Source organism: Xiphophorus maculatus, chromosome 7 (assembly GCF_002775205.1).
Source record: "Xiphophorus maculatus strain JP 163 A chromosome 7, X_maculatus-5.0-male, whole genome shotgun sequence".
Classification (NCBI taxonomy): domain Eukaryota; kingdom Metazoa; phylum Chordata; class Actinopteri; order Cyprinodontiformes; family Poeciliidae; genus Xiphophorus; species Xiphophorus maculatus.
This window is the reverse complement of record NC_036449.1, coordinates 19,655,597-19,727,685: the sequence shown is the minus strand read 5'-3', so window position 1 is coordinate 19,727,685 and position 72,089 is coordinate 19,655,597. Positions and strand designations below refer to the sequence as shown.

Genomic DNA, 72,089 nt, shown 5'->3' with positions numbered 1-72,089 from the left:
ACACTTAACAAGTGCAGGTTCTGTGAATGATTTATGGTGACAGGCCTATAAAGATTCACTTGATTAGAGCCTTAGAAACGAAGTGTGGGAACCTGCTTGAGGTTCAACTTGCACAACACAAGCACTGTTGATGCCTTTACATGTGCACATATTTATTTCATACCTTGAAGCTGTTGCACCCACACAAAACCACCCCTTCTAACCAAGTACTAGGAGTGCAAGCAGAAACCTGGTGATGACTAATAGATTTGCTTTGATTACAAATAATTGAGGCTGAATTTTCTGACTCATACGGGTTTGGTTATCTATGTCTGTTAAATAAACTGACTCATATAAATCTCTCTTACAATGATCAAATTATAGTAGCAGTGCCAATTCATATTGTCTGTCTTTGTCTCCGAGAATGGATCATATGTTGGGATACTGTTGACAAGACATTTATGTTATGTTTGAATCTCTCAGAAACAGTTTGGTGTTCTCTGTCTTCAAAGCACTAACAAAAAGCTCAGGCTGTTAAACTTGTTCGACAGCTTGACATGGAAGTGATCAAACTGCAAGTTGCTAAGAAAGGCCAGGCTGTTTTATTAGTGGCTTTTTGTCTGGTTTATTTGGTTTGGCATCGTACATATTCCTCTTGGCAGTACTATAAGATCCTGAATATTCTGTTCTACCTCTGCTCTGTTTTTGAACACCTTTTTTCCTTCCATTCTACTTTCTTCTGATATGAATGGATTTGGTACGTTGTGAACAGTAAGCGTCTTATATGTGTAAGTTTACATATGAGTGACAGCTGATTGTGATACCCAAAACAAACAATTTTTTTATTATTTAAATTATGTTTTATTAATCTTTTATAATATTTTAATTGTCAGTTGTTTTTTTTACTTATAGGCCATAATTATTGAAATTACCTGAAATTGATTATAAAAAATATCATTCTATGTCTAAGATTTTTTTAAAGAATATGACTGTACTTTTTCTTATTGAATAATTGAAATGAATGTAACTTTTCAATAATATTCTAATTACTGAGGTGCAAATCATTTAAATTCAGGTTTACATTGATCTATAAAGACAGGAAGTTATATAATGTTTTAAGGACGATTAAAGTGATGTCAAGGAGGCATTGTACCTTAAAGAAATTTTCAACCACAGATAAATAATCAACACACCAGTGGAAATATGCCAAAAGACAGTCACTAATTATAAGAAGGGTTTGATTGCTGTATCTTAAACTATCAAGATGTATTTTTTGCAAAGGAAGTCTCATTATTTTATATCAAGAACAAACTTTTTGTCGAATGAAAATACTGCGCATCCCTATGACCACAAATGTAATATACTTTCTTGCACTACTGCCATTTTCTTTCTAATAACAATAATATTCCTCAAAACTAGTACTTAGCTAATTTTCGTAGGCTCTGATTATTATTTTGTCTATTAGCAACACAGCTGTGAAAACAACATTTAAATTAAACGTTTCTGTAATCTCTTCATTGTTTTAACCTTTTATTTGTTGTATTTTAAAACTCTGACGACATCTTGACGCAGTGCATAAGGGTGCATCGTCGTGGCGCATGAGCTACATGTTTTACGGGAGCCTGAAATGTGTTGTGCGTTGGTGATATTTATTACTGTAAACTCCTGGAGGCGGGACCTGAGCAAAGCAGGAACAGCTTTGAGCGTAGAGTAGGTTTATTGAGGTGAGTTTAAATTGCGAGGAGTTTAAATGCATTTTAACGTTGCAGTTAATCAGGAGACATTCCGTTTTATTCACCCACGTTACGGCTTGCATTTAATTGGGGCACATTTGCTCTAAGAGCCGTGCGGACTCTGCAAGAGCTTATACTTCAAATAGTGTTTTATAACTGTGTCTGAATCTGGGCACTCCTTCCTTACATAAGAAGTGTTCAGATTCACTTTATATGTAGGGATTACGCAACAACATGCAGTCTTTAAAAGATTCCAGTAATAATTTCCACTTGAGAGGCAAAACAAAATCACTTGCAGAATGGCTAGTTAATGCAATGTGTTTTGACAACATAAAAAATAAATTAAAATAACTTTTCTTGCAAAATATAAAAGTTCATGTCAATCAAACTAACACGGCGCAACTTTTGGTGAATAGTTACGCCGAAGAAATAGGAGTAATAGCTACATGACTGCCTTCTGCTCAGGTCTGCCATGCTGGCACCTCTTCTTCTTTCCCTGCTCCTGGCATCAGGAAGTGATGTCAAAGGGGAGGTGGAGGACAAGAAGCCCAACTTTGTCCTCATGATGGTGGACGACCTCGGGATTGGGGACATAGGATGCTATGGCAATGATACCATCAGGTAAACCATACACAATCCATATTTTTGATGTCCTTAGTAGAGATCTGTGAATTTGAAAAATGTTAGAAAAATCTTTTAAAGAATGAAATGTATTCATGATAAGAACCTCACAAGTAAGTGTAGCTGACTGAAGCTGTTTTTATGTGAATATAATATACATATTTAAATTGATCAGAGTAGTTTGATGTAGCTGTTTTTTTTCAAAATTGGAAAGACAAGAAAAAATATAACTTAGATAAAACAGATTTTCATCTAAACTTGCCCATATTTACAGAAAATGTTTAAAACAACTAAAACTGTGAGAAAAGCTACTCTTCAAAATGGAACAGAGAGAAAAACATGAGATTTAGGTAAGAGTTCACTAAGCTTCCTAAATCAGGAAATGACTGTACAAGTAAAAAGCCACTCACCTGCACTTCCCATATGAAAAATATGAAAAAAAACCTGGAAAACCTGGAACTGTAATAAACAAGGATATATGAAGAGGCAAGTTTATACTGTCATCTGTCACAGTGAGTATAACGATAAGAAATTGAAAAAACAAATCTTCTGCACATTTTTCAATTAAAGAGTATGCTGCTTCAGAAAGATAACAAATTACCAAGGCTGCCAGTAACAGTTGGATTAGCTGTGCGTAATTAGCTCTGGTCTTAGTACCACGTTTTCTAAAACAATTGTATAATACAAAATAATATTTGTATTATACTACTTTTTATATTACTCTTTACTTTTATTTTTTACTTTTCCTGTAGAACTCCCAACATAGACAGACTGGCTTCAGAGGGAGTAAAACTGACCCAGTACATTGCAGCAGCTCCTCTCTGCACTCCAAGCCGGGCCGCTGTGATGACAGGCCGTTATCCACTTCGCTCAGGTAAATGATCTCCTACTTAGGGCCAAACATTTACATGATAATGTGTAGTTAAATCTGCCACATCCAAGGTTCCATCAGTTTTTATTTAACTTGTTTTTGCGTTCATATGTGTTGACCAGGGATGGCTGGCACAGGCCGTGTCCAGGTAGTGTTGTTTCTCGGAGGTTCAGGGGGACTTCCACCTAATGAGACCACCTTTGCTAAGAGGCTGCAGAAACAGGGATACACCACCGGCCTAGTTGGTAAGAGGCGATCAGATTTGACTCAGAACTTTTCCAACATACTTTTATTAAAAATTTAATTGACAATTCACAAATCAGTGACATTACCTCCATCCTTTGTAGAAATTTCGCTTCTGCTATTTTCTTTATATGTGGATTAGATTCACACATGAAGACTGCACTAAATTCGTGGCGATTCAAACCCTCTCTCAAGTAAAGCAAATGAGAGCAATTTGAACTTGCTATTGCATAAGCGCAACGTTGTACTTAGCAGAGGTAAAAAATAAGAAAGAGATGGGGAGTTATTTTTATTTAATAGAATAGAATAGAATAGAATAGAATAGAATAGAATTTATTGTCCCTCCTAGATAAAATTTTAGGTGTCCCATCAGTGAAATATGGAAACATTCAAATTCAGACAAAGACAAAATATTATAAAAAATAAGGGAACATTTGCAACAAAAGAAAAAATACAGTACAAATACAGTTCCATGAAATGTGCAATTGAGTAGGATAGTTTTAAAAATATACAAACTTTGTTTGTATATCTGTGCTCAGTAACACAACGCCACACTATTTACAAGAATCTATGAGTTCTAAAATCCACACCCTCACAGATTTTTGTCACAGAGTTAATTTATTTTGTCACTTTTAATGAACCCACTGTGAAACAGGTGCTGAAGTCTCCCATAATTCTTGCATTTCCTGCATCAAACCACCAACTTTCAGTAGACAGTATTTTTCTCTCCAGTCTTCATAGAGCAAATAGCAGCGGCCTTTCAGAATGCTACCCTTGATGAATTTGCCCAGGAGGGTGTATCTGTATTTTTTCATTTTCGTTCAGTCTTATGCCCATGTGTGATGACACATAAGGAAAGACATTTTAAAGAACGTAGTAGGATCTGCTGAATTTTGCAATCAAACCAGTCCAAATTATGCATGATGAAAGGTCTGAAGATTTATGTAGTGATGTGGACTCTTTGCTCATTTTTATCTTTACATTAATAGCGTTCTGTTTTTAATCTTGTGCTCCTGCAGGTAAATGGCACCTGGGTGTGAACTGTGAATCCAGAGGTGATCACTGTCATCACCCAAACCAGCATGGTTTCAGCTATTTCTATGGCCTGCCATTCACCCTTTTTAATGACTGCGTTCCTGGGGAGGGCAGCGATGTGCTGGTAGATCTTAGGCTTGCACTCCAACATCTAACCCTACTACTTGGACTGGGACTTCTTACAATGGTGGGTGTGACTTTGTCTTGGTTTTATTTTTCTTTCCCCACATTTATAAGAAACAGATATGGGTTTTTTTTTTGCTAGACAAAAAGGAACACATTAAAAAAAAAAACAGTTGTTGTGTTATTAAGTCAAAAGCTTAGCAACTCATGTAATCATTCAGACAAGTGCCAAAGGGTTTGAGAAGCAGATTGAAAACAGAAACTCCGGTTGTGAAACTCAGTTGCATGAGTCAGAGACTCACATTAAGGAAAAAACCCACTGTTGAACTGAAATTCAGAGGAACTGGCAAGGAAAATTGCCTGTGGAACAGATAGAAACCAGCTGTTCCACAGGTAGAGCAAAGGGAACAGCACTTGAAGCAAAAATTGTAAATGAAAAGAAAGCATATTCATAGAAGCCTTTAAGAGTGACAGCCAGGTTGAGTATTTTCTATTGATAGTTCAAAAAAGGAAACAGGTTTAGTAAGAACATTTAAACTATTAATATCTAATGCCATGAATCTCAAAGTCACAACTGTGTAACATGAGATGTGTCTATATGTCTCAATATACTAAACTCAAACTGTAACATAAAAACTGTTTGTAAAAGAGTCAATACATTTGTGTGTGTTCGATCCATATGTCTTTTCAGGTGTGTGTCCGTCTCTCTGGGCTCCTTGAAGTTAGCCTTTGGCTACTGGTGCTACTTTTCTTTGTCAGTATAGTAGCAGCAGCTGTGTGGTATGTCCCCTTTGGGCTTCTTCAAACCTGGAACTGCATCATTATGAGGAACCAAGATGTGATAGAACAGCCCATGACAGTGGAGACACTGCCCCAGAGACTGCTGGCGGAAGCACAAAATTTTATAAAGAGGTAAGGTAAGCATGTCGGTGCAAAATAATGAGCGGCTCTGTCCTTTTTTCCCCACAGAAAGTCTCAAAACTCACAGGTACGCCAAATGTGTCTTTAATTTAGTTTTGTGAAACACATTGTATTATAAACCTGGCGGTTTAAACTCACAGGTATGCCAAATTTGACTTTTAGTTTTGTGAAACACATTGTATTATAAACCTGGCGGTTTAAACTCACAGGTACGCCAAATTTGACTTTTAGTTTTGTGAAACACATTGTATTATAAGTCTGGCGGGCCACCACGCTTTACTTGTTCCCCCACCAGGCTAAGCATTGCTTATTTTTTAAAGTCTTTTTAAAATGTTTGCATTTTTTAAGACTTTGTAATTGGTGTTCAGGTATTAATTTTACAATCTTTCAGTAACACATATTTATCAAGTGATATTTTCAAATTTCCTGTCAACTTTAAACATTTTTTAACTCAAAAACACGACGGGGCCGCTGGATGAATGACTGCCCTAGCGCCCAACCACCGGGCTTAGCAAGTAGCTGGAATGAAGCAACAGGAAGTTATCACCCCAGTTAGTAAATTATTTTAGTTCACTTGAGAGTTTGGCATAGTTGCAACTTATTTTGCTAATCTTGTCCACATTATTATGTATGTCCATCTAAATTATTTGTTATAAACATCAGTTAAGGTAAGTAAGGGCTGGATCTAAACAAAAATGAATGTTGAAGAACAGGAGGAAGATTCCACAAGCACCACCTATTATTGGCATTAGTTTATTGATGTTTACGGCTGACTTAGAAAAAGACACAGATAATTTGTGACATGTCAACAGTATGAGTAATGGTTAAAGAGATGTTATGCCTGAGAACATCTCTGACTCATTTCCTCTTTAGGAATGCTGATCATCCGTTCCTCCTCTTCTTCTCTTTGGCTCATATCCACACGCCTCTGTTCACAACGCCTGCCTTTGCTGGGAAGAGCCGCCATGGTCGCTATGGTGACAACCTAGAAGAAGTGGACTGGATCATTGGTAGGTCAAAAGGCGTAAACCTAATATGTTAATAAGTGCAAGTCTTGTGTTAGACCTCAGAAGGCAGGAATGTTTTATTTTACTTAAGGAGTTCATAACTGACTAAAAGCATAAAATTTCAATAAATGTAAAGTTTTAAAGAGTGGAAAAGGGAAAGAATGAGTGGCCTTTTACTGTGTTATCTCAGATCATTGTATCTCACCAACCTATACTGTTTTCAGGTAAAATAACGGAAACTGTGGATTCACTTGGCCTAGCCAACAATACCTTCATGCATTTTACTTCAGACCATGGTGGGCATTTAGAAGATTCTGATTCTCGTATCGGCCAGAAAGGAGGCTGGAACAGTATATATAAAGGTCAGTCATATGTCAGGGTGATTTTGATTGATGACACTCCCACACATATTTGTGTAATTTCTGCCTTTTGTCTCATCTCCAGGTGGGAAGGCGATGGGGGGCTGGGAAGGGGGCATCAGGGTGCCTGGTATTTTTCGCTGGCCTGGCAGACTGGCAGCAGGAAGAGTAGTTGATGAGCCTACAAGCCTCATGGATCTCTACCCCACCCTGAAATACTTAGCCAAGGACACCCAGCCAGATAGGTACAGACCAATACTTTATAATATGACACTTTTGTAATCTTCAACAGCTCGTCTAGCCAGAAAACAAAGAGAGAAAAATGTCTGGATGTGAACTAAATCTCACTTTAATTCCTTTACCGTAAAACACAGGTGCACACACTATACATGGGAGGTCATCAAGATTTTTGTCACAGAATCTTCACATACAACAAATCTGAGTTGTTCCTCATGCATTCCTCATAGTCCTCTCTTCTCTTACTCTGACTCTTTCTCAGACATTTAGATGGCTATAACCTCATGCCACTGCTGGAAGGGAAAGCTGCACGATCAAAGCATGAATTCATGTTCCACTACTGCGGTGGGTACCTAAATGCAGTACGGTGGCACCCAACTGATAGTAAGTTCACACACGCAGAAACAGAAATGTGTTCAGCTATTCAGCAGATGTATATTTTCAGATTTAATGAGGCATGAAATATTTCCATGAGACAGAAATGAAACAAATCTTATCATGACTGTTTTATGATGTGTGGCTTTTCACTAAAGGATGACAGAAAAAAACAGAAAATGACAGAAAAAAACACAACAAAGTTGAGACATTTCATTGTCTTAGAATCCACATGTTGAACATAACATATGGTAATGTTATGTTAAATGGTAAATAGAGATGTATATGTCTGACTTTTGTAGGTAATTCTGACTTTTGTAGTTAAATTTTAACTTTTGTAATTAAATTCTATTCTCCGGTAAGGTTTTTCTGTGTCAATACGTATTTTTTTGTACAGCTGTAATGAGAGTTATAACAACATTTATGTAAAATAATTATTTTCTGCCCTGTGTCTTCATTAATTATCTACAGCTGGAACAGTGGTGACATCAACTGTGTGAGAAAACTGAATCTACAAGAGAGCTTTACTTATTTTAAAACTTTATTACTTGAAAACAGAAAAAGTATAAGCTGACATGCCTTGTGCATCCTGAATTAGCAATTACTATAGTGACCATTGGAAATAAGAGAAGTGTCCCAGTATACATACTCCATTGAGAATCTGAGCTTTCCTAAAAGGTTCCATCATTTCCTGTTTCATAACAGGAAGAGGTTGACAGGATAAACCAGAAGAACATTGCTGAACTAGATTCAGCCTTCCTGTTTTCTGCTGAAAGTTTTGTTCTCTCTTACTTTCATGCAGCCCCAATACACAATAGACGCCTTTCTATATGTGAAAGAAAATAGATCCCACATGTAGGTAGATTTGCATTTCATTTTTCTTTCTCTCACCTGGTTTGCGATATCTTGCTGAAACAAAATATCTAAGAATGAGTCTTCTACACTTGACTACATCCATACACCAACCCAGCTTTAAACTTCTCCACCACTTTGTCCCTTATTTGTCCAGTCTGTTCGTTGATCATCATGATGCTGTTTGCGTTGTTGTCTAACAAGCTGTTGTTCTTTTTCTCCTTAAATTACAAATGAATATGGACTGTATGTAACCATTTGGTGATGCTCCAAAGGTCGTTTTATTTAGGGGTATAAATGTAAGAGGTGCCAAATACACATAAAAGCCACATTTTTCAAATATGTACCTGTTAAAAATATGAATTAATTTTCTTTTCACTTATTGATTTTACACTAATATGTTCTAATCTATCTCAAATAACGGCAATAATGTATCACTGCTTGTTTCAGCCTAAATTAGACTCTTCTGCTATTGTGAGTGCAATATCACCTTTTGATTCTCTAGCAACAGAAATCCATCTCCAACCAAGTTTTTTTTTTCTTTTTTTTTTAAAGATTTGAATCGGGTTTTGTTGTCAGACTTGGCTCCCTGGTTCTTTTGGTGAACTGCTGCAAACATTTACTAGGGATTTGTTTTCAATATTGTTATTGCCCAAACTGCCTGTTACAACAAGTTCCTACTTGTCAAGTTTTTTCTCTTTCCTGCTTCCTGGGTTTAATGCCACATTATTTTTTATTTTGATGTTTCCAAATAAAAGAATTGACATCAAACAAAACATTGGACAGGCCTGTTTCCACTGGTGATGTGTGACGTTCTTGGCAAAACATTATGCAAATATGTGATGGTGAAGAAATCACTAAGTGTTTCTGGCTTTTGTTGTGTGTCTCTGTTAGGTAACTCCATTTTCAAGGTGCATTTTTTCACGCCAAACTTCTTTCCGCCGGGTGCTGGGGGTTGCTATGACACTAAGGTTTGCCTGTGTCATGGCCAACATGTGACCCACCATAACCCACCGCTGCTGTATGACATTTTCCACGACCCTTCGGAGTCCCGACAACTGACCCCTGAGACTGAGCCTCGATACGCTGAAATCCTCCAGCAGATTGCCAAAGCCGTAGAGAAACATAAGAGCACCTTTCCAAGTAAAGAGGGATCGGATGATGTTCAAGTTCAGACCAACACAATTCATAACCAAATGAGCTGGGAAAAGATTTTGTGGAGACCCTGGCTGCAGCCATGCTGTGGGACCTTCCCTTTTTGTGGGTGCAAGGAAGACAAAAACATTTATAAATAGGTTTCAAGTTAGTGAAGTTTTTCCTTGTTGACATATGTCTGCAGGTTTACTGTGTGATCGTTTAACAAAGGATGGAAATAATAATAATTCTTATTTTACTGTTATTTGACAAAAGTGAACCATGTATTTGGAATTTGAGAATTTCAGGGTGTGCAATTATTCTGTATGGAAGCTTATTGATTTGATCAATAAGCTTCCTTGTTCCATGTTGTTTTTCCTATCAATTTGTTTTAGAAATAATGTGATTATGACCATGTTTCTATCAGTAAGATAAATTAAGAAAGATAATAATATAATTAAAAAAGAGTAATTTAAATGTGAAACAAAATGTAAACAGAATAAGTCAAATTGCGTTGATATGAACGAAGCAATTTAAAATACTGTGCTGAACAGTCAGTTTTTATACTGTGTAAATCATTTAGTTTATCCAGAGAAACTCCTTTTAGTTTGTATTTTGTGGAGTACTTATTCGTTATCCAGCAACCCAGAACAGGAACATTTAGTTTATATACTTCACCCAGAACAGGAATCAAACATATTAGTTAGAACAAAAAGATCCAGAGAAACTCCTATTAGTTTGTACAGAGAAACTCTTATACTTATTCTGCTTAACAACCCAGAACAAGAACATGTAGTTTTAAACTGCATTCAGCACAGATGAAGAATTAGAACAAAATCCAGAGAAACGTCTATCTCTGGATTCTCTATAGGATCTCCACATATATTGTGGAGTACTTATTCTTATTTATTAGAGAATTCTATTCCTAATAGTTCATAATTGTGAAGTACTTTTATTGGTTTTTTTGCTTCTGTTTTTTGTTTGTTTGTATTTCTTCTAATTCATGTAAAGCGCTTTGAACTACATTGTTGCTGAAAAGGTGCTGTATAAATAAAATTACCTTACCTAAAAGGATATTTTCCCACATTTTGTTGCAAGTCAGGCTCATCCTCATTGTTCAGAATGTTTTTTTAATGCTCATGAAATAAAAACTGCATTTTATACTTGTTTGTAAATTTATAAAAGAATAAATAAAAAACAGTGCAATGTACTCTTGTGTTTATTACCTAGTTTTAGCTAACCCTAAAAGTTCTCAAGTTAAGACAACTCTATTTGTTTTCCTCTGCTGAAGCTGTTAAGCATAAACCAGGCTGAGTAAGAATAGCTATCAACTCTTCTGATAGATGCTCTACTGAACTGACACCTGTAAGAATATGGATGTCTTTTTTTCCAAAAGTCAACCCTGTGTTGTGCTGATAACATATTTGACCAGTTAAAAACATTCTGGTTTAGAGGGTCTAGAATACCAGCAATGTCTTTGTGATGTATGTTCTTTTCTCTCCAGAAAAGTGTTATTTCTATAATGTGAAATACTAAAGATAAGTCATTGCTATGATGACTTTGTCTTTGCTGGGAACATTTATAATGAAGGATTACTTGGTGGTTTGATTTCTCTAAGGCATGCTGCTTGAAGTTCTGCTTAAAACTTGATATCTGGTTCTTTTTCCGGGGCTCATAGATCTTTACTAGAGAGCAGGTCATTTTAGATCCTGATATATTATGAACATGAGCACTGGAGATTTTTGAAGTTTCTTTAGCACTTAAATATTTTAAAGTGATGTTTTATTACAACATTATGTTTAATGCCAGATTGTTTGTGCTAAGCCATTTTACAAAAAAGCATAGGTCCTGCCAAGCATTTTGTGAAATGAAAGTAGTTAACTCCTTGCACCATTAGGGGGCAAAGTCAGACTGTGGTTAAAACGATGAATGGTTCTACAGTGTCTTGAGGTAGGAAAAGAAAATGCCAAAATGAGACTGGAATTCTGTCTGATGATGAATATGATAACAAAATAAGCATTGGTTTGCATCTTTTTTGCAAGAAAAATAATTCACATTCAGCCACTGTAGAACAATGCTGCATTTTCCAGCATTCTAAGTTTTCTATTTGGTGTTCTCTATTTGTTCTGCACCATTTTCTTTATGCTCCTTCCTCACCGTCTCTTTTGACCTCTGACTTCATAACCTTCTCCTCTTTTCTGCAGCGGACACCATAATACTTTTATCTCTTCTTTTCACTCGCAACCCGTCATTAAGATCAAGTGCACAAAGTCTGCTTTACTGAATTAAACCAGTGCCAGGCGGGGGGATTGAAGGGGAACTGACCTACTTTGACATGCTTTAATAATAAAACACTATGAAATACAGTGTGAACTCCTTCATCATAGGTGTCATCACCATTTGTTATCACCCTTATCATCATCATCATTGTTTCCCCTCCAGCCATGGCAGGCAGTCCCAACATCAAAGTTAGCAAGAGCAGCATCTGATAATTTCCCTTCCTCCTCTTTTTACTGTTCTTCAAACTCATTTTTGCTTCTCCTCCTAATTTTTGTCCTTCCCCTGCAGAAAGTGCTCATGTCGTAAGTGAGGAGACAAATTTCATCATCATCATCATCACCACCGTAATTGCTGCCATCACAGATGTAGTGTTTATTCCCGCCCCCCACCTGCCTTCCCCCAGCAGTGTCCCGTACATCAAACACTGTGCGAGTTCATTACAGTAGCCACTCCATTATGTCCCTAACTGTAAATCATGCAGTCAAGCATACATAACGACATTTGGCTGTACATCAGAGTTAATGATGGCTGGTGGGGTAGAATGTTTCTGGCCATAGATCATGTCACACAGGAGGGCTACTGTGTGCACATGTAAAGCATGGTCATGTGCATGGGGCCCAGACAAGCGCACATTCATGAACGAGCATTCATGCACATTCATGTGCACAGTATATCATTCTGAGCAGTTCGGTGGTTTTCTGTAAAGGTCAGTGTTTCACAGGGTGCCGTAAAGCATTTTTAGAACCCAGTGTTTGTCATATGTTTGTCAAGTGTTTGTCATAACACACCACCTTGGAAATGGAGGACTGAGGCATGAGCGCGTAAACATGCTGGAGATTTATTTCCTGGACCTCAAATAAAGATAGCAGTGAGGCTGGTGATGCACTGTTTTCATATTTTGTTTTTCTTTTGATATTCATGCGGCTGTGGCCTATGTATGAAAAATACAAGAAGATGAGGTAATTATAGACCAAAGATGCCTTTTTTAAAAATTGGTTGTGGAAATAATGTTTCTCATGTTTGCAGCTGGATGTCTTTGCCATTGAAATTAAATGGCAATGTCAAGGATTTATAATGTTGTTATGGCATATAAACACACACAAATATAATGTGACAGCTATGCCATCAATCAGATTACATACTCTTTTGAGATCTTACAAATGAACATCTCAACTTTCAACCTTCTGTGAAGTATATTCACAGTCTGATGGTGCCTCATTTCTGTGTGTTTTTACCATCTGGGAACCACACAAATTGGAGAAACTAATTCATGAAACAACACTACACAAGTTAATTAGCGATCATTTATTTTTCACAGCTTGAACTGATTGCACTTTCATGTTTTATGATCAAAAGAACAGTGTGAAAACAGCTTAAAATGTAAGCCAGTTAAGTAGTTGAGCACAAGGAAGTGTAGCAAGATATTAAGCAACATTAAGCTACTTTTAATTCGAGATTTTAACCCAAACAGTCTCACCGCTTATCAATAATAAGCCTAAATAGTGAGTTCTTTACCTCACCGAGGAGCTATGTCAAATACATTAAAGCATGAGTAGATTTCTGTGCATTTCTCAAGATTAGAATAGATTTAGAATCCACATTAAAATCAATTTTCCTTATAAAACCAAAAACTACATTTTATGCCAATCAAGCTGAGATTCACTCAGGTGAGATTCTGTCTCCAATTAGACATGAGAAACACAAAAGTCTACTCCAATAGATTACAGGGAAACTTTATAAATTGGAAATTATGGCTCAAAATTGTATTACCTGAACTTTATAAAAGTGTGTCTGTACAGAGAAAGATCATGCATTAAAAGATTATTTGAACTCCTGGAGCTTACTTCACACATTTGCAGGGAATGTCATGGATTTACAGTACATCAATATCCCTGTGCTGTATTTTTTTAAAGTGACATCTTAGTAATTATCACACTTATAGCTAGACTTATAGCTAGACTTTGCATTTTTGTCATAGGTTGTTTGGACTCTTTGTTTCTTTATTTTTTTTTTTTTTTGCATTGATTATTTTCATTTGTTTTAACTCATTCCAGTTTATTCATTCTGTTAGTTCAGATTCATTTTAGGTGATGGGTATATTTTTGCTAGATTTAGTATTTATTTCTGTTATTGTTTACTGCAGCCTCCACAGTAAGTGCTCACCCATTAAATCAATGAAAACATTTACACTTTCTCTGACTTATAAAAGTCAGAGAATCACCAGGAACTTATGAAGTTGTCATCAAAATAAATAGGTTTCATGTTTGTATGGTCTACGTTTTTTGTTAGAGGACAAAGTTAAATATGACCAAAATTTATAGCCAATCACAACTGATCAGCTTTCAATGATAGAACTGCCACAAGAGAACAAGAAATAGCACATTAGCTGAAGTGCCTGGATCTCTCCTGGTGCATTGTTCTGGCTCCCCTGCTTCTCTTCTTGGCTGATGGGGAAATCTGGGCACAAATGACTGTTAAAATAAACCCCAAGGTCAGATGAGGCATGGTGTTAGTCCCAGTACAGCTCTCTGAACAAGCTGGGTGTTTCCTTATTTTTGAGTAATAGTCAAATTGACGCTATCAATATTCAACATGCAAAGTTACAACTAATCACAGATTATTTTTAAGCTTTCTGATTTTCTGAAATACATTATAAAGAAAGTACACAAATATAAAAGAAGTGGACAAGGTTTTAAAATACAAAGTATTTTACAGGAATTCTTACTTGGTCAATTAGCCTAATAAAAAGACCAATTTTGTTAAAATCAGAATTAGCTTTTTTCACTAATCCTAAGTGCACAAACAAGGAATTTGACTTTGGTTCCACTTTGCTTTCAAGTAAGTATTCTGTACTCCTTGTATTGCTGTATTAGATACAGACTCTGCTGGACCTTCTTCTGAGCAGTGTCTATGTGTGAGGACTATCTCAGGTCCTGAAAAAGGATGTGTTCTAGGAACTGGAAGTGATCCACAGTAGACAGTAGTAGAAGATGGTGAGGCGAGGGAGTGTGTGTGGTATTCTCCACTGTCTTGAGTGAGTTAAGTTCCAGGTGGTTCTGACAGAACCAGTGGACCATCTGGTCAACTTCCAGAATCCAGACTAGTCATTGTCCTGGTTCAGATCAATTTCAGTAGTGTCATCTGCGACCTTCAGAAGTTTTGCAGATAGGTTTTCTGAGGTGCAGTCATGTGTATACAGACAAAAGCGGCATGAGGAGAGTGGTGCTGATGGTTCTTGTGCTGGAAGAGGATGTTCTCCAGCCTCACCTGCTGCTGTAGGTCAACACTGTGACATGGGTGAGCTTCTGGTGCAGGGTAACTGGGTTGATGGTGTTGAAAGCTGAGCTCAAGTCCACAAAGAGAATCCTGGCTAACATCCCTGGGTGGTTGAGGTGGTGCAGGAACATGGAGTTGATTATGTGAGATAGACAGAACCCAACAGAAGGAGCTAGTGAAGAACAAAGAGACCGGGCAGCTTAGCATAGTGAGAAGGAGTGCAAATGAACTGATTAGAGGTAACTGACTGCAGCTGGGGAAGGGAGCTAGTGAAACTAGATGAGGAAATGCCAGGCAGCTGGGAAAGAGAAGCAAATGGCAAATTATTAAAGCCTAATTTACACTGCATCCAGCTCCACTGCACACTTCCCAGGCGGTCATTTTGGAGCACCCATTTGCACTGCTTGTGTTCGATCTCAGTTCCACTTCGCTGTGAACTACAGAGCTCCTACAAGATCCATGTAGCGATAAATAGTGATAAATAAGCATGAGTGGTGTCATAAAATGCTGTAGTTCTTAACTTCCAAAATTAATATTTTCCATTCATTCCTCTCCCATTTTCTCTGCCTTGACTGGCACTAATGCTGTGACCTGAGAAGAAACTTCACATACTAGGTTTCAGAATTAAAACCACATGTTTTATGTGTAGGCATAACCACAGTTGATGCTGACAGCATATGTATAAATATAGCCATATGTTCATTTATATAGCTGGCATTTTGAGCAACTATAGGGAGAATTATTTTGAAAATACAGATGGTGTGCTTGTGCACTTGGTTCTAATTTTGGCGGATGGCTCTGTAGATGTTGCCGTGCGGACACAGTGTAAATGTTTTCATTGATTTAATGGGTGAGCACTTACTGTGGAGGCTGCAGTAAACAATAACAGAAATAAATACTAAATCTAGCAAAATATACCCATCACCTAAAATGAATCTGAACTAACAAAATGAATAAACTGGAATGAGTTAAAACAAATGAAAATAATCAATACAAAAAAAATAAGGAAACAAAGAGTCCAAACAACCTATGACAAAAATGCAAAGTCTAGCTATAAGTCTAACTATAAGTGTGATAATTACTAAGATGTCACTTAAAAAATAATACAGCACAGGTACTGTAAATCCATGACATTCCCTGCAAATGTGTGAAGTAAGCTCTGGGAGTTTAAATGATCTTTTAATGCAGGAACTTTCTCTGTACAGATACATAAACTATTTCTCAAACATATGATTTTTGTTGTGTCTAAAATGCAATTCAAAGGCTAATCTTAAAAACCTTAGGAGTGGGGAGTGAAACTGCTTTAGACCAAGCAACCATGCAAGGTTGTTATGTGTGTGAGTGTGTGTAAAGATGTCATGTCTGTGGTTTTACATGGGTTTGTGTTGTGTACTGCACAGTTTAAATTACCTCTCAAGGCACCAGGCAGGAAACAGAGTGGCATTCACAAGCAAGCACACCCATATATATATATATATACACATATATTATCTCTCCAATGTAATTATGCTGACAAACACTTTCAGAGATTAGCCCAGTCATATAAGCAACATTCAGCTGTGAAGTCAATCAAACAGACATAAACCTGGTCACAATTACATTTTCTGTTCTCCTTTAGTGAGAGAACGTATTTGAGGACGTGAAGTTTGATTGGAGCCAGATAAGGAAGATACTACACACATACAACAATTACAGTTCACTACACTTAGAGATGCACACACAGCACAACCTCTCTTCCTGTCCTTAGGCCTCACAAACTGACAAAAATTGGCTCCAAAGCTATCATATATTTTTTTTGCTCAGCTCTCAGAAGTAACTGCTCTGAGGTTTCTTGTTGCAGAGACACACTTTGACTTTGAGGCAAAGCAAAAAAATTGCAGCAATGAGCTAAACTACTTCCAGTTTCTTGGACGTCTCAGGGTGGTGTGTATAATTTAAACCAATTATAGGTTTTCAAAGAGCTACCTTTCCCCACATCACACTTTAAACTGCAGACTCACACTAAATCACATCCAGGCGGCATCTGTGTGGTTTATCTCGACATAGAAATACGACAGAAATGTCAGTATAGGCTGTAGGAGATAATAAAATTTGACCTGCATTTGTTTGAGGTAACAGTTAGAGTCTGCAAATTCCTGTGTTGAATTCTATTTGTTTTGAAATTTAAATGACACTTTGGTTAAAGCAAATTTAGTTGGAAAAATAGTTCATAGCAATACTTAATACAGTTTGTATGGTAAATTAACTGACGTGACTTTTGTAGAACCTACAAGTTGCATTCACAAAACTTGTAGCTTACTTTCACAAAATGTATTATGTTTCCCTCCTGGAGATTCTGTGTTATTTTCAAGAATTTACAGGTTACTCTGCAACTTACAGGTGCATTTGTGGAACTAATACAAAACATTTTGAATACTGGCTCTCATAGTCATTTTGATATAGGCTGGTCCTCAGAGTAGGTCTTATGTAAGTTCTGTAGTAGTATTTTTATTCTAGAAAGTCCATTTTTACTTGCAAATTCTGAAAATAACCCGTAGGTTCTGTTTAAATTTTAAAGAGTAAACTGCAAGTTCTACAAAAGTAACCTGCAATTTGAGGGTGAAGTAAGTATATTATATGTTCTCTATAAATAAACTGAAAGCACACAGTTCTACTACATAACATGGAGGTTTTGCAAATGTAAATTCTAAAAATTAAACTGGAAGTTTGTGAAAAAAAATGTAGGTTTGAAATAAATTCTGGAAAGTAACCTTTCTGTCCATGTAAGTTCATGAAAATAAAGTTTTGTAGAGTAACCTGTAAGCAATGTGAAATTTGGTGAAACTTTGTGGGGAGTAAACAATATTATGGTGCACATTCTGGATATGTCCTAATAATAAACTATACATTTTATAAAAGATCTGAAGATTTGAGAAAGTACAACTGTAAGCTATCAAGACTAAGTTGTAGCTTCTGGGTAAAAATAAATAATAGAAAAAAAATAAATGAGGGTAAAAATCATAAAAAATATGAATCAAATACTAGAATGAATTTTGATTAGTTTCTTTTATCACATATACTATATCTTCCCAAGTAAACCCACAAATTGATTTCAACATGCATATGAAGGCTTTCAAACAATATGCAAATGCAAACAAAATGGTATTGAAATATCAAAAAACCCTGTGTCTAGATATCCATTTTATAACTCACCATGGCAGGGTCTAAGCTGGTGAATAACAGAGGTAACAGGGGGTATAAGAATGAATAATGGAAAAAATGAGCTGATAGTGAAGGAGGGGTGGGAGACATGTGACAGTTTTACAGAAAATGTAGAAATAGCTGTAAGATATGTGACCAAAAACATACAGACTTCCTAGTTTTTTTGTCATAGTTGTCAAAAAGAGATGGAATATAAAATATAAGATAACCATAAAATAAAGAATGACAACAGCTGTTGTATTATGAGTCAGAGATTGACAAAAAATAGAACATGTTATGGAAGAGACAGACTGCAATGATTAGCAGTAAAGAAAATCTGCAGAGAAAGAAGCTAAAATAGGGATGGGAGAGAGACAATAATTTTCAAATCTTTACAGCACTTCCCCATCCCCTCATCCACCCCTACCCACCTCCTCAGGACTCACTTCCAGGGTGAATGATAAAAACCTGGAATAATTAATGTGGCACAAATGAGGAGTTGATGTTGTATTTCTCTGGAAATATACAGTAGATGTGCTCTTTAAAAATGTGCTCAATGTGTGAAAGAAGCACAAAGAGAAAGCATGAAATGGAAATGGTAAAAAAGAAAAAAAATAGACAGAATACTCTACACAGTCTGAAGTGTTCTGTTGTATATCCTTTTGCAGACTATTAAAATAAGATATTGCAGTTGGACAGTTGGTTTTAGTTCTTTAGTTGTTAGTTTATTTAGTAAGATATTTCCAGCTAACACTATGGATTATGATTTCATAAAGCCCACTGCCATGATATCAAACTCTAGCAATTTAAATCTAGCTCATTTAATGTTTTGGCTGTTAATATATGTGCACTGTTCTACTTACATTCTGGCATTCACTTTGATTTTAGCCTAAATCAAATTAGTTGAGTGGTAATCTCTTAACTTTCTATTCTGAGACCAAAAGTAATGAATTCTATCTTTTCTGCATAAAGCTAGAAATAATTTTGACCCATCCAGTGACTGATAATATGGACACAGGCACTAAGGTCATGAGGTCATGTGGAGACACAAAAGTGAAAAGGTGTTTGTGTATCAGCAGCATATTTTGCAAATTTAGTAGACCTAGAGTTTGTTTACATTTACATCTCAGTTTTCTTTAAGCTTCAAGCTCCTCTTCAGAAAAGCAATGTACTTGTTTTCCCAATACAATCTCAGTGCTTTAATTCATAAATATATTAATAAACCTAAAGTTCTAAATTCAATAAAGTTGTTTGTTAACTTAATGGTCTAAATGGAGGGTTTGACAGAATAAAACTCAACTAGACTACCTGTGATTTTAATTTGTATTCCTTCCTTCATTTATTTTATTTTAGATTCCACTGGACTTTCAATAACTTTTACACTGAGTAAATCAGAAGAAGGTTTTGGCAGAGTGGAAGACACTCAAATAATTTCTACCAAGTTCCAAAGGGAGTATTTCTTGTTGATTGGGCTGATCAGATATTTGTTCTGAATTTTGCCTCATTTGTTAAACCTTCCCAGAAGACCTCTGTTCTTATATTACTAGAATAAAACCTTTTGGGACCATACAGACTTGTTATGGCATTGTTCACCTGTAAGTTAAGTTGTTTGAGTTGGAGCAATAAAAGGGCAGATAGAAGATATGGCTACATGTGAAGAAATACAGATAAGCCTTAACATGTTGAACGGAGGGGAAAAAAAAGAGGCAGCTTTCTTGAATGATGAATGAAGAGTGATAGAATTATTTGTCATGGCTCGGGAGATGACGAGAGAGGAGCAAAATGAACCAAGGGTTGAGTGAAAGAGAGATGGAGTTAGGAGAGAAAGATGGAGAGGGGTGCAGAGGGCATAATAATGACAAAATGACAAGAGGATGATCGAAGCATGGGTCATGTTTACCCACAGGAGAGGGAGGCTGAGAGACTCTGCAGGCTGGATAGTGACAGCAGGCTGAAGGGTTACTGTTTACGGGGAGAGGAGAGATTGAGGGATATCGATGTGGGGAGGAAAAAGAGAGATGAAGAACGACAGTTCAGGATGGAAAGAGGGCTTCTGGCCCTGAAAGGAGAAGCGGCTGATGAAGCTGAGGAATGATGAAAGCCGAAAGGGGACAATGAAATCTCAGAGGGAAGAGATATATTTGAAAATAATTGAAAAAAAAAAGAAAAACAAAAAACAAAGTGGAATCAGATCTAATCAGAATAAAAAGTCCACTGCAAAAGGAGCGCTTCTTTGATGGTTCAGATTGATGTGTGACATCTAAGGGTCTTCATACTCAAACAGGAAGAGTTTAACTGTTTTGGGTGAGGGGGTGGGGGATTCAGAAGGAAGAAGCAGTGAAGAAAGCAACTAGAATTTGTTTGAAAATGTAAAATTTTAATCTTGAGCAGAGAGACACATCATCTGTAAAGTTGGATGGAGGTGTAGATAGCCAATCCTGAAAGAAAATGTATTAGGCTGCTAAAGTCCTTCACCTGAAGTACAGTACACCTTTAAGAATGACAACAGCCCTTGCAAACCATAGCTATAAAAGTATAGTTTAGATCAACTAAAATTCTGTGACAAACTTGAAACATTCTTATATCTTTTTCCAATCTGACTAACGTTGAGCTATTTTGCAAAAATGGAAAATTTCAGTTTCTATGTGTGCAAAACTGGGAGAGACATACTGCAAGAATTGCAGCTTTAATTGTAGTCAATGAATTGTGTTTGTACGGCTAAATGCATGACTCTCTTCAGATTTCAGGAAATTGAACCATCATTTTCTTTACATTACACAATTATATCCATTTTATATCACGTAAAATATCTATGCAATCATCAAACATCAGAGTTTGTAGTTGTGGTAAGACAATGTGAAAGGAATTGTTTTGCATGACACTGTGTTCAAGTTGGTAATCATCCAGAAATAAAGAACACGTCGGATCATGAGAGCAGGCCTTTTTAAGTACTGTCGATTCAAACTTACTGGCATATTGTCTGTTACATCACACTTCTGCAATTTTACCTTGAGGGAAAATTAAAACTTGTCCAAGAAGTGTCTCTGCATGCAACCCTGGAACTGTTAGGGTAAAAAATGAAATGCCTACAATCAACAAAGTCACAACATTCAACATGTAGGTGCAAAATATCTTTCTACTCCAAAGAGTGTTGCAAGTAAGCTATAGCTTGCCAATGATGAAATGCTGATCACATGTGCACACAATTTGAAAATTGACATACAGATCTCCTGAGGAAGGCAAATAACACAGAGGCTGCAGTCCAAAACACCTGCAGATTGTATCCATAAACAGACAAACCAGCTTATTTTAGCAAACAAAAAACATCTAAATGCACTGGCAGTTGCATATAGTTAGCATTTGCTAATTATCAGAAGGTGCAAATTGCTTACAGCACAGGGTTCATTTATTTCCTGCACAGATAAACACTGATTACAATTTGTCAAGTTTTACAAGTCAGTAGAACTTGACTATATGCCTTGGGGGGAAAAAAGAAGATATTTAATAAACTTTTTTCACAATTGTCAGAAAAAAAAAATCTGTCCAAATTTGAGCGACATTCAGATGCTTCAGTGTTTATCACAGCTCAGGACAGCATACAAGAGTGGGGTGATTATTTTGTCATTAGAGCCTAATGCGTCGAGATAAACAAAATGAGAGAAAAATTTACAGCTCAATAATCCAGCCGGTGCTAATCACAGACTGCTTACCAATTCTCGATTTCCAAAAGGTCGCTATTTTGAAAAAATGAACCCCTGTGAACATAAATCCTACTTGACTGAAAGAATCATTACCGGACTTTCTGTAATTCCTTTGGGAAATTAAAGAAATGTACACTGTTTTATCTTCACCTTTCTTTTTAATAAATGCAGTGATTTAAAAAACATACAGGAGGTTGTTTTACTTCAAATTGGAGATCTTTGCAACACCATTTCTGGAAAAAAACCCGAAAAAGTACATATGGTGTGTGTTTGTGCTTCATTCAGTATTTGTATGTAACTTCTGAAGATGGTACAGTCAGGTCTGTATGGTGAATGAGTGAAACCAATGAAGAAGCCCCTACTGCTTTTCCTTGTGTGGCAGCATTTTGGGTAGTTCGTAAAAAAAAAAAAAAAAGTAACTGCGACTAAGTGATAAGTTAAGATAAAAACCCTGAAGTTAAAACTGAAATAAATGAATGTTTTGCACCTTTCTTGGTGTTTCTGGGACACATATGATTAGCCCTCGTTTAAAATCCAAAATGTCATCTTGACTAATTTTCCTGTACCTAAAATCATTTTTACAGTTTCATCATAGTTTCATTACAGTTTTACATTTTCATTATAATAATGCTTATTCATTCTTTGCTTTACACTGGATTTTACAGAGACTATAAAAACTCATTTCTGGATTTAAATGATATATTGAAGTAGGTCCTATAGCACAACTCTACACTGTAAGCCAAAGTTTGGAGGTAAGAATAAACAAAATGTCAAGTTTTGAGTTTGTCTCAGAGGAGAAGTCTGTGTGAGAAAGAGATGAGCGAGCAAGATAAACATGGAGAAACCGCTGAGTCAGCCTGATGGGAAAAAATGGTTATAATGAGGAAGCAGCAAGCAGCGAGTGGGAGAAGATGAAAAATACAATACAAAATTTAGAAAGACAAAGACAAGACAGAAAAAAAATCTAAAAGATAAGAGGCATAAATAAGGAAAAATATAAATAGAGCGATGAAGACAGCAGCCGAAACAAAGCTGCACTTTAACTGAATTTGTTGAAATGTCACATGACAGCCTATTTAGAAATTTCTTTTTTAGGATTGGAGCTTGACAGTGATGACAGTAGGTGAACAGTTCAGACTGCTGACTACTTCATGAAGTAGAACCATCTGAAAAAAAAAATCCTTTTTTTTCTCCTCTTCTATTTTACCCACTCCCACTTCATCTTACTTGCTGACTGACATCGTTGACATCCTCTTATTTATGAAAATGTGCCAAATGACATAATTTTTTTCCTGTCAGAAGATGGAACAACCTCACCCTAAGCATCGTGAGCATAATTTATTTGCAGAGGTAAAGTTAAAGCCTCCAGCAGTGCTGAGGACTATGGCATACCTGCTTAAAGAACAATGCTGGATAAACGATGAGTTCAGAAACTTCACATAACTTGTCTTTAGTTCTTTTACCAACAGTACAATAAAAAGTACCAATAATTTACAAGCTTATTTCATGGACATGTTTCCACTGGCTCCTGCTCCACCTCAGGCAGTCTCTTCTTACATTAGAAAAGATTTCACTGCTGTTTTCAACAACTAACACTGAAAAATAATTGAGCAGTTCTCTGAAAACAATTTTAATCTCATTGCCAAAAATATAGTTGTGTAATTTCATGCTAAAAAATAGTTGGAAAATTACATCTGTAATTTCAGGGGGCGGGGCGGAAATATCCCACAGTAATGAAATATGTTTTCATCGCAATCACACAACTTTTGCCTCCCCAGCTGTTTGTGCATTGTACAGGGTTGTTTGTTAAATAGGCAGTACTTAGTTTTCTTCTTTAAAATTTAACAAAGTTCAAATATACATTGGGTAAGTTCTTTGACTATTCCTTCTTGCCCAATCACTCCAGATTTCCCAATGCATACAGAGAAACAGAGAAACTTAAGGCTATTTTTCTGAAACAGATTATGCAGTTACAGCCAAAGATTAATCCATGTAGTGTTTTTTAACACATCTTTTACAAGGGCCAATAAAATTGTCCACATCTGTAAGCATGTCTTTATGCATTTCTTATTAGGTAGAATCATGGGCGTAGGTTTGGGTATGGACGGTCGTGACATGTCACGACCAATATTCAAGGGATATAAAATAGTCCCGACCAATTTTTGCCATATTAATAAAAAAAAAAACATATGTATTTTTTAACAAAAACAAAATAAATAAATGAAAATCTACATTGATTAGTTTAATATTTCAATATACTACGCAGTGGTAGCATTCATTTTAAAATTCGCTGTTCTGAACTATGACGACCCATGCCGCTATTGGCTCAAAGAACGTGAATCTACGTTCTTTGATTAGCTGCACCAGGCAGCGGCCAGCTGGCCACACGCGGAACGGAAGCTTGGTCCATGGTGCTGACAGTGAACGCGTCTCCTTCTGAGTTTGACATTTATTATGAGTCTCCGAGACCATGTCGCCACCAAAAAAGAAAAGGACGACAGACATTAGAAGTTATTTCGCTACCTCGGCTGTAAGTACAGTGAGTGGACCCATAAGTTAGATATCTATCACGCAATAATATCTCAACAATTGGATCTTTTTCCTGAAGTGCAAGAAGTCATTTTTTGTTCTTATCTGCAATTGTGTTTGTTGTATAATCAGTAGATCCAGAGGATATTTCTTTTGATCTTACTTGTAATGTTTGCTGAATTTTGAAAAGGAAAAAGTAAAGTGTTCTTGAACTGATCTGCTGAGCATGACTGTATCTGGTTGTATACACAAGATGCATGATCAAGTTATGGTTATGGTTAGGGGGAGGGGGTTATTAAGCCAATGTTGTGCCCCCCCCACTGGTCAAAAATGGTCGGGTTGGGGAGGTTTGGGGGGGCGCAGTAAGTTGTAAGGTCCCACCAAAACTTAGACCAAACCTAAGCCCTTGGGTAGAATGTCTTTTATTTTTACCTGGAAAACACATATCCTATATGGCACCCACCAAGACAAGATCACTTTCCTACATATTGTTTAGCTATTGCAATAGATTGCACAAATAGCCTAGGGAATATTTTGAACAATAGAGTTCTTTGTTCCTGTGTTGCGACCAAGAGGTGAAACATATTGTGGAAATAAGCCACCCTGCTTCTCCTGCATCTTACTGACTCTTGCAATTTGTGTGTTGCAAGAGTTGCATCAACATATGCATTACAATAATCTGCTACAAATCAAAAAAACAAAACATTCACTTGCCAGTGCTGTCTTTAATGAAAAACATTTCTGCTATTACGACTCAATAATCAAAGGTTAAAGTGAAGCTTTTGCCTGTGACTCACATGAGAAGTCTATAATCAGAGCAGATGGCAGAGGCAGCATTTGAATGTTTTAGCTTTAAATGCTCAGGAATACTGAACGTGCGCTGCATATTTGAGGCAGCAGCAGCCAGTGAATCTCTGTCAGTCCGGTTAAATTCAGCTGACAGGATGACTCCTGAGTTTGGGTCTAAATATAAGGTGAGAGCTTAAGGGGATATTTTCTCTCCTCTCCAGTCCTCTTACTTTCACATTTTGGGTCTCACTTCTGTGTCGCCCACCTCTCTTTCTCTGTTTAACTGACAGTCTCATTTTCTCTCTTCTGTTGTTTCTTTACTCAATTTGTTCTTATGTCTCCTTTTGTCCTGTAATTTATCTGTCTTCTGCTTTTTGTATAAATCCTCAATTACTCCTGGGACTATGGGGGTGTTGTTTCACAAGAGACAGTTTACTTTGAGAAAAAGCATCCTTTTATGATCTCATGAAGATCTGCAAAGGGCTCTTGGCTTGTCTTACTTTTGCAGAAAGAAAAAAAAAATCACCACATAGGAAAAATGACATGTCTGAATCTAGTTCACAGGATTTGTAAACTTTCCAAGTACTAAATCCAAGCCTCTTCAGAGTCAAAACAGCAGTGTTCTCAGTTCTTTAAGCTCATCATGATGTGGAATTTAATTTTAATTTAAACTTTTCCAGATTGCATAGAAAAACTGAGTTAACTGACCTAACTTTGAAGGACATTGTTGCATTCTGTAATCACTAGTCCTTTTTCACAGTTTTTCATGCAAAAAACAAACATGGCTTGCTTTCAAATGCACTCGCTCTGATTGTACACACACGACTGATCACAATGCACCAGTTGTGAGATGAGTCAGACCACCTCCGGTTTTTGTGACTCAGAAACTTCTCTTATATCTTCGATGGCTTTGTCTGCTCTCTCTTTGTACTGTCTACCTTGCACATGACTACACACAGGCACCAAAAAATAAAAAAAAATCCTAGGTCACATAATATGGTAACATGCACATACAATAAAACAATTTTCACTTCAAAATATTTACAGAAAATTAGGATCATGAGTGGTATACACACCACTCAGAATATTATTTTAACCACAAATGTATTGAAAAAGCAGAAAATAACATCCATTATGCTACAGCATTTTCTTTTGCTTAGTCATGTGAGCTTGCCATGTAAACTGCTCTCCTCCTCTTGTGCCTGTTTCCTTACTAAGCAAAGATGGAGCTCCTGTGAGCATCTGCAAAAACAGTAAAAACAAAAGAAATGTCATGGGAAGCAGACTTGCGACTAGTCTCTGTTGTTGAAAACACTTGGTACTTGTATTTTCCCCTCTGCTGTTTTGTACATTTTCAGTTTTGATCACATCCTACTGATAAACATTAACCACCACTGAAAGTTCACTCTGAGATATTTTGCTTTGGTGATGGATTACCATCTTTCATATTTAAAAAATAGTTAGCTATGGCAAACACCCCTCCGCTAGACAAATACTATCCAGTTAGAAAAAGTGTGCTGCAATAAGTACTGAAAATATATATCTAGTATGAATAAGAAAATACAGCTCATACACATCTTTTAGTTATTATGAATTTACATTAAAGGTAGTCACACCTTCTAAAAATCAGTTAATCAAACACATTTGTAAATTATGGAAGCTTTATTTTTCCAATAAGTTTACAGCAAAAATCCACAACAACTACGGCCCATAAAAGTTTCATGAGCTTTCAAAGCGATGGCTGGATGGGGATACACCACAAAAACTCAAAACCTTAATAGGAGATCTCACAAGTAGCTTTAAAGGACAAAACCCCCTAAATTATGATATAAAGGAAGACAAAAACAATGATAAAAAATCACAAAAAAATATTTACATATAGTACGTCTGCCAAATAATTTTAAAACCTTGTCTATGAACCAGTCTGTTAATTAACAGAAGAGGCCAGGAGCCTTTTCAGAATTTGTGAACACATTTCCGAAGAAACCATCTTGTCACAGGAGCAGAAAACTAAGACTTTATACAGTCTGTAAACGCAAATTGAGATGTTTTATTTGATTAATAAATCTTATTTCTTGTATCTGATTTCTCTGCAGCCAAACCAGAAAAGGATCACATGCACACACAACACATTTGGCAAATTACACAAAATAATGTCAAAGCAAAAGAAAGATTAATGGATATGATTACTTGAGGTTCTTCTTACTCAAATCTTGCAGTGCTCATGCACAAGCTTTTCAACACAACAGCCAAGTACCACAGCTTCATCTGGAAATATTTACAAGCTCCCTTTAATGTTGTACTGTATATGTCATAAGGTACATAAGTAACTACTTTCCTGCAGGTCAGTTCAGAAGAACCTGTCAACTCAGCGGCTCTAATATAGATGGATCACCACATTTAAGCTAAAACAGACACAGAGGATAAAGAGGTAAATCTCAAGCTCTTCCTGTAAGTCACTATACTATGGGAGAATCTCAATATATATATGTAGGCTGTGACAGGGAATAAAAGGACATAACCATGGCTGGGGATTGATATTATCCGGTCTTTATTCAGAGTGTGACTTGGTGCTCCCTGTCTTCTCATTTTCCCCCAGTTGACACTCTCTCTTCCTTATTGCTCCGCTTTATTCTGTCTCCCAGCCTGAATCACATCCCAGAAGAAGAGATTACATTAGCAAGGTCTCCTTTACTTTTTTCTCAGAGGAAAGGAGCATAATTACTGCGCCTAGGCCTCTGCCAGACTTCCTCAGTGCTCTTTGTGTTTTAAGAAACTTAATTTTCACAGCTGAGCCAATGAAATTGAGCAAAATAATTAAAATGGTACAGTAAAGTTTTCACATGACATTATAGAACAAAAATCTCACATATTTAACTGTGATATGAAGATACTTGGTAATTTTTTGACAAGCTTAGAATTTATTTTTTTAACCTTTTAACCCTCTAGATCTTGACATTTGAAAGTGGAACGTCACATAATGATGGTTTTTGTCCCTTCAATGCATGGAAAGTGCAAAATAAATCAGTACTGGACATGAAAGTTTTCAACAAGGCTTTAGGGATATAGGGCAATAAATTCAGTTTTATGCATCCCTCCTGCTTTTCTAAGACTTAAGAGTTTTTATGTTTTTTCTGATACTAACCACTTTTCTGTCATGAAGGGTTTTTTTTATAGTTCACATTGTGAGATGTGAGTTGTTTTCATTTTAATAAAATAGTCCATGCTTAATCAGTTTGGACACAGAATATGTGAACGTCAGTTTCTAAGTCTTACAAGAAATCTAAACTAAACTTGAACTTGTTTATTCTAACAAATGAACATGTGTTGTTTTGAACCATTTGCTTGTATTTATAGCTGACTTTGTAGTTGTTGGAATAGCTGTGATAACTTTTGAAGTTAAACATTTTCCTAGTCTCAAGTCTTTTGCTTCTTCTCAATGATTTATGTGTACTTAGCTCCTTCCATCCCCACAGCATTATGCAACCACCACTGTGTTTTATAGTGAAGATGGTGTATTAGGGTGATGCGAAGTGATATTTTTCTGCCACACAAAATGTTGTCTAGAAAGTTCAATTTTGTTTTCCTCTGACCAGAATACCTTTTTATGTTCCTCCTATATTTATGGCCAAATTTAAACAAGGTTTCTTAAATTTTCTTTAAACAATGGCTTTCTTCTCACCACTCTTTCTGTCATAAAGCTTAGATTTATAGAAGCCTCAACCAATAGTCATGCTGTTGATTTTCACCTGATCTGCAGATATCTGCAGCTCCTTCACACATACAGTAACCTCTTGGCTGTTCTCAGATTAATGTCTCTGGCATGTCAGCATAGATAGACATACCTGTATATATAGATATTGGTAGGTTTGTTGTTGTTCTGTCCTGTTTCCATTTTCAAACATTGTACTGAACACTAATCCATCAGATGGACTGACACACCCTAAGAAAGACGCACACATGCTCACACATACTCCCAGAAAGAGAAGCCAAATGAGGACCAACCATCTGAGTTCCTCAGCTTTATGATAATAACTGCTTCTTCCAATTAGATGCTTCTGCCCCTGTAATATTTGCCACCCTGTTTCCATCCTCTCTAATTGTCTCCCTCAGCCACTCTTGCTCCTTTTCTCTTTTCTTGAGACTCGCTATCAGCCTGGAACCTGCCTCTGACACAAAACAGATGTTTCTCCATTCCCTCCTTTACTTTCTTTATCTCTTCCTGCCCTTCCGCCTTCCGCCTCCCCATTCTTGTGCCTAATCTGAACCACCTCTCCTCTGGTTAACACTATATTTTAACTCCCCTTTTTTTCTGTTTTTTCTTTTTGTTTTGTAGCCTAATGTCTCATTCTGTTTGTGTTTCACACTACATTTGCAATTCGGTGTTACAAAGCATAACATAATGATTCGCAGAGGACTTAGTCATGAGATAAGTATTATTTGACTCTCTTTGTCAGAGAGGCATCATGCATTAACAAACACACATAAATCAATGCTGTCTATGTGTCTCTTTTTCAGTGAGTTTATAAGGCATTTTATGGCTTGATTCTGTTTCCACATTTATTCATTGCAATTTTTTTATTGTGTGCAATGTTCTTGCAACTTCCTAACCCCACCCAATTTCCTGACAGAGGTTCAGTTTGTCTTAACATTTTATTCAACAGATGTTTGTCTTAACATCTATCTTTAAAACCATCACATTTATTTCTTATACAATTTACTGACATCTGTCTATTTGCTTGCTTTGTTGATACCCTTCATTCATGGCTTCCTAGACTCCCCTTTTTCCAATTATGGTATCCTCCACTAATCCTCTTCATTTCTTATCACCTGAGGCAAGCCCACCTGCTGCACAGTTGAGTAAAAGTCTTATTATCGCTGCCACCTGAAGAGCATGTGCCAGCATTGGTGAGCAGCTGTGAGTATTTGTTTGCTTGCTTGGGTGCAAAGTGCATCGTGCAAGTTCCTCTTGTCATTTCAGAAATGTATTCCTCCCACCACTGCTCTGTGGTGTACAGTTACACCATTCATGTTGAGGGCAACATGACAATTTAAGCGAAAAAAAACATAAAATTCCCTGTTTTGAGTCATTGCCTAAGTTTGTTGCAGGCCTTCAATGGGCCCCAGCGCAACAGTTATTTGTTTTAAACAACCACAGTTCTCATACAAAGATGATTTTATCCACCCTGAAGAGATTTCAATACTTTCTTCTTTAAATCACTGACAAACAATGTGAACAGAAACAATCCCTTCTGCAATTTTCCCAAGCACCCCTCCCTCTATAAATCCAGGAGTTTCTGTCCACCTCAGTCAGTTTATTGGTTATTGCAAAGACATTTCCTTTGAATGTCTTTGCGTCCTTGAGGCCTTTCTTACAACTGGGAGTTGCCAGATCCACATTGTCAAATCTGATTGAGCAAAGCACTGATTGATTCACGCCAAGTCGACACATTGTCTTCATAATTTTGGGGATAAACAGGTTTGACTAATTTAGCAATAAAAACACTAAAGTTAAAGTAGGAGAGTGAATTCTTTAGCAAAACTGCCTCGCCCAAAGGAGAATGCTAGTTTCATAGCCAACTATTTCTCCACCCCCACCCCCCCCCACACACACACCCACGCACACCCACACCCCCCCACACACACACACACGCACACACACACACACGCCAACACACAAGAAAAAAGAAATACAAAAATCAGTAAATAAGGCAATTTTGAGCATAGTGCTCTAGAAACGTTGGTAATACAAACTTGTTTGGGTTTTATATATTTGCAAATCTGGTCAAGAGACAAAGTAGGATGTTAGAATTATTATGTTTTGTTATCTTTCTTACATTAGTAGTTTTATATTACCAGTGTAGCCCCCCCCCCCGTGTTTTGTTAAGATCACTCGCCCACATTCCATTCACTCCCCTTCTCTGCTAATAAAAAGACAAGTTCTGCAGCAGGATGGCAGAACGCAAGGAGATCGGCTTGTAGGAGCTGATCCTCTGTTCCTTCTCAATTCTTGCAAGAATTTGGTTGAAAACTCAGTAATGTTGTCTGTGGTTCTTTTCTAGAGGTTGAGAAAATACCTATCATAGGATAGTTCCAGAACTGAAGTCTGTTGGCAGAATAAAACTTTATTTTTTCAGCTGCTTAGTAATAATAATGTAGATGTACATAAAATCAGACTTAGCATACATCCACGTGCCACTTTATCAGTTTCACTATGCAAGTACTAGATTAAACACTCCTTAGCCTTCAAAACTGTGTCTCGAATGTGTTGATATCTGGACCTGTTATATTTTTTTAGATAATGGCAATGAGGACAGAACAGTTATGACAAAGGAGACAAAGAACTCTTTAGGCAAACTCATAGCAAATAATATATTCATCTTTCATTGATCTAATGTTTCCAGAATGTAGGTGGAAACCTCAGACCTACAACAAACCTATTACATACATACACCATAAAGACAGAATTTGAACCCATGACTTTCTTTCTGTGAGGCAACAGAGCTAATTATTACACCACTTTATGTAGCAGTAATTATGTGCAAAATACAAAACAAGGCATCAGATTTTGAATACTATATATTTAATTTTCACAGCTACTGAAATCCTCAATTCATGACTATATAAAAGTTCTTCTTTAGGACTGGAACAGTTATTAGTCCACAGTTGTATTATGCATAATTTTGTTTACTCAGTATTGTAATCTTCCATCTGTCTGATGGGAGTCTGGTCCAAACCACATAACCAATGAGTGTTTGAAAGAATATGTGACGCACTGAACTAAGTTTGAATTTTCAGTTCCTGGCTGAAATAAAAGAGTGACTCAAGAGACTCAAACATTGCTATATGTGAAGCAAAAGGCAAATGTTCAAATGTTGCCATATATTTCAGTCAAAGCAACTGACAAAACATTGTAACTTGTAATCATTTACAGATAGAAAAACGTTGAGACCTGCCTAGATAGATATTACTGCAAATAATAGCGCTACAAATCTACAGGATCTTTGGATGCTATATGTGTGTGCACTGTATGTGTTTGTGAGAGTCGTGAACCAGTTTCCAGTTCCAGTAAAAGTAGGCCAGCCAGTTAGTACATGAGTCAGGCCTGTCCCTTGAGAAAGGAGACTCCCTGATGTGACATCATCATTAACAGCTGATCCACACACTGCCCCTCTTGAGCCCTGCATCGAACTGAGTATCACATAAACATAATGAAACCATTCAAATGGACACATTGCAGCATATGCTGCACACACCCAAAGTTTTCAGCGTTAATACTGTGATGGATACTGTAACCATTTGGTTCCCCTGACGGTGAGGTCACTGACTTCAGATTGTTCTAATGAAACTGACACGAACTGTGCTGAACTCAGTAATACTTCCTTAGTTCTGTCTATGAATGCATTATTGGATGTTTTTTGGTGTTTTTTTTTTAACTTGCGCATTCAGCATTGCATGGTTTACATATTTATCACCTTTAAAATGAACTCTTTGTTCAATGACTGGGCAATTTTTATCATCATCATCATCATCATCATCATCATCATCATCATCATCATCATCATCATCATCATCATCATCATCATCATCACCATCAATCACTTCATTTTGGTAAATTATCCACATTAAACACAGGAAACAACAAAAGAAAAAAAAACAACAATAAACAAACAATTTTTCACCAAAGCATGACTGTAGTTCTACACATACAGACTGTGTCTCAGGAAACGTCTTCATTTTTTCAGTGTTTATTAAAATGTTACTAAAAAATGCAAAACAATCTTTAATCACCACAGCATGAAGACTAGGTCAACCTCTTGAGACAAAGTTTATGATGAAAAGAAAAATAGCAACAATACCTTCTGTATAAAATGCAGGAACAAGTGACTAAAAAGTAAAAACCAAAAAAAATCATTCACATTGCCCTGCCCAAATATTAGGTAACCTTAATATATCTGAGCATTGTTGAAAAGTCAGTCTTCCTAAGTATTGTTGCCGACCATATCAAATGTGCCCATCTTCCGGTAGATACTTCAAGCAGAATAATGGATCATATTTTGTTTTTTTTAATATGACAGTGGTTTTACTTTACTCCAGTGAGCTTAATAGTCATTATATCTCAATCCAATAGCAAACTTTTGTGATATGGTACTATGGAGGATCCGCATTATGAGTGTGATGTGGGTGAGAAGCGGTTATTAATGTCTAAATATCCTTAAACATTTTCAGCATTGATGAACTAACCTGTTCTGATTTTTGAACTCTTTTGATGCCCTTTTTAATATTAAATTTGACAGGATGTATGGGCTAAAAATCCATTCATGCATAGACTCATAGGGCTAAAGGAAATAAGCACTGGCTTCACCTAAGAAAGCCTCAACAGGATTTCCTCAAAAAGCCCTGCCTTTTTGTATTACATTTAGTTGTGCTCCACAACGCGGCCTGATTGTTTCACATGTCCTCCATCCCCCTCTAACAGCTAGATAAACATTCATGTGAGTTCAGTTTTCAGCTCCAAATTGCCCCATGGTGCGAGTAGGTGTGTGTGGTTTGTGTCCCTCACTGTTATCCTTGTGATGGACAGGCGACCTGTGCACAGTGCATGCTATCTCTTAAACATTTATTTCTGCACTAGGCCACACCAAACGACTGTGCTCCACGTCCCTGAACATGATTAAGGAGGAGGGGGTTGGAAGTGGTTGGGGGTGTGGGAGGGGTGGACTGATGCCAGCTGTCATTGGGTGACAGGCAGCACACAACCTGACAGGTCCCTACGTACCACAGGGCAACAAAGAGATCCACAGGATGATCAACCATTCATCCACAAACTCACTCCTAAAGTCAATTTAGAGCAATCAGTTAACACAGAAGCCATGTTTTTGAAGTATAAAAAGAAAAACAGAGAGAGCATGCAGATGACATGGTGCAATATGATATGAAGAAACAAAGTCAGCTAATGCTTCATTTTTTTGAGCTTCTAAAAGGGGGATTGGAATATGTAGAGCTGACTTGGACTCATGAAGGCACACATCTTTGTAAATTATTAGGATGTATTTTACTAACAATCTTGAACCGCTAATGGGTTTAAAGAACAGCATAACCTGCTGTGTGAGATTTGTTTTACTACTTATGACATTAAAATGCTTTACGCTGACATTTCCTTATTAGGCCTTTAAGTGGAAGAGGTAGATGCGTGTTATTATTGTGATCTCTGTATGTTTCTGAGTATTAGTTGTGTGTGCTTACAATGTATCTTCGCTAAAAGCTCATAATTTCATTTGCCATCTGTATTCCCATCAAAGCACGGCTGAGAAATTTTTTTGACAACAGCTGACTATAGTCAGAGCTACAAACTAAAGTCTTGCTCCAAACACATTCTCCTCCCACACATTCAAGCTTAATTTCATGTCATCGTGTTGACTCATTATTACAGAGGTGGATATCTAATAACATAAAGCCAAGAAAAATATTTTCTTGTTATCTGCAAAGAAGTGCAGGAAGAAACAAATCATACCCATGGGTAAAATAATATATGACCATAAAATGATGTGCAATTTACGCACACAAAATACTTGATAAGTGTGGTTACAGATGAGTGTTGCTGCAATGCTCTTTTGGCAATAAAGTGTTCAGAGTTTGTTTGCCTGAGATGATTTAAAACATTCTGGTAATGCATAAATTATGAATCTAAAGTCATGGGCTGAAGATATTTACAAAGCCTATGAAAAAGTGTTCACCTTCTAAATGAATCAATGACAATTATACAAAATATAAAATAAGTGATCTATATGCACCCCTTATAAAGTAACTGACATTATTTAATAGATGTCCAGGCAGTCGGGGTGGTAGTCTCACAATGAGTGGAATGGAGATCACCTGAATGCAGTGAGTGTGTCTCAAGTGATTGTGAAAGAGAAACGTGTCTGGAAGGTCCATTCATTGGTCAATCAGTATTTGTGGCGACCATGACAGCATAAATATAAAAAAAAACAAGCCGACAATTCAGAGAAAAGGTTGATTTTAAGAAATATATATAAGTCAAGGGATGAACACCCAAAAAAATAAATTAAATCTGTCATTAAGAAATAGATGTATTGCACCAATAGACGCAATAAAGACTATTGGTCTATTGGAGATTTATCAAAAACCTTTGCTAATCTCCAGTTCTAAACATATTTAGTTCTAAATATATTTAGATTGTTCCTACTCACTTATTCTTTCCCAAGATGTCATTCCTATCTCCTAACTTGATAAGAAAACATGGAAGTTACAAAAGTGTGGATGTTCTTTGTTGTCCACAAAGTATGAACTGAACTGTGCAAGACAGCTTTCGGGTTTCTGGGTCTGGATTAATTCATAGGCTAAGCTTCAACTTCAAACCCTTGTTACATTGAGGGAGTCTAAAAAGATGGTGACATCTTTGCAGATTTTTGTGAGCAAATTTCAGTGTGTGTTGTTGATTTTTATTGTAATTGTGCTGCTGCTGTTTTGGTGAGGTGTTTCTTGTAAAAGAAATATCTAATTTCAATTAGACTAAACTGTTTAAAGAAATAAATAAACATTGACAAGGCTGGTTTTGGAAATTGCACAAATTTGAATAAGTCACTAAAGCATTTCATAATATGAAGTGACTTTAACAAATTCCCTGATGCATGAGGTCTCTCTTTCACTGTGATTGTCTTTGGAAAGGGTACAAAACATTTTGCTTGTTATGAAACGTAAATAAATTAAGTACACAAAAATATGTAAATCCTATACTAAAATTATGCACAAGTTTTATGGCTAATTCTGTGTGTAGCGGATAAAATCACAGCCATTACATCATCCTAAGGGATTTTCAGTTGAGTTTAATCAAGGACTCTATTAGTGATCATCTAAAACAGAGCGATCTGAGCTCTAAATCGATGCTTGGAATCCATTTAAAAGGTACTCAGTTCTGAGTTACACAAGTTGATTTACATACATTCAGTGTATGTTGTTATCAATATGATAGAGCAGGAAAAGTCCCCCCAAAATTAAGATGGAGTAAGAAAGTCTTTTCCTTTTTTTAAAAAAACATTAAAACCAATGATGTTGTTTAAGGGGACTGAGTGGGTGTTCAGATATCTTCTGAAGATAAATTACATCTGACAGTCAGTAATGCAACAGTTTCTTTAGTAATTAAATTTTATTTATGGATTATCACTCTTAAAAAAGTACTGAGAGAAAATACTTTATTATAAAGTGCTGATGGATGACTAAATTCTATCTTTTCTCTGTGATTCATTCATGAAAGTTGGGTGGACCATGACATGTGTCCTGTTGATGTGCCAGACTTAGCAGGCGTGAATAATGTCTGGCTGATGATGTGAAACAGATTAATCTGAGCAGATATAGCATCATTGTATGTTTTGTGCAAACTGCTATGTGTACTTTTTCATTTTCTTGACAGATTCACTGACAATATCATTTTGTAACATTAGTTGTCTTGTCAAGCTCTACACTGAAGGAGAGTAATGTTCTGAAGACCTGAACCTGGCTTTAAATTTACAAAATCGATGTCTTGTCACAGGGTGTTAGATCAAAAGAATAAATTAAAATCAAATAAATTCACTTAATTGACCAGATTTGGAAGGTAGTTAGCGAACATGTGCAGATACTTCTAGTAATGCTGAAAGTGCTTTTACTGACAGATGGTTTGCTGCTGATGTGGAGTCAACATGACACATGTGACAGGAACTCAAAGCTTCTTGTGGCTGAAGTCATGCCTATTGGCACACATTTCCAGGCAAGTTGGTTCAGCCAGGATTGTACTCATTCCTTATCCTGTCATGTCAGAGGCTGAGGGGGAAGCAAATTGGATGCAAAAGCAAACATGTTATGTCCTTTAACATTTGCAAAGTGGAAAGAGTCATTATTTCACAACCAAGCTGAATCAAAGAGTGAATGAAAGAAATCTGCAATAAAGTCAGTTTACAAAATGAATTAGAACATTATGAAGATGATAATTTAAATCACATTGTCTCATTCAAACTAGGCCACAAAACAACATTCTTGTGTTGCCTCCCCGATCTGCAGTCCCTTCAACACCTCCTACATACACAATTCATATAAACTGTCTAATTTACTGGGTGGTGTGTTGCAATGATTCTAATTAGCAGCGTGTTTAATCTGCATGTGAAAAACTTGACATCAATGAGCTTCATCTCCGGAGAGCGTATAATTGTTTTGCTTTTCAGCATTTCAGTTAATCAACAACACTCATTGTCTTGGCATCAGCAGGTTCAATGAAAGTACTTTAATTTGAGCTGATTGCAAGACACTTTGTCCAGAGATAGGGAGATGTGGAAGTTATTAGAGACTTTGCATAAAGCACTTCTAGGTAGAGTTACAAACGGACTGCCACTTATTCCCCTCAGTGCAATTAAAAAAGGAGAGGCAGAAGTACCTCACAACAACAGAACTCAGCAGGAGCTTTCTCAGTACACAGTTCAAATAATATCACAGCGTAATTGTGTTTGGTGTTTGACTTGTGTGCAAAGTTATGCAAATTTGTGGAAATAATGATAAAGCTCCACCTTCCTACACACCTAATTGTGTGAATCCAGCGTGGAAACACTAACAAAGATCTTTTAGACATATTAAGGCTCTGTGACATAAGCATTCCAGCTTAAAAATACAACATATTCTGCACATACCATATATGCCACTTCTACGGAATTTATATAACTACTAAAAAGTGACAGCAATGAACTACTAATAATGCTACCAAATGTTACACTGACTATGCAGACGTTAGGTCTGCACCGATGACGTTTCACTTACTTTGATTAGTTGCCAGGAGAGAAAAGTTTGGCCAATTCAGCTATTGTTCATTTTACTCCAACACACAAAGACATTTGGGAACATTTATCCTCCAATGGTCTTATGATGATGAAATTGGAAAACCAGTAAAAAGAGACAAATAACATCAGAGCAAAAGTAACTTAGTGCTTATGCACACTACTTGTTCATCTTATATGGAGCAAGGTTTGATGTTTCACAAAACAGTCTTTATTTGTTTACATTTGTTTACATTCAGTTAAACTTGGTTTATACTGTATATATATATATATATATATATATATATATATATATATATATATATATATATATATATATATATATATATATATATATATATATATATATATTAATAAACCACTGAATGCAGCAGTGATGTGAAGCATACTGCAACTGGACTCTAGAGTCCTGGAGTGATAAATCATGCCCCTCTACCTGGCAATCCCATGCACAGTTGTACAATTCAGGATGAGGCTCTTGCAAGGAGACCAGCAATCTTCTGACTGCATTTCATCAAGTGTGAAGTTTGGCGTAAAGGGAATGGTATTTATCAGAAGTCTTGCTCTGCTCCTTACTTCCAGTGAAAATAACTCTTACTGTTTCAGCATTTGAAGACAATTTTATTCTTCTGACTTTATGAGAACAGTTTGGGAATGGCCCTTTTCTGTCCCAACATGATTGAGCACCAATGCACAAATCAAGTTCCATAAAAATGTGGAATAAGCAGTTTAGTGAGGAAATACTTGACTGGCCTCAACCCAAGGGAACACCTTTGGAATGAATGACAACAGAATCTCTGGGCATGGTCTTTTTGGCCATCATAATTGCCAACAGAGTTTTTAAAAAATGCGATTGCTGAACCTTAAAGACAGCCTAGATGAGTTAAACCTGTCATTACTGCAAAAAGTAAATGATTGTAATCATTAACAGCTATTTTAGATAGAGATAGTCTTAAATAGAACCTGTTTGATATCTTGAAGTAGGCTAAAGGATCTACAAATTGTAACTCACTGCAGTCTGATATAAAGAAATGCAAGAACAGGTTATTAACAAAGTCACTAATATGACAAAGTATGGAAAGGTCTACAAATCCAGTTTCTGTATATAGCTCCTTTACATAGCATGCACTGTACATATCAGGCATGATTAATTGAAAGTGTTGGTATTTACTGTAATTAGAAGATAAAAACCAGGCGAGAAATCATGCAGTGTGGAAGGGGTGTAGCAAGGGCTGCAGAGTTTTATTACATTTCCTAAAGAGGAGAACATGATGTCATGAACATGTGTCTCATCTACTGTACAGAACCTGTTTCCTGGCCAGACAGCTGAGCCAAGCATCGGGAGTTTATGTTCTCATAATTTCTCCAGAAAAGGTTTGAGTCCTCCCACTTGCCCTCATACAAGGTGTTTTCTTTTCTCACTCAGTCACACAAACACTTCACAATATCTGTGACCAAAACTGTAAAACCACAGAGGGTAAACAGTTTGTTTTGTTTTATTTTTTTAATAAAATGAATCCTGTTAAAAACAAAGCAGGAATCCATAGCTGGATAGTAAGACACCCAACACACATATTTAAACCATTATCTCCCATTTAGTACAAAAATATGTTACATAAAGTGAGTCTTTACAAAACAAATAATTTAATGTAATGATGGAAACATTAAAGAAAATAATTGAGAAAAGACCAACTGCTGACTTTGTGCACAAACTTACTGCAAGTTATTAAAATATACACATAATTAAATATATGTATTTAAATCAAAACAATAGTCCATTAGACAAGCTTTGTACCAAATCCCGTTCCCAACTGACAACATTTTGAAAGTCCTGAAGAGGTTTTTGTAAATTTTAGCTCTTCACGCTGAATACTCCACCATCAGATTTGTTCAAGATTGCCATCACAACAGCCCCTGTGTGTTACTTTTTGCTACATCTGCACCATGGCAACAAACCCAGGTAGTTCAACATATCGTCAGCAAATAAAAATTTAATACCAAGCAGCTAAATGTCAAGCTAACCTATCAGATCTATGTTTTGTTTTTATTTTTTGTACTATTCTGTGACATTTGAAATAATAATAAAAAAATTTACATAAGATCAAACAGGGTCTTAGAATAACAGATCATTTGGCATTAAACTGCAAACAGAGAGAAGACAAGAGAAAAAAAAAGCCTTATAGTTTAGTTTATTCAGTGACTATCATAAAGCTTTAGATAACTAGCTGAGCTTCAGATTAGACAGTTTAGGCCACAGCTATACTTCTGCAGTATTTGATTTCTCTTTTTTTTTTTAAAGATTGGCATCTGCTTCCCGGAAAGAGTCAGAGCATGGCTACAGAAAGGTAAGGGTCTCAAAGTTAGACACCTGTCAAAGTACTACATATCTGCCTTACACTTAAATAGAATAAGAAAATGTATTCTTATAAAATAATGCTTCAGCATTTCTTTCCTAGCTGCTTGACACTGTACTGAAAAAATATCATCTCCAGCTAATCCAAACACCCACATAATGTTTGGATACATTGAAAAATCCTTCTGCTTATGCTTAGCAAATTAGAGGTGTCATCCTTAGCACATAAATTCATCAGCGTTATGAAATTTGTCCCAGTGCTATTCAACTGACACAATAGCAATCTAATAAAAATGTACTTAATTTCATGCCGCACTATACAGATGCTTCATCTGTTTTGATAAAAGTTCACTAACATCAGAATGCTAAATGTCACAGTGAATCTAGTCTAAAATGATTTCTCAATAAATTAAATGATAATTATTTGAACTGAATTAAATAAGGAATTTAACTTTAATCTAAAAATCATTAAGTATGAAAAAAAATTATCAGTGACTTCACAGGTGAAGTAAAGTAAATGTAAAAAGTGCACATACTTTGATTGAAATCCAAGTTAAGGTAATCATTTCAAAACCTCTATCTATTAAAGTGACATGTTTCATATTCAATAAAAAAACAAATACTTTTAGAGGGAAATAATACAAATAAAAAGTTGCAATTACTCAGATTTCTTAAATGTGAACACTCTTAGATGAATCTGTATTTTATCATGTTTTGAAAAGGGCCATGGATAAGAAACGTCTTCATTATTTATGAAATGTCTGAATACAGATTGGAAAAATATTACTTAGCAAATAGCATGGTCCAACAAAATAAGAGTAAATGTTTTTGAATCAAAAGGTGAAACTTAGGATATGGACACTTACAAAACAAAGTGTTTTTTGATATTTTCTGTCTTGTATTTTTCCCCAAAAGAATATCTGGACATCTCACATTACAGTTGTAAAACATTTTTAAAAAGTGTTTTTTATGCTTTCGTTTTTCACAGAACAAACGAAAGCATAAAACTCACCATTTTAACAAGGGTCTGATCACTTTTAAGGACCAACGTGCCCTATCCTGATGCAGTAGAAGACTTTAAATTTTACACCATTGATTCTAACAGACTCACACTTCACAGTTACACATATGTGTTACCTCAGTGAAATACCAGGAGTTGATGTTCTAATTGAAATAATTACTTCTAGAAATGCCGACATACCCCGCAAAAAAAAAAAAAAAAAAGCAAAAAGTCCAATTATTTTTCACAAAACCTGAAGGAAAATATCTCAGTTGATTAAAAGTACATATTTGGATATTTTTGAAATCACTGCCATATTAAACTGAGTTTTAAAAATTACATTGATATTTAATGTTAATTCTTGATGGCAGGTCTTCTGTAAGTTTCTCTGGTTTAACACAAGTAAATTGACTGAACTGTTTGGTGCCAGAGCTTTGTAGAACTTGATGATACACTGAAGAGGTGAGTCAGCCTTTAGAGTTACATGTTTTAGAGTAGAGACACATCAAAAACATGCAGAATGTTTACCTTTAATGACTGGAATTTCACTCTAGCTATTTTTTGCGTGCTATAAATGTGTCAAGTTCCGGTATGAAACATTCCGTGATTTGCAACTCTATGCACCAGAAGTAAATATGATGGATGTTTTCTGTTCTTGAGTTACAGCAGTATGTCAGGAACAGTGCTTTGCAGTTCCTTTGGGCACCAGGGAAATACAAATATTTATTTCATTAAAGGCTGCGTCTCTGTTTCTCTGCATCAAGTTTGAAAGGGTTAGTGTTTATATAGTTGCTTTGTCTTGTTACATAACATGCAGATAGGTTGCCTTGCTGTCCACTCCGATTACATTTTTGGCGATGCATCTGTAAAATCCTGTGTCCCTATGTGTCGGGTTTTGTATCACCAATGAACCCTGAGGACTCAGGTAGAGGTTGCCATAAATACGAGGCTGACCCATTACTCTCAGTTGTGTCAGGTCTGGTGTTTCCCAACTAACTGTTGCTCGCGGGGTGGCTATGGCCATGCAGGGCAGCTCCACAGCAACACCGCCTCTAGTGTAGGTGACAGGGGAGGGACCGATTGTGATGCGTGGAGGGTAGGCGATGACAATGACAGGAACTGTGGTGACTGAGACTGAGGAAGAGTCATGACTGGAAAACCTGCAGATGTAGCTGCCTCGATCAAACACAGAAACTTGTTTGATTATTAATGTTCCATCTTCTTGCACCACATAACGCCCTAGATCACCACTGTCACCTCTGGATAGTATCTTGCCACTAGGCATTGTCCATGAAACAGAGCCCCTGGTTGTAGAGGCAGGACAATGCAGTCGGAGAGTCTCTCCATTAATGGTGCTCACTAGAGGGGAGGTGCTGGTGCTTACTGTGGGTTTGGAGACTGAGCCAGACGGTGAAGAGTTTATAGAGTGAGACCTGTCTGGCATACCAAGGCCCCTCTGTGAATGCTGCAGAAGCGATACTGTCCTTGTGGGTAATGACTGAGTTGCATCTAAATTTTCCTTCTGCTGTATATTTTCCACTTCTCTGCCTTGTTGGGATTTCACATCCACCACTGGTTCTGACACTTCAAGCTGGACCCGCATTAAAGTGTCACCTCTTTCAGTTTTTGCAACACAAACCAAATTTCCACCGTCACTCACACGTACATCTTGAAACTCCAAAGAGCCGTTCCGATGCACAGTGAGTCGGCTGCCGTAGTAAGGAGCCGGCAGCATGCCATTTCCAGGCAGAAGCCAGACCAAACGAATTGGAGGATAACCTTGGTATGGGCATGGCAAAGTGACAGCCTGGCCTTTAACTGCTTGGTGCTTTGCTATTTTCCCCCCACCCAGATGTGTATCTGAATTACTACTTGAAGAAACACTATTTCTTCTGTTATCATTACCTCCCCCTGCATGACTGTTCCTGTTGAAAACATGTCCTCTTTGAGTGCTTGTACCAGCTCCATTATCTGACAAACTACCACTAATACTTTGGCCATTTGTTGAAATACGAGTTAACCTGCTGTTGTCTCTGCTGGTAATAGCATCATTACTTTTCTTTCCTGCAATGACTTCATTATTATTCATCTCAGGATTTCTTTCAGTACTTTCTCCTCTACCTGTGCTTTGGCTGTGATCTACATTACCACTTCTACTCTTAATGCTAGGTGTGTTTCTATTTAATCCAGTACTGTCTATCTTAATGCCTGTATTCTGTGCCTCATTTGCCCCAGCCATTATCCCAGTATTACCCCGTCGTGTTGAAAATCCTCCAACAGGACTTTTAAACTCATGTTGGCTGTAACTTCTTAGCATAGGATTCGAGCCACTGAATACGGAGTTGAGATTGGTATTAGGAACTATGTTTACTTTTCTACTATGGTTATCACTATAGCTGTTATTGCTTCTGCTTTTGTTTGCAGTTACAACATTAGATCCAAGATTGATTTTTCTTGCAGTAATGACTCTGTGATTGCCATCAGATTTCTTTACACTCCAACCTTGTCCTTTTTCCACCTGTGCTATAACTCCAGAGCTAGAAGTCTCCACTTCCAAGGTCACCACCATGCTCCTTATCCCAGCTGAGTTGCTTGCTCGACAAGTGTAATTTCCAGAGTCAATCTTTTGGGCGGAACTCACTTCCAGGGTTCCATCGGAAATGGCCACAACTCGCTGAGAAGAGAGGCCTGATCCCAAGTTCTGTGGTATAATAATGAATGATGGAGAAAACCAGGTAACTGTTGGGGCAGGATCTCCTGTGGTCCTGCAGGGAATTGTAGCAGTTTCTCCCTGCTGCACTTTGATGAAATTGTGGCCTCTGTCATTAGTGAACTTTGGTGGGGTCGTCTTCATGGCCTTCACTATGACCTGAAAAAATTTATGTCTTACAATCACATTTATATCAACAAAGACAACTTTGTAATAACAATCAGGTGATGAAATCATTTTTTCTGCAGAATAAATAGTGTTACATACCTTCATGGAATCTTGGCCTGCCTGGTTCTCTGCATAGCAGATATACTCGCCTTCATCTCCTTCACCAACTGCTGGAATCAGTAACGTCCCATTGTCAAAAACAGTATGATGCCGTCTTTGACCCCTATTGTCCTCTTGAAATAGCTCACTCTTCACAGTGGTTCCATTTGGTAACTTCCAATGCACAGCTGGATGAGGCAATCCAGAGGCCTGGCAGTCTACCTGTATGAAATCCATAAGTATATTTTTCCACATCATTATTGGATGCAATAACACTGTATGTTACATAACTGGATGTTTTCTGTTTATCTAATCGGTTATCAACTGAATTGCTCTTAAAGGATCTTTCTAGGAGCTCATAACTACCTCTATTGAAATATAGGGCACCACATTTTCATAATCATATAAAATCTCATTTATTGCGTTAAATATTTAAGGCCTCAGTGAAAAATAATCTCATGAAAGTTTATGTGTGCATTACTGTCCCCTTAAGGCAGCTGTCTGTGATTCACAGAAGCCAGTTATATAACATGTCCAGTTTTCATTTCTTTAAATAAGAAAATCTTTAGTCTTCAGATTCAGCCCTATTTTCACCTCATGATATACAGTTCTCTGTAAGATAATTTTTTAGAACTTTATAAATGATCACCAGTCATATGTAACAATGAGCTAATATGCTGAGACACATTTTTGTTCATTAGTCCAAAAAATACACAGAAGTTCAACTGAAACAAAGAAGAGTATAATACTTATTTTTTTCATTACATAAAAGATAATGATCTATGGCTTTATTTTTACCTTTAGAGGTTTTCCAAATGACACCATCTGATTGATTGAGTGTTTTGGGTCAATCCTGGGAGACTGAGTAACCACAGACACACGCAGAATTCGATAATCATCAGCAACCTTGTTGCGTGCAATACACAAGTAGTCTCCACTGTCCTTCTCCGTTACTGCCCGCACTGACAGCGTGCCATTAGGATGCACCTTTACACGTTGGTCAAAACTTAAAGTCAAACACAAACAAAAGGCCAGAAAGTTATATTATATACAGGCTACATTGAAATAATTAACAAAGATTTGATCACACACTTAGCAAATGTACCTGTAGTGCATGTCCACAAGCTTTCTGGTGGGGGTCCTCCATAGAATGGTTGGGGGAGGGTTTCCACTTACAGAGCAGTAAAGATTCAAAGTCCCCTCATAGTTAACAGTAGTAGCAGAGGGTGATGTAGAGACAATGTGGGCTTTAGTGAAGGGGGAGACAGGCTGAGGCTGCAAAACAGTTGAGATTTTTCCACTAGTATGGGAAGAAGAAGCAACTCTTGTGCTGTTTCCTCTGGGTGATACTTTGGTGTTATTTGTTGGCACCGTAGAAGGTGAGAAAACAGAGAAGGGATTTGCTATTTTGATGTCAGGAAAGTGTGATGGGTAAGGTTTTACAGTTTTATTGATTTCGAGAGATGAGCTAGAGGAAGAGTTAAAAGGGCTTGAGCTGATCGACAAGTTCTTAGATCTGTCAGAGGGATTTACAGGAGAGAATTTACTTGGACTGAATGCAGTTGAGGTTTGGCTTGGGATTACCGATGTTCTGACTTTGTTGAAAAAAGATGAATTGGATGTTTTTTTGGCTTTTGCTTCCCCATCTATAACCGCTATTGTCACTGTCCTCTTAGTAGTCCCTACAGCATTACTAGCAGTACACTCATAATTCCCTGTATCCTTTGACCCCACATTGTGAATATGGAGTGTCCCATTTGACAGGACAAAGATATTTCCATTAAGAAACTGAGATGGTCGAACAAGCGTCCCATCTGGAATTTGCCAACGCAGAATTGGTGTTGGGGCCCCTCGGGCAGAGCAGTGAGCATAAACAGGCCAACCTACAGAGAAAAGCAGGCGTTCCTCCCTGGGTTGCTGAATAACCGGGGGGAGCAAGGACACATGGAGACGCACTGAGGCGCTGGCTGCACCAGCTGAGTTGGGTGCCACACATCGATAGACTCCTTGGTCAGTGGGTAATGTTACCGAGATGTGAAGGGTCCCATTTGTGTCCATATGGATTCGATTAGAAAAGGTGCCAGAGGAGGTTAAGGTAGAACGATTAGGCAGAACCCAGGACAGCAAAGGGGCTGGAACGCCATCTGCTTGGCACTCCAGGTGAACCTGGCCACCCCGATGAATGGTAACTTCCTTGTAAGGCATATGAGGCGGGCGTGTCCAGATTTCTAGTGTGGTGAGCAACCTGTAAGAAAGAAGAAGAAGAGACACATACACAATAAAGAAATGTTAACATACACATTCTACACTTCTGCACTCTCTAAATGTGCACTGGATTCTCGGAAGTATCTAAAGATATAAATGTTTATTTGACTCAGTGAGGAAAAAAGTAAAAGCTGATTCATGACCTCATGTAGATAGAGCTGTGTTTGCTGGATGAGTATAAATCAGTTTCTCATTATGTTTGCAGTAACAAATAATGAATATAGTTTATTTCCAAAACATCCCATTCCTTTGAATTGTTGTCACCTTGTCACTACAAATTTTGATTTATTGCACTGGGTTTTTGTGTAATAGGCCAATACAAATTAGTGTATAATTGTGAAGCAAAGGGAAATGCTGTGTGTTTTCAAAGCCTATTTTTTTTTAAATGATCTGAAAAGTGTGGCATGCTTTTGTTTTCAGCCCATCTGAGTTAATACTTTGTACAGTGTCCAGTCATTGTAATTACAACTGCAAGTCATCTGGGTAAAATGTGGTTTTGCACATTTAAGAATTTTCCTAATTCTTCTTCACAAAATAGCTCAAGATCAGTCAAACCAGACAATCCGTGAAGAGCTATGTTTAAGTTATTCCACAAATTCTCAAACGGAATACGTTTCTCTGGAGCTTTCTACAGGAATACGGTCCAAGTGAATTGGAATAATGAGTTATTTTGGATTAATTTTAACAACTATTGTTTTTGTGTGAATTTCTGGTGTGTTCCTCAGTTCTTATGACACTGTTTGTTCATTTATGTAACAAAGTTAAAATATATTTATAATAAGAATAAATAATGTAAAGACTTCTGAAAGTAATTGGTAGCAATAGAGTTTATGTTGTGGTATTTGAGTAAAAGACGTTACACATAAATGTACAAAACAATATGGTTTTTAGATATTATTTTTAATAAATGTTAAAAACTGCAGTTTCCCTCCCACATTAAAATGATTTATTACTTCGTGTTGTTCTATTGTGCAAAATCTCAAGTTGTAACATGACAACATGTAAAAAAGTTTAAGGAGCCTTAACCACTGTTGGAGGGACTGTTGCACTGTTGCTATTTTTTTCTCTTACCATATGCCTCGGTGAATAAAACTGATTATAATGTATGTTGTGTTCTAAATGGTATGCTATCCAGACAAGCTCATCAGTGTTCATTTCTAAAATCAGCATTCCCACCTGTCACGGCCCAGCAAGCTGCTTGCACTGCAGATATATGTTCCTCTGTCCTGTACCTGTACATTCTGGATAACAAGGGTGCCATTTGGCAAGACCTCAAAACGCTGAGCCCTGGAGTGGATTGACGTCACCGCTCCTGAAAGAAAGGCAAAGGGGTGAGGCAGTAAGGCAGAAAGAGAAAACAGTAATGAGAAGGCAGGGGTGGGAAGAACAGAGACAAATTTGGGAAAAAGTTCCAGAGCGAGAAAGGAGAAATATGGGCACAATGAATGGCACAGCTTGAAGTGAAGTCAGTGATGCAGTGCAGAAAATGTTCCATTACTTGCTTGCAGTGTTTTTCCCACATGGCAAGCCAGAGAAAAGCCTATTATGTGCTTGCTAGTGTATAATGTTTGGTGTTAATGGATTTTTTTTTTTTTTACATCACAGTAAAATAAGTTCTTATTTGCTCTGCCATACCAAAACTTGTTGCAGGCTTAAGCAATCAGAAAAGTTTCTATCAAAGAGTGAAATTTTGATATTTTATGTTTTTTTCTTTATAACAGAATCAAATAATACGCCTTGTCTCTAGTTTTAAAACTTCTCCAAGGAATGGAGCATATTTATGTCTGAGTACATGTCCTCTGTTTGGTGTATACCTGTAGCAACCTTAGTCCATGTGATTGAAGGTTTTGGCTCTCCCTGAGCTTCACACACCAGGTTTACAGTGCTGCCTGCCGGTACTGACATGGTGCGGTTGTGAGGGTCTGCGATCCTTGGCCTAGATCTAACAACTGGAACCTGTGCAGTGGATAATTAAGACAAGTTAATCAAATAAATAAAACTTTCAAGCACCAAAATAACACTGTAACACTGGAAATATAGTATCAGTTCACCGGAATTTTGTGGGTCTTGTATGTCAATAAACAATATACAATTCTGTTACAATGCTACTACACAACTGACAGGTTACAAAGACAAGGATTTGTTATAGACAGACAGATAACAAAAATAAAAACATCTAATGGAAAAAAATCAAAGCCTTGTCGATGTCAGAGATTAAAGTATAAAGTCTGGTTTTACATAATCAAAAAGCTACAGTAGGTAAACTTGGAGGCAAACATTGGCAACTTCCCCAAAATAAAAAGAGCTGCAGCATTTCCTCTCAAGGTGTGTCTTTGTGTCTGCTAAATGTCAGTGTGTGCACAGGTGGTAGAGATGCAGTTCAGCTTTGTAAAGTCCTATGTTGGTAATTTAGGCCTTTGCTTTTACCTTTGCTTTGAACTTGATTATGGTGGATATTAATTGAAAGCTCAAGCTACAACCTTTAAAGCGATCGAGTTATACAGGGATTTTTTTACTGCCTGATTGTTTTTTGTTGATGTTTATGGGCCAAAGATGGAGCAAAGATGAGGAGAGGAGCTGCAGCTTTGAACTTTTATACAACAGACGCATTTAATGAACATAATTGTGTGAGTACTATCAAGTAGATAATAATACCATACATTTTGCAGTACACATTATAAATATATACTCCAAAACCTTCCATTAATACATCACATATAAAATCAATATCTGGGAACAACTAATTGTACAGTCAGTAAATTCATTTCAATTTCTTTGTGGTCTTTGAAAGATTTAGTTTTAATTTGATAGACAGCAGACTTCTGGCTATTAATTAAGGATTAAGTATCTAAATCCCATAAGACTGAGCTTTAAAAAACATTATGTTTGTTGACTGCAGATTTTTTTTGCCATGTGTTTTTTGTCTCTTTAGATCAGTATGAGGTTTAAAAATCGGTCAAATAAGGGGGTAGTGATGAACCTCATTTGGATTTTATCAGACGGTCATGTGGGGACAAATTAGATTGTTTTTTGATTTGTTGTGCATTCCAGCTAAGTTTTTGCCCTCAAGGGTTTTCACAGTTGGATATTTTGTGTGTGAGCGTATGTGGAGGGGCGGGGGGGTGCGTGTGTGTGTGTACTTTTTTTTTTCTGGGTCAACACTCTTAAAGAACTGACTTTTAGTTTGTGTTTTACATTAAGAAGTACATAGTTTATTACAATATGCATTGAAAGAATTACTAATCAAATGAAAAACTCAATAATGCAGCAATAAGAAATGTATAAAGATTTGGAATAATTTAACAAATGAACAAAAAATAGAGGTTAGGATAATTGATGCTATTCTTCTCCTGTTATGTAATTTCTGTTTATGCTCCATGACCATGCCTGATACAACCATAAAACAAAAGGAGAAAGCAGATATTACAATATTTTGAAAAAGCACCCATGAACTTGCCCCAAAAGTAGTTAACATTTTGTCTTTTAACACAAAATACATTTAGGTGTATTTTGTTAAAATTTCTGAAACAGCTCAAGATAAAATAATGTGGAAAAAAATAATAAATGTATTTCAAAATGTTTACATAAATAAAATGACATAAATTGTATTTCCTGCCCCTCTGGGACTATGCCTGGACTACTTTTAAGCGCAATTACAGTGGCAAGTCTCGGTTAATATCTTCAACTGGTTTGCACATCTGAAGTCATAAACTCTTGCCCATTCTTGCAGAATGATGCAGAGCTCTGCAGCTCCAATGGGGTAACAAAGACCCTGGGGCTGTTTCTTTGAAATCCTTTCACTGTTTGGCTTGTGTGAATAGGTGAATAGCCATGGCCAGATAGCTTTGCAGATCTGTCACACACTTACCATTTTTGGATAATGGAAAGTGTGTGACACTTTCCACATGTCACAGTGGGACTGTGATATGTTTGTAATATAACCCTGCTTTAAACGTTTCCACATTATCCCTGAGCTGCCTGGTTAGTTTTTCTACTTCATAGTGCCATATGTTCACCAGTATTCTCAATGTATAATTTACTTCCAATTCATATTTTTTAACACCATAAAATAAAATCCTGATCAAGTACATAATAGTTTATAGTTGCAATATGACAATTCAAGTGAAGCAAGAAAACTTACCGTTGGAGAAGCAGGAAGTGACGGGGAAGGCTGATGAAAACTGCTTCTGTGTGAATCTGGAATAGTGTTAGCTCCATGGTTCTTCCAGTCAGTAGGTGATTGACTCCTGTTTTGACCATTCGCAGGGTGGTCAACCTGGCCAGTTGCTTTAGTGTTTCTTGTTATTGCTTTGGTACTTGTCAATTCCAATGTGGTGGTAGTGGAAAAAAAAGTTTTAACTGTAGATTGTTTTGTGGTAGATGGAGGTGTTGTGGTCAGAATACTTTCTGTTGTGGCTGGAAGAGTGGTTTTAGAATCAGTGGATGTAGTAGAAAAAGAGGAAATGGACACTTTAGGGATGGCATTTATTGAAACTGGAGAACTACTTTTGCTGGTAGAAGGATTAGAAGTGGTGCTTAGCCTTGTAATTATTGGCCTGAACGTAGTGTCGGAGGTCAAAGTTGAAGAGATAGTAGAGGAAGTAGTTGGCAAAGTGATTGTAGAAGTCATTGAGGTGGACAGAGCTGAAGTCTGACTGGGAGTGCTGGATACTGGAATGATAATGGGGGTTGAAATAGACATGGTGGGACTTATTATAGCAGCCGTGGTTGTTGTGGGGAGTGTATCCTCATTAGTTGTAGAGGCTGGTGTACTTTTAGTGCTGCTAAAATAACTAGTTCTCTTGGGAGCAGCCGAAGAAGTAGTTATGATTTGTGCTGCACTGGTGGTGGTTAAAGATGCACTGGGGACTGAGGAAGCAGTGAGAGAATGAGTGATTGAAAAGTGGGACTCACCCAAAACATTCATCTCTAACTCCTTGCTGTGTTTGCTCGGGGGTCTCTCAGCATGTTTGCCTAAGGTTGTTTGTGTTGCTGTATGAGCCCATGCAGCATGTGTAAATGTTCTATTATCAGGTTCTGGCACATGTGGCTCTGAAATGATAATGGTAGCATGAGTGGGGGCTGGTGTGCTGTTAAAAGTAGACTCAGTTATTTGTTTCTTGCCTGAATGAATCATCATGTCTGTGTATGTGTGTGGGGTTGTAGAGGAGGGACTGAGTGGAAGTGATTCAAATTTTGAAATAGTAATAAAATGAGGGTCAGAAACAGTTGGGGACACAGGAGTCACAGTCACACCATTTATAATAGTTCTAACATTGTTTCCCAGTGTCAGCATAATAGGTGGAAATGTGGTAGTTGATAAGGGCAACAACTTTGTGATTTTATCTGGACTTGAGTTAAGTGTCTCTGCTCGGTTTACTGAGTTTATCGGGTCGGAGTGAGGATGTGGTGAGGGTACAGGCTGAATCTTTGGCCTGTTAATTCGCCTACGTTGTCCAATCTTCCTGCGGGTGTCCCAGGGTTTTCGAGGTCGGGAGTTTGGAATTGCATTTGGGAAATGTCCCTGTAAAGGATTCTGTGGCCTGGTCTTATTAGAGCTTAGATTTGGTACTTTCTCATCCAACACAATTGATTGCAGAGCTATTACATTTGCCCCTGATAATGAAGTAAGTGTGACACGCTCTGTTTCTGTCACTGGGTTTACTGTTGTTACAGTTTGTTTGTTTTCTTTATCTGTCTGTGTTTTTATGTCAATTTCTAGATTCACATGTGGCTGCTCAGTCACATTATATATCTCTGCAATGGTTTGTGTTGCTTGTATTATCTGTACATCCTTATCAGGAGGTTGAATGGGTTGTGGTTGTTCTTCTTTTACAATAGCATCATCAACTGAAGAACCTTCAGATTCTGTTTTCTCCTGTAGGTCATGAGATATACTTCTGTCTTTACTGTCACCCTTTTCTCCTTGTCTAATTTCTTCATCTTTTTCTTCAAATATAGGTTGAGTTGTTGTTTTTTCTTCTGCATTTGCTTGACTATGACTTGACTTGGTGCTGTTGGTGGTCTTTTGACGAATCTTTGCCAAGAGATCAGCCCATTTCTGAGGGTCTATCCTGTGTTTCTTTGTGGTTACTCTGGGTCTGTTCTGAAAGCGGTGTTTCTTCTGCTTAATTGGTGAAATGGGTCCTCCAATCCTTTTTAGATGTCCCTCTCTAACATGACCATATCTTTGTGACTTATTAATTAGATATTGTCTGTTTGGGCGCTGTTGGAGAGATGTTGGATATCTCCTTTTACCAGTGGGGGTTTTCTCATCCTCTTCATTTTCTTCATCTCCTGATCCTTCATCAATCTGCCTAAAAATGGTGACTGGTATCTTTGTTGACCTGCCAGCAGCTGATTGAGGTCCTCTGGGTAATGAAGTCTCAAGGGTAGAAATATGTTGTGCTTTCAATATCAGCTGCATTGACATGGTGTCACTACCATACTGGTTGACAGCAATGCAGCGGTAATATCCTGTATCCTTCAGAGTTGATGTAAGTAAAGACAAACTTCCATTTGAATATACTTTCAATCCACCTGATACAGCTAATCCTTGCCACACAACATTTCCATCTGGCAAAATCCAACTTGCCAAAGGTTCTGGTGAACCAGATATCCTGCAGGGCAGAGTGACAGCATCTTTAATGGTTCCAGTGACCGGGGGTCCACTTAGCTCACCTGTATATGGAAAGGCAGACTCTTGTACTGCCAGACGTAATTGAAGGACATCGAAATCTCTTCCAGCTCTGGCAACACAATGGTAAAGCCCTCCATCAGAGAGCTGTACTCTTTGTACTAGTAGGCCTGAGGCTGATAGCTGGAACCTTCCATCTAAACTGCTGGAAGGATTATTGAGTTTAGATCCATCTGGAAGAATCCATTGCACACTGGGATTACTAGAACTAAGAACAGGACAAGATAGCTGTATGTTCGTGCCTGCTATTCCTACTGCTGTAACTGCTGTGTTAGTGTGATTAGTTAAAATCATTACCCATGGGTGAGAAGTAGGGGAAGACAGTGAGGGATTAAAAGTTGGATCAGGATGAGCAGAAACTCTTGTTGAATAGATAAGTTGGACTTTATGACTGTTAGACTGTGCTCTGTCAAGCTGAATACTAATTGCTGATTGTAGTAACCATTCTGGTCTGGCTTTGACAGAGGCTTTGATCCCAGTGTGATAATATCCATATGTTTCTGGTGCCTGTCTGTAGCGGTAGGCCAATGCCGGAGCTTTACTTAACATGATCTCCCTCTCAAGGCGAGCTGCAGTTTCACTGTAGTAAGCCAAAATCCTCCAAAGTTTCTCATAGCTTTGTCCCAGAATAGGGCAGTCAAGAGAGAGAGACAAAGCGAGCGGGAGAGGAGAAGAGGAACTCCAGGAGAGATCTGGAGGAGGAGCAATGTCTGGGGAATTGGTTGAGTGAGTAATTTTACAACTTATATCAATGTTGTATCCTTGTTGGTCAGAAAGACCCAGAGTGACATTGCCTAAAGGCTCTCTGAACTTCTCACTTGGTTGGATTTTGCTATGGTCTGATTCCAAAGGTGTTTCTTTTCCAGGAAAGCTGATGATCGGTGACATACAATGTAGAGTCGTTTGATCAAGCAAATTCTGGCCCTGGAGAGACAGGGGTGAGGCACAAACTGGACACTGAGGACCACCAGGACATTTCAATAAGCCTAATGACAGAGAGAGTGAAAGAGAGCAAGAGAAAGAGAGAGAGAAAGAATGTTGTCAAAGCAAATCTCTCATATTAATAGATATATTCTTTTGTTGTCATTGTATTTAAATATAATGAAATGTGACGCTTTAGTAATTTGCACATATTTTTTTGAAAATTAAGTCATTGATTAGTCACACCAGTTTATTTCAAGCATCCATTACCCCTTTTTGTTTCTTGCTAATTTACTGTGGTTGTTTCATCTCGCGAATCACAATGCATCACTTTTTAATCACAGCACAATCATTACCCTATATATCAGCTGCCACACGTCAGCACTGTCATCATGTATTAGTCATGGCAGGTTAAGCCTGGCATATCAATGGCACACATTTCATGGTTCAGCTTTCTTTCACATTTTAATAAAGCCAACAAGACAGACTGCAAAAATAAGGTAGTGCCAAACAAGGACGTATGTGTGACAAAACGATGGTCAAGAGCATCTGTGTAAATTAGATCTGTCAAAAAGTAGGTTTACCCACATCTAATGGATTGGTCACAAATTTTTAGCCAGTTAAAAAAGCTTTTTCTAAACTACAGTTTGTCTATTCAAAGATACAGCAATAAATATCATACAATAAAGGATGATAAGAAGAAGTATAGAGAAAGAAAATATTTTTTTCTAGACTTAGCAGTCACCTGGGTGAGCAAGACTCCATGAGAGAAACCAATTCATTCTACAGTCACAGCTCCAAGGATTAGCCTGCAGGACCAGAGTCTCCAGCAGAGGTGCCGTTGTCACACTCTTTTCAGGCAGGATAGTTAGACTATTGTTGGAAAGGTCTAGATGTCTGAAAAAAAAAAGACACTGGCTCAAACATTGTGAAAGAACAAATTAGGTAAGTCTCCATAATCATTAACTTTCTGTGCATATATGATTCTGTTCCTTCTTTTATTTGATTGTGCAAATAAAATCCAGCATGCAAATGTTCACATTTTTTCATGTAATTGATGAGGAATTGTCTCAAGCACCACCAGGGCTGTGAACTGTTACACATTTTTGTTGTCAAATCTCACCTCAAAGTAGAAAAATAATATGTATTCAGGATGGACAGCGTGCACAGAGCGTGAGGGTGCAGCTGATGCAGCCTGTTGCCTTGTAGACGAAGCAGCCTGAGGCTAGGCAGCTGGAGCAGAGCCCGGGGGTGGATGTGTTGGAGCAGGTTGTGATCCAAGTAAAGCCGTAGCAGTGATGTCAGGCCAGAGAAGGTCAAAGATGAAGAGATCTCTCTCAGCTTGTTATAGCTCAACTTGAGTATCTGCAATGGGGGGAAGAAAAAAGGGGTGAAGTGAGGAGTACAAATTAGAAAAACAGACATCAAGGCTGATTGAAAAAGTAAGTCTTATGCAAGGGATCTAAGTGTTTCAGTGGCAGCCACTTGCTTGGAAATTGAATTTAGAACAATTATGAAACAGCATAAGGATTTGAATAATAACTCTTCTTGGAATTTATGAAGATTTTAGAACATAAGGTATTTCTTACAGCTCTCCATTTCCCAGTTTATATCTAAAAAACAGTCCACAGCACACAATATGCTATGAACATAGGACAGAAGCAGGGAGAACTAAAAGGATTATTTTTGCTCTGGTGGGGTGCATTGCTCCAAAGCAGTTAAGCTTTTGATCCAGAATATCACACTGTAGGGAATCTATTAAAATTTAATACACATATGAAGAATTTACCCCACTTTTATGCATACAAAATTATTATTATTATTATTATTATTATTATTAATTATTGTTGTTGTTGTTGTTGTTCCTCTGCCCTCCAGGGAAGCTACTTAGCTGGAACACTTCCAGCTGCTGACAGATTTAGCACGTGACAATGTCAGCACATGGAAATATGGGTCCTATTATCCCAGTAAGGAAAATATATCAGCATCTGTCTCGAAGATGAAGGGTACAATTGCCTGTGTAATATCAGTTCCCTCAAGGACTCCAAACGCTGCCCTAGGGTTGCTTCTAAAGTGTCCAGCATGTTTCTTGTCACTGAAAGGGCAAGGAATCATGATACATAAATTATGCATTAGTTTGAAAGAAATTGGAAATAAATGGAGATAGGAAAATGGAATCTTGTGGACTGTTGCAGCATTTTGACAAACATCTCAAATATTGTTAATTCCTTCCTAACTCAAGTTATCAAAAATGATAAGATCCTTTCTGACAAGGAGTTTGTGTTCATCTGTCATAGTCAGAGATCAATGAAGACTTTATCCTGCAAGTAGAGTGCAAATACAGTTTTGAGAGCTTAACTTCCAGCAAATAAAAAAGAAATTGAAACAGACTTCTTTCATGAATGATTGAGCTCCTTCTTCTCTTTCTCCTAAGTTAAGTGTCATTATCCAGCCAGTGTTTAGCCAAATTGCACTCACACAGTACACAGCACAGAAGGGTAGCCAATCCCCACTGCCCAGACATAAGAAATTTCTTTCAGTAGCCACCTTAACAAGTTTCCTATTGCTTATTTTTAAGTGCTAGCTGCTGAGATGTTAATTCTGTCAGTTATTTTGTAGACATCGGTTACAATGCTACCAATTGCCTGCACATTTTACTGAAAAGTTGTTTTAAAAAAAAAACTATTAACAGAAAGGACTTTATATTGGCTGCTTCTTTGGGTACCATTTGGTACTGTATCTTGTTGCATTACCTGAAGCGATTTCATCTCTTTAAACACTCCATCTGGAAGATGTTGGAGGTTATTGCTGTGGAGCATCAGAAGCTCTACTCTCCTTAACCCAACCAGAGATTTGTCATGAAGTCTGCTGATACTATTAAACCTGCAAAAGCAAAAAGGCATCATTGATATTCTGAGGCATATGTATTTATATATATATATAGTTTTTAGTATTTAGTCAGCTTCTGTACCCTTGTTTCATTGAAAGTCTTGAATCACTCTTATCCTCACATCTCCCCTGAAGTCAGTTTACCAAGGGAAATGCAACAAACAACTAAATCACTGAACAACATAGCCTGCAGGCTTGTGGAGTTATTCAAACCTCTAACAATGAAATTATTTGGAGGGTTTGGAAGGCATTTTAAAAGGAGTCAGTATTCCTTAAGGCAGATCCAGAGTTACACTGAAGGTACGCTGAAGTGAAAATATCTTCCTGTAATTATACTATTTCTTGTGTCCGGCACATAGAGTCTCTTTGCCAACAATATGTTGCTGCTATTCAGTCTAAAAAAACCCTTTGAGATACCTTTTAAAATATTTGAAAATTTTAGCTCAAGAATTCCTTTGTCCAGGAAAGTCTCATTGCAAGCAAAAAGTGAAGAAATCCCTCAAGAGTTACCTCTGGTTATGAGACCTTTTTCTAATTCTATTGCAGTACAAACTAAATTCAGTTCAGTTTATGTATAGTGCGCCAATTTGTAACAAATGTCGCCTCAAGGAACATTTGTTTACAAAAAAGTAAGTTCCATCACACATACATGCCACTTTATCCTAGATATCAAATGGTACACTGAACTCAATTAATTATCCAAATTGGTTGAAACAATTCTTTATCTAAGGAAACCCAGCAGATTGAGTCACTAACTAGCAGCATTCACTGCTATTCACTCCTAAATAGAAACCACTTATCTTGGCATGTGTTATGCATATCTTACGACTACTAAAAGATTTTATATTGCATTATAGTTTGGAAAAATCGACACTGTATTCTACTGCATCAGAATATGACCATTGTGTTGGAGAGAATTCTAATAATTAAAAACTAAACTGTGCGTTCACATACCCTAAATTAATCCGTCTTGTATGCGCAGGCAGGCCAGGTGGGATGATGAGTAGTGATCGGAAGGTGCAGTGAACTTCATTGGCCTGGTAGCAGTTACAGCTCCTGGGGCAGGACTGGCCGCTGGACATCTCAAGTGTGAGCACCAGAAGTGCAAGCAATGCCAACAGCGCAGACCCAGTCTGATGCATCTTCACCCACAGGGAGAGAAGCTAAACTGAGATTATCACCGCCAACATGAAATAGGATGTCAAGTTTAATGTAGACAGACAAGTGCACCACAACCTGCAGTTCAGATGGGAATCATTGTGTACTAGACACACTCACATTTAAAAAGTTCAACACTTTACAACAACAAAAAATCAAAAAGTGATTTATTGCTGTGCATCATACAATATATATATATATATATATATATATATATATATATTTCTTTATTATTATTTATTTATTTATTTATTTATTTATTTATTTATTTATTTATTTATTTATTTATTTATTTTTAAGCTAAACATGGTAGTTGTTATATTAAAATTAAAATATGATAACTGGGAAAATATTTGCAGATGTACAACACAATAAATTCCATGAGTAAAAATGTTAACGTTTAAGTACGATGAAACCCTTAATCTTTCATCTTCCCCCGTTACACCGTACCCTTTAACATTTGGAGTCTGGGCAAGATTTACATAGGAAGTTACCAGGAAAGTTAACTTGTAATAATGAAATTTATTTTAAAAAATGAAATGTCATTTGAAGGAGAAGCTTTCAATTTATATGCATTTAAACCCTAAATGCTGGTCATGAGCTTTGGATGGTGACCAAAATGATGATGATGATGGTGCTAGATAGAGTTCATTTTAATGTCAGTCACTTACAGAAGGAGAATGAGACACAATAAGTCACAGAAACTTCGCTGCGCTTTCTTATCTAATCACACACAAGCGCTGAAATTTACACCACATCAACGTAAACTGAACACATAATTGAGACTTTTCGTCTTGTTCAAATCTTACAGAGACATGTTTTTAGAATATGTTATGAATCCAAAGTGATAAAAAAAAACATACCTTAAACTTCTCTGGTCCGGAGGCATAAATTATTGTAAGGAATTATTCATTTTCTACATCAAATGATGATTTCAATCCATCCGTGTACTTCGGCGAAGTAATCCTCACTTTTCCACCTTCATTCATCCATTTGTCACCACAGTGTTCGCAAAGAATGCGGGGGGAAATCCTTCAAGTAAGCACTTTTTAAAACTTAAAAATTCCCACAAAACCACCCCTACCTAAATCAAACAGGTCTTCTTGTATGTCACGGAAGGAAAAAAAGAGCGTTGCACACGCGGCAGGCGGACAGCAATCGCGTCTTGTCCCTGCGTGCACGCGTTTGTGTGGGGAACAATGAGTGTGTATTTGATCTTGGAAAGTGGGACAGGACAGCAAGTGAAGAGAAAGACGCTCAGGCAGAGGGGTCTATCCGAAGAGGGGCGGAAACTATGAAGTAATAAGTCACTGTGCTGCAAGCTGCTTCTTCTGCTGTACAGAAATTACATTTTTTAAATGAACTTTTTAAAAAATTATAATCAAATACAAATATTATATCTTATTATTCTGAGTAAAAAAGGGATATAATTTCTTATTTTGGTGAAAGTTTTAGCTCCCATTTGCCTCTCTGTTGCTGATAGTGACAGAGAGGCGATTTGGACAGCCACCAGGGTTCACCAGGGTGTTCCTCTAGAGGTGACAAGTTGCCAGCCTTTCATGGGGAAACACAGAAACACAATTTTCTCCTAGCCTTAAGAGAGAAATAGAGAAACTGTTTCTCTCTGAATATGACCTCACAGTCAGGTTTATGGACTGTGGGAGCTGGAGTTCCAGAAGAGAATCCACATGAAAGGAGGCTGAACATGCAAACTTGATGCAGAAAGAACAAGCTTAGGTTCAAATCCTAGACTTCCTAGCTGCAAAGCAGCAGTGCTACCAGCTGTTCTGTTGTGCAGACCTTATTATCCTTTTTTATTTTACTTTGAACACTTGATCCATGTAGGTACATTGACCTATTAATTGAGTGGCTTGAAAAATATGTTGGTCTAGTTAACATTTATCATTTTAATTTTGGTGTTTGATAACTGAATCTTCTGGATTAGGAGCCAATACCGCTGACAATATCTCATGCAATGATGCAACATTCTCAGACATGCAGATCGGGACTTCTTATGGGGGAAACCAGAAATAGACCGATGCTCCTCAGCTGTTGTCTCCAGTAAGCAACCCCCAACACTCCCCCTCCCACCCCCACTGTGTTGGAAGGCTTGTGACAGAGTGTGATTGATTCTAGACAGGAGCAGCTTTGCAAGACAATGTAGTGAGATGTTTCAGTTCACTTTATTTCCATCATCTGGTCATAGCATTCTTCTTTTGTATATTTAGTAGCAAAAGTCTTCAACTATTCTCATGCAGCAGCTACATCAAAGAACTGCAGCTTTAGGCGTGAGAATAAGGTCACCCAAATGAAAAGTTTAAAATTTCCTCATCAGTTGCCTCAGTAATGAATGGCTACATTAATCATGTATGACTGTCAAAAGCCTGCAGCTCGGCAGTCAACAAATGAACATCTGCAGACATCTTAGCAAATGTATTGGATGTTTTACAGTCACCAGCAACATTCTCTCTGATATTTTTCAGTACATGATCCAATCTTTGCCACCTTATCACCCTTGTCTCTTCAGGCAGCACTGTTCTGTGAACAGTTATCAGAGCTGAACTCATCCCCCATAGCTGTATTACTGCTCGGGTTCACTTCATTACATTGCTCAATGTTATCGAAACATGGTGGACTGTAATAGATGAATTGCTGCTGGTCTGACTGGAAACAAGTAAGGAATGATGACATTATGTAATATCAATGGCTCATTGGGGAAGATGAATGAATGACTGAATGAAATGAAAAGGCATACTTTGACATATTGATGCCTTTCCCTTGTTGAACAATACACAGCTTTAAATAAATGTTCTCGAGTCTATAAATGACATTCTTGCTTACAGACATTTAAAGCCAAACATTTTAAAGTTATTTTTAGTATAAAATTAATAAAAAATAAACCCTAAATCTAGCATGAAAAAAATTCCAAATCATATTATTCAGTGCAGTGCAGAAGTGTAGGGATCTCAGCATTTATGATTCAGTATTGCTAATTTGTCAATTTCTTTGTTTGTTTTTTATGCACCTTGTTCATCTACTGTCAAATTCATTTCTTTTTGTTTTGTTTTTAGTTGTGAACTGTCTTTTTAATTATTTTATTAATGCAAATTTGTATTCTGCAATAACTGGAATTGTAACATGCAACAAAACTTTAAATTGTAATTTGCTAAAAATAGTTCTACAGATTCAGGGGCAGTGTTACACCTAAAAACAAACACAGTGATGTTCAGAAGTTTATTTACACATATGACTGGTTTGAATGTATTGTGGATTTTGAAACCTTTAAGTATTTATCTGAATGGTTCTGTGTTGAGGGTGGAATGACACAATTTCAGTGATGAATAAAATAAGAATTAGGTGAACAAGTAGAAATGTATTTGAGATTTTCTCTTATCAACACAGATTAAAATTTTATATGCAGGTTCCATTGTATAAATAAACTCTCACTAACATTTTTGTTTGCTTGTTTTTTCCAAAAGATTACCCAAAACAAAATCAAAACTGGTCTTTGAAAGGTCTACATTGGGCCTTCTGAATAGGCTCACCATCAACTTTGCAGAGAAAGGAAAATTCTGTTGTCCATCTTCCCTGTTATTTCCGCCACCCAATAGTATGTGTGTAAAATTGATGCCTGAGTTTTGTTCCTGAAGCAGGGATTTTTTCCATAAAGATAATGTCCTAAAGATGGCTTTTGCACTCCTTGCTGATAACAACCTTGACTATCATTCTTGTTTTTTAGTGTACAGAAATTCATTCTTTTTTTTTCCAGTATTGGATGAACTGATATTTTGCGAACACTCAACAGATTTGTTTTTCAATTCACCTGTACTCTGAGAAATCAGTAGCATTTCAGCTCAAAACTGCTAAATTGCTTCCTCTAACTCAGGTTACATTTTTGGATGCAGTGTCAGACTTTAGTGAGAGATAAATGGATGTTCAATGTACCCATCTAGCCCAGCTGGTGATTTTGATTCTGGTGGCAACAGCTTCTCATGCAGTTCATACTGAGCCAGTATGTTAACCAAATGACTGAAGACACACTGGATAATAATTCTTTTTCTTCATACCTGCTGACAGCCAAAGTGTTAGAGAAATGCATCCTTACTGAGAGAAACATCTGTAAACAATCACATTATTATAGCAGGAAACTAAATATTGAACTAGAGCCCTGTCTTAATCATAAAGAATCAATCATCTTTGGTGTTTTCCAACTGCATTGCATTATAAATAAGATTTTCCATGACCATAATTAGAGTGGGTCAGTGTATATTATAATGAGGGAAATGGCCAGTGCCCTGAAAGTTTTTCAAATGTGATTGTTGTTTTTTTTAAGATCTTTGAAAGTACTCAGCAGAGACTGGAGGACTTGTCAAAAGCACTGCAGTCATCAGTCAGCCTTTCATGGAAGAGCAGTTCAGTGGAAATCACAGAGTAAAAAGACAAATGACAGCCCACTTGGCGTTTCGCAAAATGCATTTGAAGGACTCAGTGCCTGAGGAAAACGATTTTCTGATCTGACGAGCCAAAAACTGAACCGGTAGGCCGAATTTCAAGGGCTGTGTCAAATAAGATATAAGAAGGGCTCATCAGGATGCTGCAATCAAGCTTCAGAGTATTATGGTGGCCCACTTTGAACAAGGGAAAGGTTGATCTTGCAATACACCAAATAATAAAGGTCTCGAGTTGTTATCTAAGCTTAAATCATCTGTGATGTGTGAAATAGACCAAAACGTTTTACATTTCAAGTCTGCCAATTCAACTCTGCAACTAATTAAAGAAATGTATGATCATTTTTAATATAGATAATGTGTGCACAGTTTGTCACTCTGAACTTTAGGCGAAAAAAGACGAACACAAGTTAGGTCAGAACATGCCAGATGCAGCTGTGCTGACCAACAAAATGTAAAGGGTGTAAAGTTCTTCTCTATAATCCCTGTGAGATTTTAAAAAGCACTCTTGGTCATGAGTGCACTCCACCTTTTTGCTTCTGAGGATTTGTTGCAATCTAGGTCAATGACTAGAACGCTGATTCAGGAATTCAGGAAGTAAACAACTCTGTGCCTAGAAGAGACCATCCTGCTGATACATTATTTCAAATCATGCATACATTCTGTTTCATCTGGGGTTGATCTGCTAAAATCTTTGCTTTAATAAAGGCTGAAATAACTAACAACATCTGTTATTTTTTATGTTTTTCTTAAAACAAGATTAGAGTATATGTTGTATCAGTTGGTGTTACCAAAAAAGCTAATGATAGAAGCTACTGTGGCAGGTCTTCTATGTGCTGCTTTAGGTGAATCTCAATCAACAGCAATGTTATGAAGTAATTAATTTGGTTCAACATTTCAATTCAAAAAGAGCTGATACAATGTTTTGATTCACTACGCACAGTAATATATATATATATTTTTAAATTACAGTTTATTTTGAAGATTATGGCTTATAGCTGATGCAAATTCAAAAATCTTTCTCCCAGAAAATTAGAATACAGCAAAACACCACTAGAAATATTTTAATGTTGGTATTTCTACTGTAGATACTGGTATTTAAAAAGTAATTTTCACAGTATTTTTAGGTACTGTAGAGTAAATACACTCAATCTTAGGTTGAAGCTCCTTTTGCCTGAATCAGTTTGCATAGAGTGGAGGTGATCAGCTTGTGGCACAACACAGATTGCTTTATAAGTAGCTTTTATCACATGTGCATGGTTGGGTCTGGTCTCTCATCTTCCACTCGACAAAACCCCAGAGGTTTAGGTTTAGCCAGGTTAATGTTATGGTTATTAAATCAGGTGTTGATTCTTTAATCTGTGTGGGCAGGTGCCAAATCCTGATAGATTAATGAAATTAAATGAAGTGCTCTTAAATTTCCTAATAGACAGCTGCTCTGTTTGTATATTTTATGAAAATGACATTACATCCAGCAACTGAATGTAATTTTGTCCCTGACTAAATTTCAGTTTAGTCACTACTGACCCATATTTTCTCCAGAATATGGGTATGACTTCCAAATATAACTTAAAGTTCAGTATTGTTCCTTTTTTTATTATGTTTATTGAGCATCAACAATACAGACTGAAACCAGGAGAGATTTGATGAATTATGACATTTAAACATCACATTTAAAATCCTCAGTTGACAAGAAAAAAACCCACTGTGATGGACTGAAAAAAAAAGTGTTTCACAAGAGCTTGTTTTAAAGATACTCTCATTGTCAAGGTAACTTAGAAAAAGTGAAAACAGGAACAGAGGTATCAGAAAGGGCACAGTGCCACAGGCTATCCATAAAAAGACCAAGACCTTCAATTACATTTTGGATGACCTCACGGCTTCAAGCGCTCTGGGACTGTGGATCATTAAGGACTGGTTGAAGGACAAGACAGGTTGTCTAACACTTGTGCTGTTTGGACAGACAGCTTCACACAGGGGACACTCACTGGTTGGCAGGTCATTTATTTGTCATCACCTGGAAGTATTTAAATAAGGAGATGGTACAAATGATTCACAGTTTAAAATAGTGCTCTTATTATCTATAAAACAATGCTTTTCCTGGTATAGTAACAGATTAATGTTTCTTAATTCAAATATACATGTTTTTTTTTCCTGCCTCTGTGCCAGCCGATGAGATTCATAGCCTGCATAACTGTCTACCTTGATGAAATCTAACTTTGAAGATAAGCTGAGGCACTGCCTGAAGGCAAATTATGGCACAGGGTCCAGGACCCTGGGGTCTGTTATTGATTTGAGGCTTTCAGCACCCCATGGAGTCAAGGCATTTCCAGAGCATGAGAATTGGGAGCTCGGTGGACAGGCATGACTGGGCGTTATTGACTGATCTACTCATAAGGATCAGAATTTACTATAAGATGGTAATGGTCTTAGAGCCCTGACTTGAAGGTATGGGCTTGGAGTGAGGGTTAAATTTTGATAGATGTTAAGAGCAAAATAAAAAACTGATAAGGACTGGAGACACAAGAAAGGTAGGGTGGGGGTTGCTGTTTGACCTTCCTGGAGGCATACAGTCTGGTAGCCTGCGGTTTCTGTATTTTCCTCATAAGGGGCCTTTAAATCAGCCTGAAAACTTGTTCTGAATGGCCACACTAAACAGGGCAAATAAAGAAGCTTGTGGGAATTTCCTTTTCATTCACACATCAGGTCTGCTTCCTCCTCTCTATTTTCTTCTCACACTTGTCAAGTAGGATAACTCAGTTGCAGTATCATACATCAGCCCAACAAAACAGTTCAGTCCAGAACATAGATGCCTTCTGGGTGTTTCTGTGAGGTTTTACAGGGAAGTTAGGTGGCAAGGCATGTTGAAGTAAACTTGTCACTGTTACTCTTCTGACATTCCAAGCAATGTAGTGACAGCCCTTTAAAGGTCAGCTTATGAACAGGTTAGCTTCCAGTAGACATGGAGCAGAGATGACAGATGGTGTGTATGACCAGCTAACTATAAGTGAAACAAGGGAAAAACTCTGACTTTGATAAATATTCTTACCACTGACACAAGTTTTGCAATGTGTACTAAAATATTGCAGTACAAGGCAGATCATCATGACTTTGTGGAGTCACAGAGTGGTTATTAGAATAAGATAACCTTAGATCAGAAAACAAGAAGGAGTTGAGAGACCTAAAGAGACGGTGAAGAGGTTGGTCCTCAGCGATCTACGCCTCCTGCTGACGTCTTCATTGAATCCACTTCAGTCCGCCTACCAGCTTGGGATTGGGGTAGATGACACCATTACCTACCTCTTGTACTAAGCTTTGACCTATCTGGAGAAGCCTGGATGATGTTCTTTGCTTTCAATACAATCCAACCAGGACTTCTGAGGGACAAACTTGGGCTGTCAGGAGTGGATACTACTTTTACAGTACCAAGGAATTTACTTGAAAATTTAACACAGTGTTACCTTAGTGAAAAATTGTAGTTTTTACATCATAACTACCGTGTTTCAGCAGGTAAAAGTATTTTTAAAAGGACTTTGTTCTTCTTGTAAGCATATACAAAGTGTAGTCATATTCCTTACCTCAGTCATTATTGCCTTGCTGTATTTAGAGATGTGATGACCTTTTTTATCTTTTTTTATCTGGCTTAAATATATTCTGCCATGAGCAACTCGGTCACAGAACAGCTGCCATTGTGTGATTGTAGCAGTTTGGGTGGAAATTACAAATAATTAAAAACAACTGAACAACTTTTGCGTCACCAGCATTAAGTTTCACTGCTGCTCCTGTGCTTCCATGGCGCTGGTTTCACTGAATTAAAAGCTAACATCTCTGTTTATAAAAGCCAGAGGCTGTGATGGGGGCTCTTTTCACTTTTTGCTTTTTTGTTAAAGTAGAGGAATATAATAAAATAAAATGAGTCAGAATTTTAACAGGTTTTCAGAATTCACAAAGTTTGTTCATCAGTTCCCCTGAGTTTTATAACCATTTTATCATTTTCATAGATTTGCTGGAAATTGTCCAATTACCCGAGAAAGACATCAAACCAAGTTTGTATTGTAAATCAAGGGTTAATATTGTTTTTAGAGGCAATAAATGGATTTTCCTTACTGTAGAACGTGATAGGAAGGAATGTATTGCTCCATATATCATGTAACATACAGAGGTACAGCAAGTGGATGGTCAGATTAGTTCAAGCAGTGAAAACAGGAAGAAACATCTGGCCTGGCTTTGTCCAAAAGCAGAAAACAATAACAAATAATTAAATTCCTGTTTCAGTCTTTGTGCCAAGCTAATTCTGAGAACATATGTCTGCTCTAGCCTTTCAGATGAACCCTGCAACACAGGACTCTCGTCACTGTGAAGTGTTTCTTCATTAAAGATTACAAATTCCTCAGTGGTCTGTTTTCTCTGCTTCTAAAATGCCCATTCAGAGATGGGAAGCAGCACTTTTTATTTAATCTTCATCCCAGTCCTGACTGCAGATTCCACAAATGGTCCAATTATTGGAAAAATGTAAGATTTTTCCATTAATGCGGTTTGATAGTGTGTTTTAGTTGTAACTTATTACTACAATTAGCCTTTAGAAGTCATTCATGTGAGTGAACTACAATCTTCATGTCTCAAGAAATCTTCTTAGCTTGCTCACTGAGTGTTATTTCAGTGATTACCAGAGGCAAAGAAAACAAACATCAGATTTCTGAGTAAAGTAAGTGAAAAAGTTCTTGCACAACCCAAAACCATTAAATGGAATTTGAAAAAATATTAAAGCTGGCATGTAGGGATTATGATAACCAGCAGTGTCATAACTGGGATTAAATCTGGTTAAACAGAATAACAATTGGTTATGCTGAAAGCCTCTTGACTACAGTCCAAAAGAGGATTATATTTGCCCCATTAATTGTTTCTGGAAGTAGAAATTTAGAACTTTGTTGATGCTTAAAGGAAAACACTGATTTATGCTACTCAGTTCCTCTGGCGCTGCTCACGGTGAGTTCAGTGCTGAATAATAAGCACTGGATAGATCTCTGTTGAAATGGGGAGCATTTCATTTTGGCTATCTTTGGCTTACTAAGAAGGGATCTTAAGAGACCCCATATTTGCAAACGGTGGAACAAATGTAAGCATTCACATACTCAGCATGACTTTCTTTTCCCAGAAGGAAAGGTTTTCTGTTTAATCAAGGGGGAAAAGGGTTGAAAGAAATTTAAAGCTACAAGTTGAACAAACAAAGTCCACTTTAAATTACTACAATACAGTTTAATGTACTAAGAGTAAACATGTACTAAATGATTTTTAGATTAGCAAAATTATGTAGCCAATTTTCCAACCATGTTTAGTTAGACTTCTTTAATTTTTTTGACTTTTAAGGACAAAAACACTTTTGAGCACGAGTAACAAAACACAAGCAAGCAATAAATGCAAGTACATTTTATAGAGAGTAGAAAAGCAAATAAAAAGGTTTACTGAAGCACTGTTATAAAGGAGGTAACTGCTAGCACAACTGAACATCTACTGTAGCTCCTATGGGGAAGGAGAAAGGAATCATTTAAAACTACCATTTGAAATTGCTTTAAAAATCATAAAACTTTTATAATCCATTTATTTTTTTCTGACTTTGCAACTAGAATTGACCCAAATACTGAATAAAGAATAAATGATGAGGAGAGTGAGTCTGCTTCTAGAATTGTAGAACGAGAGAGGTTTTAGTGAGATTCTAATTGAGGTTGTCATGTTCTGGAACTGCCTCAGTCATGGTGGCAGCATGTTGGAGTAGCTCAGAAAAAATAAGCAAATATGTTCTGATTTACTTCTTTTGTAGATTTTTGTTCATAATTTGGTTAATACACTGTGTGTTTGGACAATTATTTCCTATGGTTTTGGATGCTGTGGAGCTGGAAAGATTTTTGCTCTTACATTTTTACTTTTGAGCACTTATGATGCATAAATGTGAAAAGTGATTAGCATCTAAGAAGCTTAAGCAATACCTAAAATAAAACCCCAAATCCCAGATAATGTATAATGCTTTATGAATGCAGACTAGGACCAAAAAGCAGAAAGAGAAGGAAGAAGTTCAAACCATCTTTCCCACTGATCATTATGGGCAATGGATATATCCCCAACTCCAACATCTCTGTGCAGACAGATGGGAATTTAGAAAGGGCAGGTGAGGTGGGTTAGGGGAGGTGAGATGCTTGCCAGCAGCAGATGGTGTCATTCGGGCCATGTTGCTATGAAGTATTGCTGTGCTGCCCCAATATTGAGCTGTTAACTTGTCATGACAGTCATGTGCTATACTGAACAGATCCTTCTTTGTTTTTTTATATTGGTCTTTGAGAGGCCATGATATTTGCCTTTTATAGGCTTCTCATAGGGTCACTCTACTTTTGCTGGTGATGAATAAATTAATTAAATTTATGTTTTAGTAGAAATATGACCCTTCATCTCTTACAAGAGTTTCTCCTTTGAATTACTGTAGGTCTAGCATGAGTGAGTTAAAGAAAACTGATTAAACTCACTTTTGTGGAAATACTAGCATTCATTTACTTCAAGAGCCTGTGTTCATAATTAGTTACAGACTTTAAGGTTGTCCATTTATCATTCAAGCAGGAGCAACACTTAAGGTAAGCAAAAGAGTAAAAAATGACCTATACTGTGATTGGAATATTTTTGTTGCAATAAACATTTATAGGCAGGGCAAGTTGATAAAGTTCTGCTTTTAGTTCAGATAGGTAAAACATAGAGATAATATTTAATTTCAACTATATTCTCTTGGTCTCACTGACTAAGTCATGACCTTTGCAAGACCTCCTATGGTATCTGGCACCAGCATGTTAGCAACAAACCCTTAAAATGTTGCAAGTTCAGCCTGGGAGTCAAAGCAGCCAAACACACAGGCAACTCAGCTTGCCTGTGTGTTTAAACTCAGCTTGGAGGTACCTGTACATTACTTCAGTGTTTTAGTGTTTCAGAATACACTCTAGAATCAAGAGAAACATCATACTAACATAAAATCATTAGTTGTCCAGTTTGTGGTTATTTTTCTTTTTGTTGTCTATTTCTTGGCTCTGAACTAATAATCAGTGGTATATTTTAAGTATTTTTAGATTGTTTTAATTATTTGAAATAAATATGCCTGCAATGATTTTCTTTAGAGAACGTTAAAGTCTTCAAGAATAGATCTACTTGAAGTGAGATGGTACAAATATAAAGACATACACAAGTACCGGTAGCCAAAACTTAAGAAACTACATGCCCAGATGGCTCAGCTACCGTCTATGTCATTTTTCAGTTAATATATTATTTAACTTAAGCAAGATTTTTCATGAAAGATTTGCAATTTCTGGTACTTTCTTTTGTAGAGGCAATTAATACTTCTCCCACCAGTGGTTACCACTATCAAGATTTACTCTAATGCCTACTCTGTCAGTCTGGTTCTGCCTGTGTGATTTTATGATTTTTTTTATTATTATTTCTGTAGCACTACCAATCCTTCTAAAGAGTCTATCCAGTCTTCTTCCCAAAGTACTGCCATTTTTTTACTGGATATATGTCTATGAAGTCCGACTTTCTGTCATTGTAAAAATAAATCCATCATAACTGACATTTCCATTTTCTAAAATCATCCTTTAGCCCAAAACATAATCATTTTTAATTAATTAAATATAGCAATATTTGAAGTCTGATATTTAAAAAAAAATCAATATGTGAATTTACTGTCAATAACAAGTTATTTAAAAAACTTTCTGGAAGCTTTTTAGCCTTCATAAAACTCTTATTCAGTTTCTGCCAGTATTTAGATAAACAAGTTGGAGAATAAAATCCTTGCAGGGTCATAATTTCCTTGTGCTTCAAAGTGCTGTGCCACTACCAGCATGGATGACAGTTTGTTTTCACTAAATGTGTGGTCCTCTGAGGCCATTTGAGGTTGCCTGCAAAGAGACAGTTTTCTGGGTTAAGGTTCATTTCAAATTAACTGTGTTTTACTGCAATACTTTGAGAAGTGTTCCCTTTAAGAGGGACAAGAAGAGCTCTGCAATTTAAAATAGAAGCATAAAAAGTACAAAGCCAAGGTCACCACTCAGTACCTAATAATTATGTGTGGGTCAGTGGTTTTTTAATGTTTGCATCCATTCAACCTGATAAGACCCAAGATATGAACAGAAAAGGGTCCATTAATAAATGCTTCGAGTCAGAACCAATCTAGAAATTCTGTGCAAGATGCACTGGTCACGACTGTGCCAACTTTAATCCCATGATTCCATTTTATCTTCCTTCGCTCCCAGCAACTGCTTTTTATGAGCTAACCATAATAAAACTGGTTACTTTGTCGTTCAGTAATAGAGATAGTTGGAAGCACCTGGGGCAGAGGCCTACAGAGTCTGCATGAGCATGAGAGAAAGAGAGAGAAAGAAAAGGTAAGAGTTAGACCTCCATGAAACGCTCATTTCTGAAATGAATCTTAGTCATTCTCTTTTTTACTTTCTTCTTTACTCGAACTTATAAAATATTTTCAAACATGTTTGAATCAAACCTGTTTAAGAAATTATTGGATGACTGTTTTTGAAATTAAGAGAAATACATGGCAAAAAAGAAGAAAAAAAAAAGAAATTTATGTTATCAGGTGAATTATTTAATAATGAACAGCAAATGCAATCCTAAACAATTACATTTTTTGGACTAGACCTTTTTGAGCAGAATTTTTGATGTTGCTGAATTTGGCTAGGTGTGACAGGATTTCTATTGTTGGTCAGCAGACAAGCAGCTGAAATTAGGTGTGATTCAATAACTAAAATTTGCAAGAAACTAAAATAACTTGTGAAAATCTCTAAAACAAAATGCAGGCCGCAGGTTTCGCCTTAATGTGATAAAAAGAAGATTTAATGGCTGTATTTGTTTGTTCTCAAAATGAATGAAAAATAATTCACCTTCCCTGCCTTTCATTCATGATAACTCTCAGGCTGCCGAAACTCTTGAGCAATCAATTTGTGTTAAGGAATACAAAGAAAGAAAGACAAAAAGACAGAAAGAAATAAAGAACGGAACCTTTTTTATTATTCTTCCTTCTTTTAACGTATTTTAGCTGATGGCTTTAATTTTGCCTCGTCTCTCACCCTTTCTTTTCCATAATGCCCTAAAATCAACAGATATATGACATCACTAAAAAAGATGTATGAGTGATAAAAGAGGCTTTGGTAGAAACATAGGTGGCTCTGCAGGTAATGTCCTAAAAATCAGACCATGGAGTCTTCATTAAAGTAGTTCCTCTGCAATAGTATCATATCTATAAACTTCTCTCTGATCTCCATTTTTTTTCTA

At 37.0% G+C, this 72,089-nt stretch overlaps 2 protein-coding genes across 4 annotated transcripts; one reads left to right on the top strand and one right to left on the bottom strand.

Annotated features, from left to right (window-relative positions):
* The first annotated feature begins 1,625 nt into the window (after window positions 1-1,625).
* Window positions 1,626-10,683, top strand: LOC102229666 (arylsulfatase D-like). Its single transcript, XM_023337633.1, has 11 exons — window positions 1,626-1,703; window positions 2,178-2,333; window positions 3,086-3,207; window positions 3,327-3,449; window positions 4,467-4,669; window positions 5,297-5,517; window positions 6,400-6,536; window positions 6,758-6,895; window positions 6,978-7,137; window positions 7,392-7,513; window positions 9,251-10,683. The coding sequence occupies exons 2-11, from the start codon at window positions 2,185-2,187 to the stop codon at window positions 9,649-9,651; spliced, it is 1,776 nt and encodes a 591-aa protein (XP_023193401.1). The 5' UTR covers window positions 1,626-1,703; window positions 2,178-2,184; the 3' UTR covers window positions 9,652-10,683.
* Window positions 10,684-39,301: 28,618 nt separating this feature from the next.
* LOC102229405 (immunoglobulin superfamily member 10-like) lies at window positions 39,302-59,551 on the bottom strand. Of its 3 annotated transcripts, none has more exons than XM_023337208.1 (12): window positions 59,190-59,551; window positions 58,123-58,336; window positions 57,033-57,162; window positions 55,403-55,644; window positions 55,025-55,176; window positions 50,803-54,344; window positions 48,476-48,617; window positions 47,838-47,973; window positions 45,502-46,641; window positions 45,195-45,402; window positions 44,397-44,618; window positions 39,302-44,288 (listed from the first exon to the last, which is right to left on the bottom strand). In XM_023337208.1, the coding sequence occupies exons 2-12, from the start codon at window positions 58,308-58,310 to the stop codon at window positions 42,222-42,224; spliced, it is 8,169 nt and encodes a 2,722-aa protein (XP_023192976.1). In that variant the 5' UTR covers window positions 58,311-58,336; window positions 59,190-59,551; the 3' UTR covers window positions 39,302-42,221. The 3 variants fall into 3 exon arrangements, with proteins under 3 accessions (XP_023192976.1, XP_023192977.1, XP_023192975.1); XM_023337209.1 differs by having other exon boundaries at window positions 58,123-58,331; XM_023337207.1 differs by having other exon boundaries at window positions 58,123-58,310.
* Between the last annotated feature and the right edge of the window lie 12,538 nt (window positions 59,552-72,089).

Coding starts and splice junctions, on each gene's coding strand:
- LOC102229666 (XM_023337633.1), top strand. CDS start 2,185: ATGCTGGCACCTCTTCTTCTTTCCCTGCTCCTGGCATCAGGAAGTGAT. Junction 2,334..3,085: donor TATGGCAATGATACCATCAG/GTAAACCATACA, acceptor CTTTTCCTGTAG/AACTCCCAACATAGACAGAC. Junction 6,537..6,757: donor AGAAGTGGACTGGATCATTG/GTAGGTCAAAAG, acceptor TACTGTTTTCAG/GTAAAATAACGGAAACTGTG.
- LOC102229405 (XM_023337208.1), bottom strand. CDS start 58,310: ATGCATCAGACTGGGTCTGCGCTGTTGGCATTGCTTGCACTTCTGGTG. Junction 55,177..55,402: donor TATTATTTTTCTACTTTGAG/GTGAGATTTGAC, acceptor TTTTTTTTTCAG/ACATCTAGACCTTTCCAACA. Junction 44,619..45,194: donor CATTTGGAAAACCTCTAAAG/GTAAAAATAAAG, acceptor GATTTCATACAG/GTAGACTGCCAGGCCTCTGG.